The sequence below is a fragment of the Anopheles nili genome, chromosome 2 (genome assembly GCF_943737925.1).
Source record: "Anopheles nili chromosome 2, idAnoNiliSN_F5_01, whole genome shotgun sequence".
NCBI lineage: Eukaryota > Metazoa > Arthropoda > Insecta > Diptera > Culicidae > Anopheles > Anopheles nili.
In genome coordinates, this window is record NC_071291.1 from 41,545,409 (window position 1) to 41,617,497 (window position 72,089).

The following is a 72,089-nucleotide window of genomic DNA, read 5'->3' on the forward strand; positions in this document are numbered from 1 at the left end:
CCACCGAGCAGCACCGAGCGATGGCAAATTGTGTTGGAAAATGCCTCACGCCGTCAAGGAGCGTGTGCGCAAAATAAACAACCCTCACGTGGCTCGTGGCGGCTGTTGCTTGGGCTTCGGGAAAACCACCCCCAGCCAGCATCGCTAGCCGGTAGGGAATTTATTTTCCGCTTCAGCACCATACATACCTGGTGTGGCACGTCAGACTCGTCATCATCGGAACCGGGCCATCACGCCGCCGGTCCGGGAGTGTTAGGGATTGATGTGTGGTGGCATCGAAATGCGAGATCGTTGCAAATGGCCGTCCATTATGGGTACGATTAGACGGCATTAGCATACGCTAGCAACCACCGGACGGGGCATTCCCGCAAGTGTGTGGCCATCCCTTAGCCGGGTGGAATTGTTTGCGATCGCAAATGCTGTCTCGAATCCGATCGCTCTGTTTTCATATCATCGAAACGCAGCGGCTGTTCTGGTGAAAATTTGTTCGACGAGTCCAGACAAGGGCGACGTGCTCGTTTCTGATGTGGCTGGAATCGGTGGAAGGTTCGCATAGTGTAATACAATTAAAGCATGCTGAGCTGGTATATTATGCTCGCTCTTGGGCGGAAGGTATGCGAAATGGAAAACAAAAGCGGCCGACGCTCGGAATGGAGATGAAAATTCCAATCAAGCACGAACAGCAACACAATAACCAGAATAAATAGATATTGCTTCGGAGCACTAATAAGCAGGCAATTTAATTTAACTGACATACTACATGATTAATCCCTTTTTAATCGGATTGATGTTTCAGGAAATTTACTGTTCATTCATTCCATTGTCGTTAATTTTGAGATTAAATTTTTAGTGACTTTTCTGATATGCATTTTCGCAGATTGTGCCGATTTCACCCCCTTTTTATCATTCTCTCTACCTCCCTTCGATTGATAACTTTAACTATTTTCCTGTGCACTTATAAAAACGCCACAAATTTATCTCTAACCAAAACAAATGCTCTGTTTCACACACCCGACATTGGCTTGAACTGTTGATCAAAGCCTCTCAAAACTTTCCATCTTCTTGAGCAATAACATAAACAATCTATTCTCTTTTTATCTAACACTTGTTTGTTCTTTTATCTCAAAGCGACCCCTACACACGTTTCTGCACTTCATTTCCATCCCGATTTTATCATAGTTTTCTTTGGCCATTTTTCTCGCAAAATTGATTTTAGGGTTTGGGAATCGTGTATCAATGTAATAAAAAAAGAAACGATCACTCTCGAGAGCGCTCCAGGCTTCTAATTTACTTGTTATTTTGAACATTCAACCTGCGGTAAACTACAAACATCAGTTTTTTTAGCAAAAGTTTTACCAATAAGCGTTCAATTGAAAAACAGACACTCGACAAGCTCTTCTCACCGGCTCACCTCAATAAAACTACCAATTGTTCCAATTGGATCACTCGTTTGACTTTCCACCACAAATCGTTTACATTCGCTACTTCAATGCTGCTCTCTTCATTTCCGCAGCAAAACGAACGCCAGCCGAAAGCTCCATCCCGTCGATGGCACGGCATTGACAATTATTGCGACAGGCTTTGTGCCGCGCCAAAAAAAAAAACCCCTTCGGGATGTAATTTATGTGGCACACCACACGCCTTCCAGAGCCTGGGCACGGTGAAACAATATATCGCAGCCATAACAGTAAGCTCACGGCTGGTTCCGGCCTAATCTAGTCGAGGCGCTTGCACACGAAAATCACATTTTCAATTTACCTAAACGGCCACGCCACCCCAAGCAGGTCGGATGCGAAGATCAACCGCCCGAAAAAAGGACGAACAGCCCACTCCTAGCCAGAAACGGTGAGTTTAACGGTCCAATACACGTCTAACGGAGGTGAAGTTTAAACTTCACCGGGTAGGAAAAGGGATCCTCTAACGGGGAATCGTTAAATCGTGCACATCAGCCAGGCCCGGGATTACCGGGAGATTTAGATGTTGCGCGAAAAACGATTTTCCTCGTCTCCTCGTGTTTCTTCTTTTTTTTGTTCCTGTGTGCTTTGCTTCTTTTTTCGAACCGTTCGCAATCGGTTGTGCCGCGAGCCCGCTGGTAGCACGTTGGCAAGATTTGCACCGGTTGATTTATGGATTTCGATTCCACTGTCTTTAGCCGGGAAAAAGGCGGCTCCGATGGATGGGAAAATGGGGCACCCACCGGCGTGGGTTAACAACTGTGGCAGCGACATGACACGATACGCTTAAAGAGGCGCTTTGGGCTTCGCTTTCGTCGATCGCACATCGACAGGCACCATCGACCCCCAGGAATATGGTGCCAGTGTTGTACCAGACGATAGGGCGAGTGAAAAATGGTTTTCCATCCACCAAATTTGCCTGCCAGTCGAGCACGGTGGCGTTTACGCTGGCGGGTTGACAAGTTAAGATACAGCGCCGGAAATTAAGCCACCAAATGATCCCTCGGATGACGTGCGTGCGAATTTACAGCGCCTCTTTGCGTCTCTTTCTGCAATCCTCCCATCACGCTCACGCTCAACGCCGGGAGTTTTGGGTAGAGAAATTAATCAAAAATCACGTACCACGCACGCGAGGGCGCACGTGATGTAAACCAGTATGCAACAATGTCACGTGCAACAGCCCGGGCCCGGGTGAGTAATAAATCCGCGTGCACTTTTATGTCCTTTCCATCACACGCCGGAGTTCATATTGTATTTGCTGTCTGCCCTAAAAAAAGACTGGAACCATGTGCCGTGCGGTTCTGTTAATGGTGGAGAAAAAAAAGAACCACCCAAACTACGGGCGCATTTGGAAATGAAAGCTTCCGACCGGTTTGGAGATGAACCATCGGTGCAGCGGTGCATCGGCGTTCGGTTTGCTGCGTCACAATTAAACTAATGAAATGGGCTTGGCTTCCGACGAAAGCCTCCTGCATGCGATGCGTGGCGTTTATTTGCCACTCTGCCCTTTTCGAAAGCAAGCAGCATTGGTGCATTAAAGCGCGCTTCGATGCGTTGACCAAATATTTCCACAAGCCTAGTGGCCGAGAGTGGGCTTTTCCTCTCCCCCAGCCCGGTGGCCGCATTTCCCGACCTAACCATCATCGAAATTTGGTGGCCATTCCACGAACACACGCGATGGCGGTGGCTGTGGATTTAAGTCATTCAATTAATAGGATTGCCACCGATCTAAATGGGAAGCCCGCGCTAATCCTTTTGCTTTCTTTCTTTTTTTTCGACTGTCTTTCTCTCTCTCTCACACTCTCTCTCTCTCTCTCTCTCGCTCACTCGTTGAAAGGGAGAGAGCCGCATTATCCGCGCACAAATAGAATGAAAGACTGAATGACCGTCGGTGGCCGCTGGCGGGAAATCGAGCGGGCGTAAAAATATGAGCCTTCCGGTGCACCGTCGCACCGTCGCGGGAATTTATGTCCGGACAGTCCCGGCTCTGGCATTGTGGCAATAGCGGGCGCAGTAATTATCTCTTCGGAAGGGCCACCGGGCGGGGAGACTGGCCTAGATCGCTTGCGAGCCGAGATTAACACATCTTTTGCATTATGCGACTGTCATAAATCATCTGCCGGCCTGCCTGGGATGAGAGATTACATCCACTCCACTGGATGACGGTGGCAACGAAGGCTCACCGTCTTGGACGCGCGTTTTCCTTGCGGGGTTGTGAGCCGATTCCCCGATCTGGGACGCAAAACGCAAAACGAAATGGCCACCGTCACCGGCAGGAAGACTCTGATCAACGTCAACGTGGTCGCTCTGTGGCGGTGTGCGATGATTTCGAATTACGCGAGTCGTAAGGGACGAATGCTAGGTGGTCGGAAGACCTGCCGAGACATTAATGGGAAGGAACGTCTTGTGTGATTGCTGGAGAAAACGATAGACCCGGTTGAATTACGTCGATTAATGCAACAAACTCGAGCATGCATTAGCATAGCTTTGCGCGACTTACTTCCTGGCGGTTGCAAATGGTCGGAAAACTAGCGACACTTTTGGATGTACTCGTTTGGCTAATCGAGAGTAGTTTCATTGGCACAAAATCAAAACTTGCCCTCGCTAGTGAAGGAAACCAAGATGCTTGAGAGAACATAATAAGGCTCATTTTAAACATCGTAGAAACTCGCGCGTTAAACCTTACGTTTACGTTTCACAACACTAAAACGAATTAATTCAAGGTACTTTGAAAAATCTGGCAGTTTCATTTCCACGAATCTTTTAGCAAATTTCTCTTCTACAATCCAGCTGGTGAACCCTTCAGCTCGTTTGACCCAGCAACAATTGCTTCCAAATTCTCCACTAAAGCTTGTGTGCAGTGGCTGAGAAAATAAAAAAAACACCGCTTCACAATGCCCTCCAAAAGGTGCTGCATTTCGACCCACAGCTCGAGCAACAAAAATCCGCATGTAAGCGCAACCTCTCGAAAACTGCTTAAGCCGTTAATGCTGCTGCTTCCGAAGCTTGTAAAGCGAAGCTCATTCTCGCCTGTAGCCCGGGACCCGGGGGTTTCGAGTCAGATCCTCGAACGCACCACATCGCATTCACAAAACGCGCACCCGACCGTCGGGAAAACGGCAAGCTAATGGATTTAAAATAGAACAACACTCGAAAACACGTGTTCCCGTCCCGGTGCCCATCGGAATATCGGAGTGCCCTTAAGCAATGCGCGTGAGAGAGAGAGAGAGAGAGAGAGAGAGAGAGAGAGAGAGAGAGAGTCCTCGAGGCACTTGGAAGGACCCACTTGAGCCACCCACGAGGGTAGTTCGCTCCGGCAGCCTTCGGTAGCCTAAATAATTAATCTTCATTTACTGCTCGATGGGAAAGCGCTATTTATGGGTTTGTCTGAGCCACTGCCGATGCGATTAACGGAGCGCGTACGAGTTGCAAGACACCAGCCCGAGTGGCATGAGAGCGGTCAGGACAACCAGTAAATAAACGGCCACCCGAGGAAAGGCTGTTAAGTGCTCCTCGCTGGGTGCTGCAGGTGGAAGGAAAAACAGCAACAAAAAACAACCAGCTCGCACCCTCACACGGAACCAGACGACATGCCCTGGTCGAACGAAAGCGTGCACAAAACCCCGTGCGAGGCGAACGAAAAAAACGGAATCGCAACCGGAAGCTAACTAAACCAGCAGATAAATAAAACCAACCGTCCCTGCCACGCATCCGGCGGGTTCTATTTGTTATCTCCGTGGGCACCGTGAGTCCGATGTGCCCAATTACGGTCCACTCTCGAAGCCCGAAACCGGAACCCGGAATCGGAATAGGACGTGGCCCCCGGACCGGTCCATTTTTCTGCGCTCGCGTTCACCGCGATCCGGAAACCACGATACGCGCAACCGTGTCTGTGTCCGTGTCCGGATCCCTGGCCTCGCTGGATGATGCTGGCTGGGGGTGGGCCATTTTTCACTGCCTCGTGCCATGCGGATGCGATGGTGCTACGGTCGATTTAACCGCACGAGAACCACCAGCTTTCTGAAAAGAGCCGGGGCCGGAGGGAGCTAACCACAAAAGTACAAATAATTGTGTTTCTCTTACTTAACAAACTGTCCGGGGCGTTTTTTCGTTGCGGCGACTAAAGACGTGGTGCGACGGGAACACTGGGTGGGAAAATCGATAGGCAAATTGCTTCGTCCCGGTGGAGATAACCTGGCGCACGGTGCAGAACACGAAACACTGCACCGGAAAGTGCAACGAATGCAGCGAATGCAGTTGCCTCCGGCCGTGAGACAAATGATGCGATATTGCACCGTGGCGCATGAGATATGGTGCCGCGATGTTTTCCGGATAAGCGAACGGAGGTTTCTTCGTGGTGCTTCCAGGACACCTTTGCGGCCGGTTTATTCCCACGGGTTCGTTTCTCAGCCAAACGACTTGCGAGCATTTTTTGGCGAGCTTTTTAATCCAATTGTAAGGGGCTTTTTTTCCACCCACACTTGAAGTGAGTTTCGTGCATCGAATCGATTCGGTAGCATACTTCAAATTTACTTCCGTCTTTTGAGCTGTGTGTGTGTTTGTGCGGTGGAAAAAACGCTGGAAAAGCACCCAAGAAGCGCCGGAATCACTCGAACGCACACGCTTCACCGAACACCAAGCTGTCCGTTCGTGGTAGCAGGCTTTGCGTTACCATGGCAGTGAACTTTGTTTACACAATGGCATGCGAAACGAGCCGAACCTGGCCGGCGAGTCCTTGCCAGTTAGCGGGAAGTGGCATTAAAACAATGAAGAGATGAGTAAGGCGCAGGAAAGCAGGACGAAAAAAAAAGAAAGAAAGGCAAAGGGATGCCAACCAACAACTTCCGAACCGGATCTTTACTCACATTTTCCCTGGGATCGGTGGCGGTATCGAAGCACTCGAACTGAGCCTGATTCCTTTTTTTTGGTTTGTTTCTAGCTGTTTTTCCGTTCCTTCGAACGGAACGCTTCTCGGTCGTGGCTTTACATTCCACGATCCGTGCCGATCCCGGATATGGGGAAATGATTTTCGTTTCGCTTGTCGGGAGGGCTTTTTCTCTCTCTCTCTCTCTCTCTCTCTCTCTTTCTCTCTCTCTCTATCTATCTCCTATAACTGCTGGTTGTTTTGTTCGCGTTCTACAGTCCGATATTTTCATATTCCCATGTGCCCCACGGAACGGAAGAGCGTCGGAATCTCGCCGGTATGTCCGCACGATGCCGCACACTCTGGCCTGTTCCTGGGCAAAAGCTTCGATGGGTCCATTTATATTCCACGCCCGGCAGCGTACGATGCGCCGGAACGGGTGTACGAACGCCAAATTTTCGACATTCACTTCGCGCCCGCAATGGGCTTCTGATTCGCCACTGGAAGTGCCTCCGTTTCACCGTATCGTAGGCTGGATTGGCGATGGACTTGAGACTTCGGTGAAAACGAGGGGCATTGATTGAGTTTTCACCCCGCCCTGCTGTGGCTCACCGGGGGCACTTGGGTTTTGTGGCCGTATTTGCATCGACGGTCGGCTCGAGTATGCACAGTGCCAGTGGATTATGAACAAAGCCGCTCTCAAGCCTCTCGGTCAGTGCATCGAAAGTTGCAAGTGGCCGCATTTTGTGCAACGTCGACCAATGGCTCGCGCAAGGAAATCATTCGAAACGGTCGCTGGCAATCGAACGATCCGTCGGGACACACATTTTCCATTCAAGCGTTGAGTTCGAGCGATATTAACCCGACTGCTATAACCGGAAAAGGGATCCTTTTTTTACTCTCTCATTCACTCTTTAATTACTCTCGTCCTGCGAGTGGTGGCTGGAATCGAAATAGAACGCTTTAATTTTCCTTCCAAAAATCACCAAGAGTGGTGGTGGGCTAAAGCTAAGACGATGTTTGCCAAAAATGCCACTGTTTGAGTAAGGTAAATCAAAAATGTCACCACCCTCGCGTGTTTATGCAAGATTAGTCAAGGCTGCGTTCACTGGCAAAAATAATATTTACTCAGCAAACTCATGCACTGCACTACTGGTGGTGGAATTGCATGGAATAACTTTTTTTCTGTGCTGAGGGGAATGAAAAACACAGAGCGAAATGAGAAACAAAGCAACGGAGGAGTTATGGGACAAGATGCTGGTCGATTGAGTTCAGGAGACACAAAGTAGCAGCATAAGTTTGTGTTTTCGTTACCAGCGTTGATCTAATCACGGGATGCCCAGCAAACTTAGCAGCCAGCCTTGTTCTTGCTTCTAGCATGATTTGCTAGTTTGGATTCGGATAATATTAATTCAATACAGATAAATCGATATCGCCTAAAATATTGCGACTTTTACATTGCAAAGCTTAAAATGATCGTTTCAATGAAATGAGCTTTCCTTCCACGAAAAACCGAAATCCAACATGCTGTAACAAAAAAACCGTTCGGATAGAAAAAAAGCCTCCCTAATTAGCGTCCTAGAATCCAATATTAGCGTGCTGAAACGCCTTCCCCGAATCCACCGCGATCTTACGATCTTTCTCGCTGCGTTCGTGTGAAATTCGTGGCATTAGGCCCTGGAACCTTATCCGCCCGGAAGGTTGCTGCCAGTGCTCATTACACCCACCGCGGCAAGATGTCCGTCGTCGGGGTGTGTGTTTCTGTGCTCTTACCAGTTTCTCCACCACCGAATGCCGAATAGAAGCGCATTAACCTAATCCGGCCGGCAATTCATCTTCATCAAACTTCAATTCAACCGTTATCGGTATTCAAATTTTCATCACCACAGCCCACAACAATGCGAGCCATTTAGCTCGCAGGACTGCAAACACAAACAAAAGCCACGTGGCGAGAGATGCGAAAACGAGCGTGAGCTGCGGGAAAAGCTGCCCAAAAAAAAAAACCACCCCCAAAAGCCTCCGGAACGTGGTGAACGAAGAGCCGGTGGAATGGCGAAATGATGTAAGAAACGAATCCACCCAGCCAGCCTGCGTCTGTCGGATGAATGATTTTCGTCGTTCGGAGGCATCTTTTTTGGGCTTTGCATTTTTCCACCCCATCGCGGGAGCCCACCCGCGCGTGACATAATGGTGGAAGAAGCATTCATTCAATTACGATGTTTGTTGGATGCGAGGCGGGCGAAGAGACAGCGCTCATCGTAAAAAGATTAGCTCGTGCTGAAGGGCAAAATACCACGACCACGGGCACGGAGAATGGACTTATCTACAGGAAAAGGAGAAACAAAAAATTGCCGCTTAGTGATCTTTAAATGTTTTTGAAAATAAGTTTCCTTCCGCGGGGTATGACGTCGAACGTATCCCGATACTTAAGAGGGGCAAAGAACTAAGGGTATAGCCTTTGCCATTGCGATTAAACCCCTTCAGTGGGATGCTTTTAGCGGAAAGAGTCGAGTTTAGCAAAAGGTCATGACAGTTTCCGGGAAGGGTGGTTCATCCAGAAAAATCTACCGCCGGTCTCGTAAATCCAGTCTCGAAATAAAATTTTCTCCGTAATGAAAATGCTTAAATGGAAACCAAAACAAGACTGCCAGATATATGTTGTTACTTTGCCATGCATTCTGGATTGTTCCTGGAATTCAGGTGCTATTTAGTAACATATAATTGAATGTCAAACTCAGCTAACCCTACAACATTAACAGCTGTCGTCCGTTCGACAAAAATCCCATCTAAAGCTGGAAAAATTCACGAAAAATTTGTCAAACTCGTCCTTAAAGCGCTAGTAATTGGGAGAATGTTACGTTGCCAATGAAGGAACGAATTGTGAAGTTCAGCTAAATCAAGACTATCGACCACGCCACCTATATCAGAGGAGTCCTGTACCATGTTTTTCGGTGCTTTCGACGTACAGTCGTGTTTTTACGAACCTTTTGTGCCTTCGCTTCATCTTCCCTGAATCCATTTAGCACTTGCTGTCACCAAGTGGCATTGTTTCACCGGTTACGTGCGTGATATGTTGCTATCATCCTCAATGCTCAATGCTAGGAATCGCCCTTCGGATCGTTAAACGATCTCCCGTCCCGGTGACATCCCAACAGGGGCGAATTTCACCCCCTGTCTGTGGGGTGTCTGTTAATTGCGATTGGAAAAACAAAACGGTACCGTAAAGCGGCGAATAAAACAAGCCACTGAATCGCGGTGAACGTAAAATTTGAGACTCCCTGCCACAAATCATGTCGAAAGCGGCGGATTGTTGGATGGTGCCAGCAATCGTAGCAAAACGAAACTACCCAAATTCACCGATGCAATGGCTTTAATCATGAAAATGCAATCAAAAATTCAACCAGACAGTCGTAAAACATAATGGAAATCGGAGCGGAATGCTTGCGAAAAGCGCACCACGGTTTTGATGCATTAGCTCGGCATCCGGGCCGGTATCTAGGAGCGAAAGTTTTAACTGCTTACCGGCTAGAAAAATACACTCTACGGTATGGGTTCCGTGCGCGGTGGGTGAGTAATGGAAATGCCCCCGAAAAATATTCATCGAAAAGCCAAAACCCTCCTTCTATCCGCTGGGTTCGGCATTCGCTGTGAAGGAGCACGAGTGGTTCGAGCACCTGATATCGTTCGGGAGCGTGCGAAAAGTGGAAAAAGCGCTTTTCCAATCCATTCGCAAGCTGCACGATCGCGCGCACGCCTTTCGATCGGCAATAAATGTGCAAATCAATAGAGAACAGCAACCATAAAGTTTATGGACAAAATGGTGCCCGGGGAAGGGTTGTGGTTTTTTTTATTCCTTTCAGCCGAATTTGTCCATCCAACTCGTTACCGAAGCACTCGAAAAACGTTGGGTGAAACGTGCTTCGGGTGGAAAGGCCACTTACCGCGGGTTGGCTGCTCAAGTGGACGCGTTTGAAACATGACCAAAACCCACATCGATTTGGCGTGCGTGTGTGCGTGCATACATGCTACGTTTCGAAAGGATGCGATACTGTGCTGGGGATACTTTAACCCACAAGAGATTAACAACGACGAGGACGACGACGACGACGACGAGGACGTTCTTCGAATCGTAACGGAGTCATTTAAATTATCTCGATCTCCACCAGGGCGCAAGAATGCCCCCCTATTCGAGCGAAAGTCTTAATCAAAGAAAGTGGCCAGCCTGGCGTCTTGCGTTGCTCGGTGGAAATGCCAGCCGGCTACAGGTCAGCGAAGTCGTTAGAAGTACCAGCCACAGCGCGGGACAAAAAAGTACGCGCGAGAAAGTTTCCACAAACGGAAACTCCGAATCTTAATTAGTGCATTAACGCCCGCCGTAGTTTCGCACCGATGGAGCTGCACTTTTCTCCGGCTGCAGCGGTTGGCGCGAGTTCATCATCATCGCGATGGTGCAACTGCATTGCATTGTAAATACATGCTAATTACACCCGCTAATAAGTGCAACGCAGCGAAGCCCAACTTCGGTGGATGCTGCCATTCACCCACCTCAGCAGGCTATGACGGCAGAGTGAGAGCGAAAACGGGAGAGAGCGAGAGAGAGAGAGAGATGATGGAGTAGAAGAAAAAAACCACGCATACAAAACACACAACCGCACACATACCCACAGCCCGGTTAAGGTTGGAAAAGCGCCCGAGACTCGGAATCATCCCATCGTTCCGGTACTGATTGCGCGCCATTGTTGGGAAAACGTATCACGTCTCATAATTTTTATTCGAGCTTGCAATCAGCTCGTTACGATGGCCGGTACCATCCAACTGCTGCGGGCACCATCAGTGCGAAGGGAATCGGTGAATCAGCGACATCTTCTTTGCACCCGTGCGCTAGTCACGTGCACCATGATTTACTTGATCGCTTCGAATAGAACAAAACAAAAAAACAGTCGCATCCTTTGGCTGCTCCTTCGTTTGAGTTCGTTGAGTCCAATCGTTGGCTGACCCCATCCAAATGGCCCCGAAAGGATTAGGAAATCGCAGGACCAAACCACCCTGACTGCGCTGAAGCTTTTCGGCAATGACAATTTCTTAATTGAGCCGTATCTGTTGCAGTTCGGTGCAAATCGAAAATAATTCAATTAAACATTTAGTGCACCCAACTTCAACCCGGCCTCCTTCGGGCTCGACCGGGACGTATACGGGTTTGCAGTGCAAAGGACGCCCGAAAACCGAAAACCCCGTCGGGCTGCAGCTGAAATGTGCATTGAAGATTCAATTAACATATTTGAAGCCATCGTCCGCCGGTCAGCCTGGTTTGCCGGTTTGCAGTCTCAGCGAGCGGTCACATCCTGCGAAGGAGGATCCTGCGAGCGCCAGTCGCATCTTTTGCTTTCGGTGCACCGAACGGCGAACGAGTCAACCGAAATGGTTGTCATTGTCAATGAATTATTTATAGAATTCCGAGTATGATGGTCAACGTCTTCATTGGCCGGGTTGTGGGAAACCCTTCGAAAGGGACTCGATTGCGGTGTGGCCAGAGAACACAGCACACATACACACGTTCACATGCACGTTCCCACGCATATGGATGGTGGCATAAAATTAGAATATGTTTACCAGAAACGCCACGTTCGGCGCCCAGGCTGCAGCTGAGAGTTCACGAGTCTGGTTTCACGCGATGGAAAGGACTCACCGATGATGGCAGCATATGGTGCGATATTGGTGAGAAAGAGCGTGTGTGTGTGTGTTTTAGTGTGGTGTGACAAATCCGAGCGCACTAAACAACCGGCACACTTTAACGGGCCCGTTAGCAGGCTGCCGGTTTCGCGTCTCGAAGGTTCAATTGGTTAAATGGGGGCTGTCTTTTAGGTAGTTGCACCGCACGGTTAAGAGGCTAACGAGTGCGGCTCGAGTCCTACGTGAACGGCGAAGGCGTTAAATTGCAGGAAAATGTTCTAACTTTCGTTTCAAAGTCTGTGCCCGCTTTTGAAGCGCTCAACCACGGGGGGTTGTAAACGGGACGCATCGAAGCAACCGTCGACGCAGCGGAAAATACATTACGGGGCATATTTGGCGCTTCTATTGTGATGCCTATGGCTGGCTTCTGGGAATATAATTTTATTTGCACCGCCAATGACGGCAATTTGAAAAGGTTTATTTTTTTCGCTATTCTTGTAATCTAAAATGTTCGGTCGGTGTTGTTTTTTTTTTCGAAAAATCCGACTTCGTGGAGCTTCTAGGTAATGAGAATTCTAAAAAAAAACATACCACCCGTGTTTGCTTACGTTGTATTTCTTTTTCTCATTGCCTCCAGCGAGTAAAATTGCCCTTTCTGCAACTTTATGTATTGTGGTGAAATGAGCAAGCAGCTTGTTGGCATTCTTTTTCCATCTTCCAATCGGCGGCGGAAGGTGGCACATAATTTTGCATGAACCAAAAACAAATCCCCAAACGGCATTGACACACGCGCCCCGTTGAATGAAATTGAAAATTGACAATAAAACCCCCGAACGTGACGCAGCCTGCAATAACCCCGGCTAGGGCGTACCGAGACACACGCATCGGTCCCGTTGATAGCTCGTGGCATAAAATATGGAATATGTGTGCACGTGTCCTGTGGCGTATAACTTTTACTCTCCGGTGGAGAAAAAGCAGCCCCCTGGCGAAAACGGAACCGCTTTCCCATCGCTTCCCATCGCTTCACCGTAATACAGATTTAACGAGCAATAACAAAATGCTCCCGTCCGTACATCGCTCGCTCCAAAACTCCGCTTTTCCGGGATGATTTCTATTCAGTCATTACGGCGTTGATCATTCCGCAATTTAGAATCGCGAGTCAGACAATGCTGAGCCGTGAATTACGAGCTACCACCGCTTTTACTCCTTTCCATCCTCGCTCGAGTTGGATGGGAGCGCTGGTTTTATTGGCCCTTCAACTCCCACCGAACAATCCGTCATTCGGTGCGCATACGAGGGCAACGACGTGAAAAGCCACACACCCCCCGGGACACCCGGACAAATTTATTAAACTCGCTCCCGCCAAATAAACAACGCACCACCGGCCCCGGGAATGATGGCAATCGGTCCTTCCGGTTTAATTTTCCCGGGAAGCGACATCCGGACGCGATTCGCCGTAGCATACGCGAGCACACGAGCAGTCATCATCAATATGACAACTTACTTTCCGCAACCGAGGCCCACCCACACAAACACACTGCTGGAATGCCTGCTAATCCCCCCCGGGGGCGGGAACGTTAAAGTGCTGAGTAATGTCAAAACGATAACAATCCTTCAATAAACTTTACCGCTGCCAGTTTCCGGTGCAATACGGCGTATTTACCCACCGGGGTCGGAACCGGATCTCGGTTTTCCGGTACTCTGCGCTTAGGGCGAGGGTGTAGGGGAGTCATGGGGTGGAGGGGGCGAGCTTTTCCAGCATTTTTTTTGCCCACTTTTCCCAGCCCAATGCGAGGCATTCATATTGCGAGTAAAATATGAATATGAACCATTTTTGTTACGATTCGTGCCGCCGAGTGTCTCCTGCGTGAGGCCACCTTTTTTCATCCCCGTTTTTCCTCCCAGAAAGGGGTGTCGCAGGCCGGGAAATGGACGCACGTGTGACGCTGTGTGTGTGCGCAAAGTGGAAAACAAATCAAAGCCACCGTCTGATCGGCAGGTTCAGACCCCTTGGTGAAACCCTTGGAGCGAAGGGAGCAAAGCACGGGAAAAAAGAGCATAGGGAAAATGTCATCCTCCCACGGCGTGACTTTTTTTGCTTTGTTTTTGTCGCGCATCCGACCCACCCCCGATACGGAAATGGACCAAAACGACTCGGTGGTGTTGGTCTGCGAAAGGGCGCACCGTTATTTACACCCTACCGACCGTGCCGAGTGCCGTTTTTCACGTTCGACCTGAAGGTGTCCCCGTTACGGTGTGCCGAAGGGCTGTGAAGGTTCCATGGGAGGCTAAAGTTTATGTTTTATTATCTGCCATCAGGATTTCGGCGGGGTGTAGTATAGTTACACTTTTTTACGATATGAATCTCAATCTACCGTGCGCGTCCTGTGGGAAAGAGCCGTGCATCTGGGCTCATATCTGGGATCCGGGATCCGGGTGTGGTGGTGACAAACACAAAGTTAACTTCGACGGTATGAAAAAGTTACCGACCCGAGGCACGTTGTCGAAATTTGCAAATGGGACACCTGCTTATGGAAAAGTTGGCCATGAAAGAAAAAAAGAACAGGAGCCATGCACGCATCGACCCTCGCGTAGCGTAATTGATTCGTAACCGTTACCTAAACGGGTGCGCTGATTGCAAATCGGTTAGAATGCCAGATTTAAAGCTTGATTAGAGCTTTTTTCGAGCGACTGGTGGGGAGTTTTGGGATGGCCTTGTCGCTCTGTAATGACGTTGAGTTGTCCTATTTACAGTGCATTTCATGTGAATTGACAGTTCTGGTCAACTGATAGAAATTGTACTCGAAAAACAGTAACCAACGAAATTTTCACATACCATAATTTCTAGGACATTTTTCATCACCGTAGCTTAGCAACGGCATACTTTCGTACACGCACACTGTGTTTCGTTTACTTTGTAGCAGGATTTCATTCGCATACCAATTTGTCGCTGCTTTTCAACTGAAACTGATAATGAATTGCACATAAAAAAATAACTGCAACTTTGTAGAGCGAATTTCAAGTGAATAATCACTGACATTTGAAATTGCGAGAAACAAAAATGCTTGCATTATAAACCCATGTCACCCATCACGCTATATATCCCGTGCTTTAATTGCGTTTTGTAGCTAGATTTTATAATTAAAACTCTGCTCAAATGTGAATAAATTGTACGCAATTGCTTATCTACCTCCCCATGGGTGCTTAACTTATTTCTTCTGCGTATCCATCGTGTGGTCGTAGAGGAGATAAATTAAAATTTAACCCAACAAACTCCTGGTAAACCCAATAATTATTCCGCTCAGGCTCGGTAAGATTACCAAAGCGCACTGAGGCACCAAAAGCATAAAAGGGCGGTTCTGCGTGAATAACACAACAAAAGAATACGCTTTTCATGGCAACTGAACACTTCACATGCATGGTGCTCGCATGCCAATAGAATAAAAATGATTTGTTTTCCAGCTCTCACCACCACACTTGAATGTGCTGGAGTCGAGTTCATTACCGTTTATCTTATGCGTGCGTTGACACGAGCTTTCGCGTATCGTGCGCCATGAATTCACAGCCGAAGCGTCTTATCCACGGAACCTCGTGTAGGACAACCGTAAGACAACCAGCAGGACTCGCCCACTAAGTGCGAAACCACGGCTACGAGGTTGAAAGGGTCGTGGAATTGAAGGACCGCCTCGGGACACAATGGCATAACTCAGTTCATTTTCTCGAGCGCCCGCATCTGCCGGCTTCATTGTCATTTATCTCCTCAAAGCGTGCACCGTCCTCCATGGCACGAAAAGCGTCTTGACGAAAACCGCCAATTTCGCGTACGCATTTACGACAGCCTGGCCCGGATAAGCTGGCACACCACCGTACCGTGGTAACGGACGAACGAACGAACGAACGCCCCACATAGAGCATCATTAAAAACGCGCCACATTCTTAAACTGTCGGCAAATCATTTGTCATGCGGAAAAACGGAACCTGCCTTATCGTGGTCGCTTCGTTCGCGCCGATCGGTGTCGCGGGAAAATACGGCCAACCTCTCTATTGGCTCATTGAGTGCGCAAGCCTTTTCCGAGAGCACGCGGAAAATGCCGATGCCGAGGAGGTTTTGCCACGTCGGCAGGTTCGCCATTGATCAATTACTGTCAGCGAGCCGGAACGTCCGGGCTTTGTGTCGTAGGTAGCTTTTTTTCTCCTTCTTTTCGGGTGTCTATTCCACCGTTCCTTAGCTTATCCGAGGTTTGCGCGACAAAGGATTCGCATTACACACACACCCACACACAAAAGGACTCAAGCTCTCGAGCACGGAAAAGCCCATCGAAAGGGCCCAGAAGTGGCGCTCATATTTCGCGTTATAATTGGTAATCATAGTCAGAGCGCCCAGCCAGCCGTTCGAAGGTGTGCGAGGTCTTTTGGGATGTGAGGATTAGCCGAACGGCAGGACGAAAGACAGGATGTATATCGTTTACATACGTAGTTTGATAGGGACGAGCCCGTGGGACACGACGGTTACGGCGAGTAATTAGTGCAGTTGCGGGAAAGCACCCCCAGGGTGGGAAAAAGCTGATGTATGACATTTCACAAGACCATGGCCGTAAGACACCACCACCACCACCGTGTGTGTGTGATGTAATATGCCATAAATCCCGTGTCGGCAAAAGGCACCGGTGAAACTTAAGAACGCAACGTTCGTATCGTTACGTACGGTGGTCCTTTCTTTGCTGGAGTTTCTCGGATTTCTCATTCGTTGTATGGCAGAGGGTGTTGAAGCTTTTTCTCATGTACAAGCCGCGTTGAATTTATCGTAAAGCTGACGATGGATGATTTAAATTCTACGAAAAACCACCAGTTTTCAGCATTGGCACGTTTCCGATAAAGTTTTCTGCATGGATTAAAAGGGCGTTACGTCATACGTTAAAGTCGCTCGTGGTGGGTTTTTAGCAGTATCCTTAAGAACAAATGATATTGAATAAGTTTAATTTTTCAACTTTTGAATGCCACTCTTGGGTTTGTTTCCTAAAAGAATTCAACCCATGCAAGTTGGGGCACATTAATGACGAAAGAAACTAAAATCGTCCTTGCATTTCGCTTGAGATTGTTTAAAACAAAACCCCCTTTTGATGCACAACCTCAAACCGGCCGTTTAAAATGTCCGTATTTGAAATCATTTTAAACAAAAGCATGTCGATGTCGAAAGCATCCATTCGAGCACGTACAAAACGGCTCCCGGTACCGGTTCCTAATCGTTCCGCACATCCACGCCATGCCACAGGATCAAGATTAACGTGCACGAATACGTGCGCCCGCCCAGAAACCTACCGGCATTCGGCAACAACCATTCCATTCCGTGCATCACCGAAAAATGCATCACCACTTGCGCCACCGTTCGTTAATGATTCATCTCTCGAAACTAAAACAATGCATCGGCGCACCAGGTACTAGCTGTCGGCCAATCTTATCCCCAACCAGGCGCCTCCATTCGTGGTGCAATTTCAGCTTCTAAAGTCCACCACCAGGATCCGTCGCCCACCCACAAGGGGTGACACGAAAACTCCTATCTCATTTTCGGTTGCGAGGGTGGCGCTTTCGGCAAATCTTGCCCGGAAACAGAAATTTTCCATTAGCAGCGAGTCAGGCGTAAGATTGGCGGCAATCGGTCGGACGGTTGGTTGGTCTTCTCACTGTTCTTCTTCTTCTTCTGCTTCTTTTTCTGCCTGTTCTTCTTCTTCATCCACCCGATCCGAATGGCATTGGCAGAAAGTTTATCCTGACACGTTCCGGCATGCAAATGGGAAGCCTGGCACAAAAGTTTCCCTCCATCACCTATGCAGTCGGTTGCAGTGCATTTCGCTCTTTTCCAAGTGCCTTCGGTGGCTCACCTTCTTTCCACCCACTCAATCAGGCTTCTCCCCTTCGATGGTGAGCTCGGTACGCTCAAAAACAAACCCCTCCAAAAACCGGAATGATTTATGGCGCGTTCTCGTGACGCGTGGTAATAATTTTGTAAATCCAATTTCTTTCCGGGTCGTTGGCGATCCAGTCGCAACGTTTTGTGTGAGATCACCCTTTTCCCACGGATTGTTCCGTGGGGTTTCGAGTTCCACCTGCAAGACTTCGATTGGCGTTGAGCCACGCTCGGGTGGAACATGGTGCCCTGGTGCTGATTTGTAAGAGTTTTTCCTTCACCAGCGCACCGGCTTCCAATTAGTTGCTGTGGCGCGAGAAAAAGTGCACATGTGCCTGCACCACAAAACCACCCGCGTAGGTGTGTGGGAGTGATTACAAGGGAGGGTGCGGCTTATACGCGGCTTGCGTAATTATTATTCCGAAAGGGTTGGCTGAATTGGTCCCGCTTTCGGTGCATTCCGTGGCGCGCAGTTGGAGGTCGCTTTTATCGCGAGCAAATCTGATTAATTACTGGCCGCTCGCCCGCGCGTGTGTTTGTGTTTGTGTTTGTTTTAGAACGCGTGTTATTTTTCTACCTCGACCTACCTCACTCTCGGACCGCTAGCAGGTGGACCAGGAAACAATCCACCACAAATCGATGCAGCATAGTCCACCATGGAATGGCTGGTATCGTTTAGCGGTCCATCCATCTCGCGCCTGGACTAGGAATTCGCTTCTGTCGAGCGATGGACAGCGTGTATGTATGTGTGTGTGTGTGGGAATGTATGTGGGAGTTTGCAGGGGCGCGAGTTGTCGGAAGGAGCTCGTGGCGTAGGAATGAAGCAAAACTAACACGCTGGGTGGTGGATGGAGGATTTGCTTCAGGCGAGGTTAAAAGTGCTCGTGAAACTCGACCCTGCACGAAAACGCGCCCATGTAGGGTTTTACTGCAAACAATTGAGATGGTGGTTCAGGAATGGGTGTACTCGCATTTCAGGTCGAAATTCTACATCGAAATTGCTCTACCACGTAGTCACAGTTCGGAAAATGGCTGTCGAGGCTGTTTGATGGGACTATTTTTGCCTCTAGCGCGTACCGCATGAGATCGGAAAACCTGAGCCTGTCCTCGCACGCGCCATGCGTCCTAAGACGGGAGCATTTTAACTCCTTAAAGTGTCACGTCACCTAAAAAAGTGGGTGTCGGCCCATTTTTGAGTGACGGCAAAAACGCTTGATTTTGAATTGCAATTTTTTAATATTTAGAGCAGCTATTATTCTTAAATATCAAATCAATGACCAAACAAAAATGCGAATGAACGTAAAGAAAGCGATAAGTTTATCACAAACGTAGAACGTGAAGAATTAGAGCAGGTGCAACCGTAGCTATGACGCATGAGCAATAAACGCTTAAATCGTGGCATTCTGTGGAATTTTCTTTAAAAAACGCTTGCCACACAAGGTGTGGAACACATTGTAACAGCTGTAAGCATTTCGCCCCGACTAGCTTGTGTGAAGGCAAAGCAACGATTGCGGGATTTGCATATTTCTAAGCTACAAAAAATTACACTTTATCACAAAAGCAAACCATCGTTATCGAATCGCTCTAGCATTTCCACAAAATGCAGCGCAAAATCCACATCCCACTTCGGAAAATCGAATCAACTATCAACTGAACCACCACCTGCACCGGCAATGTCCTGCAGCTCGCTTTTGCACGTTATCACAACACGACAACCCGTTATCTAACTCTGTGCCCTCGTTCCCAGCCATGCAGAAGAAGCTAATAGCGTGCTCCTTGCGCTAAATGTCCATCCCTTCTTGATTTCATTTCTCCCTAACGCACTGCGGCAACATGGCCCCGATGGAACCGAGCCCCCGATTATCTCAGAACATGCCGTTTTCGTGAGGCTCACGAAATCATCACAACTGCCAACGGGCCCGAGGAGCCCGGGAGTGTTTCGAATCAAAACGCATTAGAAACAATGCGGCATTGTCTCAACGAAACAATTATCGTAATCACACCGTACCAACGGGCGGAAAATCCCCCACATCAGGACGACCCTGACTGAGGGGATGATTGCAATCGGGATCCACGGACACGGACACGGACTCGGCCCACCAGCGGCACCAGACGGTAACTGATAACTAACGTATTAGTTTTACGAGAGATAACTGTAAGTGATAAGCAGTTGAGGGGTGTGCATACGATGCTTGCGAAGACACTTGCGAACTGCTTTACCAAATCCAAGCTCCAAACCAAACCCGGGGTTGGGAGTGGAACTAGGGTTCACTGCCAACACAATGTACCGCAATGTCGTGGCATGCGATTGTGCCATTGTTGCGTCTATCGCTCGCTCGAGGAAGTTACTGTTGCACAGCTAAATGCATTATCTTGCTGATGTGTGCATTTACTATGCATTTTACTCGGGTTCTCGGATTTTCCGACCCGGGCACAACCGCATAATGGGCCCGAAACACAGATGGAACTGATTGCTGCCCTCGACTGAAACAGCGCCATTATACATGGCGCTGATGCTGCGGAAACTGTGTGTGTGTGTGTTTAAATAAAAATAAAACACACCCCCACTCGGTCGACACAATCATCGGTACGTGAGTGTGACAAATCGCCTCACTGTACGGGTCGGTTGGTGGTCATGTTAGGAGATTAATTTCGCATTCAATTACGGTCGCTTTTTCACGCTTGGATGCTTCGACCCATCCGTGTTCGGGGAGGTTTTTCTTTTCTTGCGGCCTTTTCCAACATGGGGGCGCTTTTCAGAACCCGGCCACGAAACTTTCACCTGACAGTGACTAAGCGGAAGAACGGTGTCACCTAATCCGCCTCGATAACGCCGTTTGGGGTGTGTTTTTTTCGGGGCTATCAACAACAAATCGAAGAATGGCGGACTTTTGGGAATGCTGCCCTTAAAAAGCAAACTAACCGGTACGAAGAAAACCATAAGTGAAAGCCAGGTACGGAGGTGTTGTTATTTGTTCCCCTTTTTTTCACGGAAACACGGCTCAACAGTTGGTGCGCAAAAACAGTTTTCGAAAACCCAAAACACTCTGTGGAGGGCAAAACCGATATGTCTTTGGTTGTTATCGAGTTTCTTGAGCTGTCAGAGGTTCAAGGACACGCCACCGGGCAGCAACAAATAACTTCTTTACTGGCCCCGCCTGCTGCTCACAATTGAGAGAGCACGTCGTAAAGGCATGGCCTACCTTGTAAATTGCTTAGAGACAAGGCCTTTCATTACATTTTTTCAATTACTTGTAGCTGGATGGTCGTCAGTAGTCCTCCTGCATATGGGGAAGCTCAGACAAAATTCGATCCCGATACTATCGTGTGTTTGTATCGCACGCTAATGCTTTGGCTTTCGAGCTGCCTGAACATATTAGCAACAAATAAGTAGTAACAATTCAATGCACATGATCAACTCTGCTTACAGTGAATTTCCATAACTACCACACTTACACCGGCAGCCCTCGGACGTCCCGGATGTCGACAATTAAGATCGGCAGGCGCGACCGTTCAAAGAAACCGCCCTGTAACGTGGCCTAATCCGTCTGACCCACGGATGAAAAAAACACCCCAAACAACCGCAAAGGAACACTCTCCCAGCCTCGGTCGTCCGACCGGGCTCTGGGACGCCCAGGGAGGTCAAATTTGCCGTGAAAACAGAAAGTTGTGACCCAATTTCACGCTAATTTAACCCGTCACCCGCTCGCCGAAACGACAAGCAATTAAATGTGACAGCTCGGAAGCAGTCGTGCAATATGTCAGCATAATTTCGAGTGTGCCACCCCGCTTTGGCCGCAGTGCTTCAGAACTTTCAGGCGCCCCGTGGTACCTCGAGTGGATGGTCAAGAGGTGGGCCAAGGGTTTGCAAAAAAAGGAAACTCTACACCGTGGCCTTGCCTCGGTGGCGTGTGCGAAAGTTTTTTCCCAAGCGCCCTATCGGCGTTCGCCCATCGGTAGGATGCTGCGTGGGATTGAATTATGTTAGTGTGTGTTTTTTTTTGTTTCTTCTCTACTCTTTCACCCACTTTAACCGGTCTCTCTCGCTCTCTCTTTCTCGCTTTCGCGCAGATCTTCTCGCAGTTGCGGTTAAGCATCAAAGACGCGCGTCCGATGGGAAGTTTGATGATGCTGCCGTTTTGCGCGTTCCGCTATTAAAAGGCAACCATCCGAAGGGATGAAAGTCATCGATGCTACCCTGCGGAACGAGATAGATCAGGACGGCACCGAACCCCGTGGCTTTCCGAGGGAGAACCGGACGCAACAGCGGCACAAACTTTTCCTATACACCCGTCCTAATGATTACAGCGATTACGCTTGTATGTTTCTTTCTTTACGCGCTCCTGCGTCCTCGGTGGAAAAGCGCGCCACCCTTGTGTTGTCTGTGTTTTTTTGCACTCCCTCATTCACCCGCTGCATTACACCTTTGGGGCAATAAATGCGATCAGTGCTCGATTGCTCGCTTTATCGAGCCCAACCGATGTTCGGTCAAGCTCGTCAACGCTTTTCTGGGACGCGCACGCGGGATTATCCAATGAAACAACAGCCGTAAAACAAAGAGCAATCGCTCACAACGCAACGCATGGGTTGGGATGTTTGCAACTTTCTCTGTCTGGCTTTTCGTCGGTGTGGAAGGAATTGATCCCAAAAATGAAGGCCCCCACCCAAAAGAGGAACCGATTCGATGGCCGTCTTTTTGAGCTTCGCGCTCAATTCCACCGCCCACCACGCAAACGCAAGGTTGGCCACAGGTTTGCGAGATTACCGACCGCGATCCACCCGTTTCCCGTGGTCGGTGGTCGACGGAAAAGCCCGTCATTTTTCTCTGGCTTCACCGGTTCCCGTTTCGGTTCTTCGCTCCATTCAGCTCCAGCGCTGGAAAGCTCGTTCATCAGGCCGGGAGGGATTCCGGACGGTCGGTTGAGGGATTTGGGTCTGAGCTTTTCCAGTGGGTGAGCCAACGAAAGAAAAAAAGCTAACGCCAGCACCCGAGCTCAATCGATTTGCCGGCTCAGGGTTTGGCTTCCACCGCAAATGATTAGACGTACACCTGCCTCCGGGTGACGAGGCCTCGGGAAACCGGAACGAAGATCCGGAAAACGGATCTCGATTGCTTTTCCGTGACATACACCCAGAGCCAGCACCCGAGCGTGTCGAACACTTCCCTTTTTCGAGCGAACGCGGTGGAAAAGCGTCCCATGCGTTCGGGAGCTTGTTCGCTTTTCCCGGGGCGTTTTGCCGTGACGAGCTTCGAAAAGCTAAAGCGCCGCCCCCGGCATGGCAGGGAAAATCGGAAAACAGTGCCACCGGAAATACACGAGACGCATTTCCATCTACCCATTGCCGGGGAAAAAAAGCCGACAAGGATTTGCGTCACGAGCCGGGTGGCTTTTCTTTTCTGTCCAATGTTCTCTTTTCCGGTAGAGCTTTTTTTTTGGTTTTGTTTCTTTCATTATCACACACGCGTGAACGGAGGGTTCATCCACTACCGGAAGGTTGGTCGTAAGTCCGTTGGATGGATTCGCACATGGGCCGGTTTCTTCGCTCGGAATCGCTTCAGGTGGGTGGTTCCGGTTTTGCCGGTCAGCGATCCTCGGGAAAAAGGCCGATTTCGACCGAAAAGAGGTGCTTGGTAAAGCCGTTTGACCATTTGATAAACTCTTTGAGCTCCCGCAATAAATCATACCGTGGAAGCCTGATCTGATTGGATCCGAGGATATTTGCCTACTCATGCACATGCGTTTCCGTTTGCCAAGGAATTCCATTGGAATGAGTATTGTACGGAGAATGCTTTACGTCGGAAGCAAATTCAATTCCCGTTGCCTTTTTTGGCGGAAATCGGCACGACAATCGGGATCGTCCGAGTTTCCCCCGAGTACGCAGGACTGACTATCCCAGCTACGTGAAAATACCAAGTCATGAAAGCCTTCGCTTGGCTTAGCAAAGCAGGCCATGACCGTGTACCGGTTGTCGAGCCAATTATGAAGAAGAAGAAGAAGGGCACAACAATGTCAAATTTTCAAATGTCAAAATTTGCTCAAACTGTTAACAAACGCGCGACAAAAACAGAAAGAGAAATAAATCTCAAGTATGAAATAATCGCTAGTTACATCACATTTGCGACACGAAATAAAAAAAATTTCCCCTAAACGGCAATGCTGTTGCTTCCTTTTTCTTTTTTTCACCCACCCATAAAGTTCCAGCACACAGCAAAATGCGCTTCCCTAATCAGCGCGCAACAACGAAGCAAAAGAAAGGAAAGAAAAGCTACATCACCCTCGCTAAATACTTCCTCGCGTTACGCTCGTGCGAGAGAACGCTCGAAAACAACGGACGCAAGAATTAACTTCGTTCACCGTAATATCCACTTCATCTTGCGGGCAAACGGGACGGGACTGCTTGCCGATAAATTATACATGGTATATTTTTGTGCGGTGCTTTTATTTCGCTCGCTTTTCGGAGTCCCTCGCCGGTCCCCGGTTGCCGGGTTTTTCTTAAGCCACCCGCCCCCCGACGGAAAACGTTACCCAGCTTGGGCGGACCGAACAGGCGACGGCGCGTGCATTTGCCCATTTTCAAGCGAAGGAATCAAATTATCAATTTCTCCTTCCGGCTGTACCGTACCGAGATCGCCAAAGTGCCGGTCGTGCACCAGAGGCGTACCAATTCGCGACCGTACCACTCGTAATCCACTTCCACCGAAAAGGAGCTTTTTCGCCGGAGTCCCTGGGTTGTCACAGCAAAAACCCCGGTGAAGAAGCGACAACAAAATCCTGCCTCCCGGGCATGAAGAGACTACTCCCACACACACACACACACCGACACACACACCGGACACATTCGCGAACTCCGAAAAACACCGCTGCAAGAAGATGTCATAAATATTTATGAAAATTAACAACTCGAGAAACATCGACAGTGAAAATAAATTATTTTACCTTCTCGGCGTGGCCCGAAAAAGGGGCCGGCAAACGGAAATCACCTTGTGCTTCGGCACTGGAGCACATTCCGGCACGGCTCACTTCCCGGGTGGGGTTTTTTTTCGAAGCAGGACGACTCGGAAGCTGCCGGCTGCGTGGAAACTCGCGCTCGAGTAAAAGCTTTTGTCGGGCGCGCCGATGTTGCGCGCGAAAGTCTCACCGGTGAGCGAGACGCTGCCGAAAATAAGAAGAAGAAGAGATAAAGAAGAAGAAGAGGAAGAAGAAAAAAGCATGGCACACTGCAGCACACCTTCTCGCGAGCGAAACGGGCCAAAAAGGCCCGTCGAACGTTAGATTGAACTGTTTATTCCCGTGGAACGCTTTCCCGTTGAAGCTCCGGCGCCTGTGAAGTGTTTTTGTTTGCCGTGACGAGACATGGCCATGAATGTGCCCGGTTTGCGATGGGTGGGAATAAAACCGTCACCCAACTTCGGTGGTCGGTGGTTCGTCCTTTTTTTTGTGGCACGAATGAATAAAAAAACATCCCGACCGACCCAACCCAGGGGGCCGCAACGTGCTCGAGCGGATGAATATATTTGCATATTATGAATTATGCGAAAAACAGCCATTTTCCTGTCACTGATTACTATCCCTCGCGCGAAGAAATGGCACACGGGTAACACGAACGAAGATAAATGGTTAGGTGTGATAACGTCGGAAGCGCCCGCGGTCCAGCCAACCGAGCGGGAGCTTTTCACCTTCTTCCGGAAGTCCGGGGCACAAGTCGGGTCGGGTCCTCACCCGAGGCTCGAGTGTCCTGGCAATTAATCACCACCCACCCACTGATGTGGTGGTTCGCGTTTTTGTCGAATGTCGAACGTGTCGAAGAGTCACCCAGAGTGGTAAAGGTCGATAAAGTTTGAATGATAAAATTTCGTGCGACCTGCGACCGAGCTTTCGCCATAAATTAATCGCTACACCCGCGTCCAAAGCGCCCAAGACGCCCACGACGGTCACTTCAGAGGCGAAGTGATTGAAATTTTAATTCCATGGTAATGAGCGTCGTAATGGAGTTAGCCTTTATCTCTCGGGGGGGCTCTCTGTTAGGCCGTCCGGGTCCGTTTTAAGGGCTGTGAGGCCACCGACCGCGAGTTGGTCACGTTTTTTTTGTTCCTCACCGGTCGTGGCGTGTGAAAGTGAATTACATCGCCGTAGGGCGGCACACGTACACACACACAAAATGGCCACCCACCGTTCCCACAACCCTGCATTGTTTCTTGGGTGATGTCCTTTCGCTTTTTTTGTGTGTGTGCTTGGGGGAAAAGCAAGAAAAGTTGGCCGTCTTTGGTAGAGGACCCAGACCTCCGGAGTTGTTTGGTAGCGATGGCAGGGTGGCGATGAATGTGCGTAATAACACATCGTAAATTTGAATAAATGGCACGGTGGTCGAGAGGTGTTGTCGTGCAAAATTACCACCGTAAGAAAAACCGGCGACACCATTACCTCCAGGACGGGGAAATGGAATTTAAATTTTGACAAGTCCGCCTTCCCGAAACGAGACGCTTCACGGGTGGTTTTTATGGGTGTCTTTTTCCTTCCCTTATGCCTTTTAGAGGTAGGCGGTTGCTTTTTTTTTGAGAGAAAACACCCTGAAGCAGGCTGTAGGTTAAGCGTTATCGTTATTGCACTTATTCACAGCTAAGTAATTTATAAGTTGCGAGACAAAACAACCCATACTGTCGCTTACCGAAAACGTGCTTTTGTTTTTGTTGATATCACACAGGTAATGCCTTTTCGTTAGTACTAATGCAACCGTTTGCGAGCGAACTGCTGGGAAACGATGAAAAACAAATTTACTCCGTACACCCGCACACAGTTGTAAGGAATACACTATCACCATGAAGAGAAACACCATGTTTAGAGCCGTGTATTAATCCATTTCTAATGAACACTTTGCGCAGCTTACTGCTTTCATGCGCTTCCATTTTCCGTGCTGCATTCGGTTACACGTAGCTTCCAACAGCCGTGGCGTTTGTTTGCCGTTCTATCGGATTATGGTTATACAACAAACCTCGTACATCCGCACGATTGCCTCAAGCAGATTCTCGTTTCACCATCCTCTTTCGGTGGGTTACATCGCACACGTGCATTTCAGCACCGCACGCAAGGCAGAGCGCATAAACCCACTCCAATCATGAAGCGAACCCAAATATTAACACGTCGAAACTAAACAACGGTACATGATGGAAGGATGATGATTACCAGTCCTTGTGGCTGGGAGCGCAGGATGCTTAACAAAAGGATTGATGGGTGGATAAAAAAAGAAGTTCTCGCATTTCGAAATCAACTCGTGGTTGCATTAAAGCCCGGTGCATCTGCACTTTAACTCCCTTCAGCGAAGGTTAACTCCTGTAGCTGGTGCGATTGGCCTTCCACCGAGCGAACGCATCGCCCATCACAGGCATCATTCGCGGCATAAACCATGTCCGCAACGTCAAACCAAACGAAGGCGTCCATGCTGAATGTGAGGCCATTGTTCTCCGGACATTAGCCGACCACTTGCATCAAACTCGCACCCTCACAACCAGACGTAACATTTTCTCCGGCCAACGCGCTGGATTTATCGAATGTCAATGAGTTTACAATGTGCGCCATTGCCCAAAGGCAAAAGCCATATGTATCAATTATGCTCACGTCGAAGACTTCGGGACGCCTGGTACAACCCAGTGCAACTCGATGCAACTCAGTGCAGCTCGGTGCATTCGAGACCGGAGTTGGCCCCGCGGAGTACTGCTGCTGGTGGTAAATAATTTACGAGTGCTCGGAATCTATCGCGGAGCCGTAAATTAATAATTCTATGTTTTATGAATTTATTGCGCTCGAGCAAACCCAGGGCCCCGGAAGTGTGGAAGCCGGATCGGTGCTGCATCTCTGCACCCTGCACACTACGCTCATTTGAAACAAATTAGGTGCCCGAAAGTGGAAAGCTTCGACCCGTACGGTACGGTTCACTACATCACTGGCTTTGGAGCTGGGAGAGATAATTCATCCGGTGCATTTTCCCCCGATAGTGCATCACGCGTCATCACCACCCACCGATCCCGCAAGGGGGTGGGATCGATCGACCGATCGTTGTTTGTTAATCGCGTATTCTCACCCCCTAAATGGGGGTGGTGGGATTGAGTGCAACACGCTTAAAACGCCAAACACGATCCACTGGCACTGGTTTTGGCGTGAATAAATATTGCGGCTGACATGGGGTGTGCCTGGGAGGAAAGTCAACTGCGCGGAAGGAACTAATTTCAAACAAGCGCTCGCCAGTGATTTAGCGCGTGGGGGACAAAAATAAACGCGAAAGCAAATAATATTCAATTTCACCCGCACGAGATGGCGGGAGAACTAGCCGGATTTAGAATGCTTTCGTTCACATCCGGACCCAACCCCGTGCGCGTTTAGTTTTGACGCCGGTAAAACATACGCAACGCGTGTGTACGCGAAAAAGGGCACCAAAGGGCGCCTGGACGGGATAATTCATAAATCTATTTCGTTAATTAATTGAGCCGACTCGGCGGGCGTTGGATGCGACGGGTTCGGGTGCATTCAGTGCATCCGTTTGCGTGCTTGCGGGACTATTATGCGTGCTTTGTTTTAGGGAAGGTTGGTTGTTTTCTCTTTTTTTTGCCTTCGTACGGCTTTATCGTACGCCTCCCGCCGATGGGATGAAAGGGTTTCGCGTGGCTCGTGCGTCGAGGGCTTGAAACACGAACGCCGGCTGGAGGAAGAGCAATAGAAAAAACTTTCCCTAAATTAATTGAATTTGGTCACCGGTGGACCGATCCGGTATTGATTCGAGTCCCGATCGAAAGTGGCGTTTAGGCGCTACACCTTTGGGGTGATGATTAGTAAATAGCAGGGTGTGCGCCAGATCGATAGCGACAGCCAACACATTTGGGATGGGTTTTAAACGAAAGTCGGTCATTTTTGCGGGACTATTTATGTTCATTTTATTGGAATCAAATGTAGATTTTGTTGTAGTAGCTTGAATTGTTTTAAATTACACATATTAGGTAGCTTTTTTGGTTCAATTTCTTTGATATTATAAAAGGTAGCGTAGCATAAGCGGTTGTTTAAAGATTCAACAACAGCATTTTAGCAACGCTTTTTTATACATCTGCCTTTATTTTTTATGCATCTTTTTATTGACTTTCTACTGCCACACGTGGCAGATTTGTTTTTGACCATCTCAACCTCCACAGTGCACTCGCGAGGAGACAAACTCGTATCGTGAAGATGCACTGCATGGCCTGCTTCGAAAGAGTGTCCAATATTGCGTCCACCATATCGGAAAGGACGGAGTCGAATCGATCGAGCGTTGATGCGCTGATGATGCCATATAAAATCACATCTAATATCCGCATGCTTCGATCGAGTTGATAACGTTGCGCTTGCGAGGGATGCTCTTTTTGACCTTTTTTTTGTTTTAGTCTACCGTGGGAATGTGATGGGCGCTTGGCGTCAGTCGTTGCCATTGGTGACAGACTTCATTTGGGCATGTATACGACTTGGGCCACATTGACGGTCTATTTTTGCTTATTTCTTTCGGAGGACAAATAAACTCCGTTCGATAGGTTTCGGGTGGAAAAAAATACAACTTGTCGGGCGAAAGTAGCCCAATGAAGTTTCTTCGGAAAAATATTTCTACCGCTTATTCTAAAAATGTGTTCATTTCCTTGAATAAGAAGAAACACATAGAAACTTCATCTGTGTTTGAAGCTAATGTTCTCCAGCAAATGCAATTCAACAACCGTATCGTTATGAACGACGGCCCATGCAATACCACCCACTGCTGCAACGGCCATCTGTGTGCAAGTCTATTTCACAGCGAGACAAACGCCCAAGAATGCATGCAAAGAATGCACCATTATGCGTCGGAATTTTGTGCGCAGCATATCAGCGAATCCGGGCCATCCTTCTTCCCACAATGTAACGTGCAGACCCAGCCGATGCGTACTTTGTAGCGCGAATTGTTCCCGGGATGGTTCGAATTCTTTTCGATTCGTGCCGCTCGACGAAACCGGCCGACATCAGCTATTAAGACATCACGCGCGTTAATCTTCCACGGATCGATTTTCACCAGACAGTCAGTGCCTCACTCGACCGGCCCTTCTTCGTGAACAGCCCACGCAACCACGGTCCGTAAGTGGCGAAGATGGACAAACAGCACGTGCCCCGGACCAGGCGAAAGGCGATATTTTAACACGTTCCTGCATGGGCCATTGTTTGGACAAGGTGTCAATACAAACACTCTCGAAATGAGCGACATGCGGAGAAAACCATCGGACGAGCAACTCACTTGGCCGATCGCGCGGATGCCCGGTATCGGATTGAATTCCAAATGAAGCCACACAGGGGCTGGCTCTGTGCCCGAGGAAAGTGCCCCTTTGAGAAGGGCTCGTTCGGAGCGGTCAAAAAAGGGCGGCCCTAATCGCGGCAGCTTGAACTACGTGGTGTAGAATACGCGCGAGATGTTATCGTGGGTGTACGATGCACTGCTTCAGCCGGCAAACCACGGCCACGGTTGTCTGTTTCTGGTGTGCCCTTTTCTGCGCGCTTCTTCGTAGCTCTGGATGCTGGACGTGCACGCGGCTCGGGTGTTGTGGAGAAACGAAAACGAATCTCGTTCCAGCTGCCCCTTCCACGAATGTGCCAGAGCCTGCCGACGTGAAGGGCCATCATAAACGCTTACGGGCTGAGGCACGCAAGCGAACCAAGGGATGAGATTATTTTGTTGCCAGCCGCCCGGGAAGACGCTCTCGATGGGTCTGTTCGAGGCTGTTGCACGCCAGAAATGCGGATGGAAAAGGGACAGACGATTACATTCTTCCACGCAGCCGAAATACCCAAGCCAAGCAGGAACAAAAATTCGACACAAAAACACGCTTCCAGATTAAACATCGCGATGTCATTAGTGTCAAACTCAAGTGTCAGCCGCATTCTTTCAAAAATCTAAGCACACCATGATAACAAAATAAACACGCGGATGCTAGAGCACTGAAAAGCGTCCTGGCAGTTCCGTTTTTTCCCCGTATCGGTGGGTTAAATCTGTTCAGTGTCCGTGAAACCCGTGTGGTAAAGCATAATTCTCCCGGAGGCGGTTACCGATCATTACACCGGTGCGATCGCGTGCTCCGGCTGCCTAATAAGCCACTGCCGTCTGCGAGGGCACGATGGCAAAATAAAGAAGTGCGAATTCTCGAGAAGTGTGAAGATTCGCGCTGACCAAAACCAAAAAAAAAGTAAACCCTCACACGTGTATCGGAACCGAGGGAAAATGAGAAGAAATCGCACAGTGTTTGGAAAAAGCATCGAAGCAGAGAAGATTGGTGTTTCACAAAGTAAGTCCGCACATGCCCTGGGGCATAATCTCAGGCCCACGGACTGGCAGCTTCTTGCTTCTGCCTTTCCCGATGCAAGTGCATGCTAATGCACCAGCGGTTGGCACCGATCGCTGGCGTCCGATAACGGTGGGCCAAAGCCACGCCAGACCGCCAGACTGGCCACATTCCGGTTTTTGGTGTGCCATTTTCGTCCGTGACCCGAGGTGCCATAATGATGATGTGTTGCTTTTATGAGCGCGCTTTCGTACGTAATTAGCTGTCGTTCGCAATTTGCGTCTCCGGAACCGGGTTCGGGATCGTATTGCGCTCGTTTTGCGCCCGGCAGCTTCGAGGAACCGGCGTTCGGGAAAATTATTGCACCCCATCGTAGCCGTGGTAAGGTGTGAAACTCGCACATTCGCCATCCCGCACGGAATGGGCCACAGAAATCGAACGTTGTATCGTGCACGGTATGCAACTGCACTTTGCGCATCCGACTACCGTTGTCGTGCCCGGAGTCGAAGAGAAGAGATTGAGCTTAATTTTTAATGTCCCCAGCAAAAGGAACAGCAGGTCGGGTTCAGACAGCGTGAGTACGGAAACATGGCGCTTCCGTGGTGATTCGATTTTTAACACACACACAGCCGATCAGAGCCGGTTGGAAATTGATTGCCAAGCGTGACGCACGCACGTCCTGCTAATTGAGCGCATACAGCCGCAAACAGCCGTAAGACCCCCCAACGACACCGGTTTCGCAGTGTGTAGCGATTTTTCCCCGGTTCCGGTGACTTCGGCACATGTCGGATGCTGTGTATCGAAGCTTCCACGGAAACGTACCCGTACGGAAATGGCGCTGGGAGTGTTGAGAGTGATGCGACACCTGCGTGTGAGCGCACTGGAAGAAGTTGTGAATTTCAACACGTGGAACATAGCAAGCGCAAAAAAGTATCGATTGCCGCTGCAATCTGGTCCCCATTGGTGGTTGGGTGGGTTTGATTGCACAATCGATGCGTCGTAATTCGATGCGACGGTCGGTGTCGATCTACAGGAGCCTGTCGCATCTGCGCGTCCCAAAAAGGACATCTACTCCAAACGAACACAATGGGGTTTTTGTCACAGGCGTTTGGCGTGGCCGAATTCGAAGGTTTCGCGTACAAGCAAACGCTCCCATAAGTGAAGGTGGATGATTTATCGTGCCACACCATCACCGATTGTCATCCAGCTTCTCGCCACCAGCTTCGATAATCAGCGCTTTGCTAGGCTGGCGTGGAAAACGATACCACAAGCAGGCTGTAATACTCACCCGCGGCCCCGGCTGGAGGTTGAAAAGGAGTTTAGCATCCTTCCCATAAGCGCGGTAGATAAATAAGCGGCTTCGCATCTCAATTAAACATCGCTACACACACCCGGCGTTCTCGAACGGTTTCCCTCAACCATCTTGCCATTGCCTGTGGAAAGTGGAAACGAACTCCGGAGTAGCGCGAGTCGGTTTTAAGCTACTTATTCAAATGAGATGGATCGAGTGCCTCTGGGTGGGTTGGGTAGTGTCGCCTAATGATAGGACCGATCCCGGGCGCCAGACGAACTCCCGGGAGCACAATTAGCATAAGGCGATAGAAACGAATTGCATAAAATGCGAGCAAAATTGTCACTCGAGCCCGGCAAGTCGGAGTTCGCTTTTAATCCTTTCAGTGGGGGGTGGAATTTCCCGGCTTCTCCGGGGGGACTTCAGAGAGCAATCAGTGGTGAACTTTCGATTTTATCACACCACGAGTGGGCGAGGAGCACGTGAAATGGACGGAAGCCCGTGGGATGTCGCGTTAAATGCGCTACTCAAACCAACTCAACTTTGAACCGTGTGAAGAGCCACCAGCTATTCCAGTTATGAAGCTGGTTTGGGAATGGTTTTATGATAAAGTGCGCTTCCACGCTTTTTCTGCCGTGGCCATGATGCCTGCCACTCTCCTTTCGCGTGAGAAGGAATAAAGGTTCATGTCTCATTAGGCCTTCCATTGCGAATGGCGCGTCACGGCGTTTGCTGAAAGTGTGTGAAAGCTCATAATTGCTTGTGATCCACGGGAAAACTTCAATTAACACCGCAGCATGACTGGCAATTAAAGCCAGATGCGTCAGGGCATGAGCCACGGGAGCGTTTATTTATCGAAATTCGCACCTCAGCAGGAGTTTGGAGGGAGTTTCCGTTTCGTTGACGTATCCGATGGTCGGTTTAGTGTCGCTTCAATCAATCAGTGGCATTTTACAGGCCGTTCAATCAACAATCCCCTTCTGCAGGGCCACTCGGGAACTATGGGTTGCATATTTTAGCACCCTGTACAGGCCTGTGGAGAGAGAGTGAGAGAGAGAATCTTCATCACTAAACGAAGGCATGGCAATGTAACCCGCGAAACACACATTCCAAAGTGAAATAAAACAAGGGAAGGCAAACTGCCGGTGGTCCAGCGAACCGGAATTCAACACACACCAGTGCCACTCATAAAGGGCTGCAATTTAAATAAATAAATTCGTTTCCTGCACCGTCCACCAGGCCAGGCGATGCCAGAACTAGCCGGCGCTTGCACCACACGATGTTCATCGCTCGACAGTGCACGTGTGAAGAACGCGTGTGGATTTTTGGCGTTGTTTTTTCCTACCATAAAGAGAGAGAAAAAGGGAAAACTCTCGCCTCAAGAAATGGCACTGGTGATGTGGCAAAAAAAATCAAAAAAACAAATAAAAAAGAAAGCAGAATCACACGTCTGTTTACAAACGCGCCCGAGATTCCAAATGCCGGCAGCTGTGGCATGTTTCGCTTTCTTCAATCCCTCTGGCCGCCAGCGGTAGATTTTGCTCTCGAAACCGTCCCCACGAAGAAACCAAGCTGCCCTTTTACCAGATAACCGCAACAAACCCGGAATTTCCCAGATCCGCCAGACAACCGAAACACGTCGGAAGTCGAAGAGCCGCACATCTCAAGGTTGTCTGGGCGCGCCACCGTGCGGATTGAAGCCGACTTTCCCCTCGTTACCGAGGGTTTTCAAGTATCCTCCCCCACCCCCACCCATTCCACCCCACCCAACGGGGAGGTGCAAATGACCCAAGCGCCATGGCAACAGGGCCGCGGCACTTTAATAAAATAATGAGAAAAGTTACACAGAGCGGGAAACGGTTTTTTCACGAAGGCAAGGATTTACCCGAAGCCCGTCACCATGGCACTGATCGATGATTCCATCATGGCGCCCAGTGCCGGGTGTGTCTGTGTGTGTGTGTGTGTGTAAAAAGGGAACCAGCCGGCGGGAATGCCTGTGTAACGGGATGCCCCGTTCGTAAGGAGGGCCCCGCTTGCAAAAGGACCAGGCACAAGTTTTAATGGGGACGTGATGATAATGGCACTTGTGGGCGCAGGAATCCCTATCATCCTCTCTCTCTCTCTCTCTCTCTCTCTCTCTCTCTCTCTCTCTCTCTCCCTTGATCATTTGAGGCGAAACCGGGCGTCAAGCAGCCGACCCACGGTACTCGACGGAAACGACGAACATGACGAAGTTAGGGGCGTCAGGTTTATGACAATTATGATGTAAAAGCAAAACATGTTGCCCCCATTCAAGTGGCTGACGCCACTTGCCCTGCCGGGGAAAATTGAATTGCACCACTTCTGATTCCACCACCCACTCGACTCGACGACGACGAGGATAGCCGCGTCACTGGGTATCGATTTCGGGTCACGAATTCCACGTCGACACGCGGTGTGCGTCGATTGGTGGTGGCCCAAAACCGTTCGTCCATCGCACCAAACGAAAGGTCCACCAGTTCCTTAAGCTCACCCCATTGGGGGCACTGGCAAGCTCGAAAGCCGGAACCGAGGAAGGTCTAAGTGTGCCTGGAGGATTAATTTGCTACCGAAAGTGTTCGCGTGCCAACGGGGCTCAATCCTCCAGGCGGCAGTTTCCGGTGAGCCACGGGATGTGTCATGGGCTGGTGCGCTATTTTCGGCACACCGTTTGTTAAGGAACCACCGGGTGCAATACTGCGCCGTGTTGGATGCTGCGGTGGTGTGTGTATGTGAACGAAATCGTCAAAACGGGGCCCTATTTTCGTGCTCCAGTAGGTTAGTTGGTGGAATGTTTCCCCCTCGGTAGGTGTATTTTCGAGAACTGGTTGCATCATTGCGTAGCGTAGGTGTTGCTAGGCAGAGACCTCGAGCTCACCGCCGGGATTAAACCTGGGGACGCATTGGTGCGAGCGTTACTGACGCAAGGTTCTATCGTTGCGGGTTATTTGGTGTTCCGTGCTCCGTAGGCATTTTGCTCGACGAGCGGTTTATTCTGGAAAACGTTTCCGCTACGAACCGGACACACCCTTTTAATGGGGTCCCCAGCACTTATTGCCGGACCGATTTTCATTTATTGTTCACCATATCGATCAAGTGGAATAAATAGATCCAACATTAAAGAGCTTCCGGAGGAAAAATGCAACACTCAAAAGCTTTGTTTTTTTTTGCGTTTAAAACACCGAAAAGGACTCGTAACAAAAGACAACAAATTCTTCACGACAAGCTAACGAGTTTCATCGAATTTTCTCCTCCATCGTGCCGTTTGTGTATAAGTGGGTGTTTCTTTTTTCTTTTCACTTGAATGTTCCCCATTAAGCAAGCCCTTTGCACTCTCAACAATGCTCGCTTGCAACCGATGGATGGTCGTTGCACCCAATCCGTCTCGAATGCTGCCATTCCCAGAAGGGTTCGGTGCAATTATAACTGTCTGCCAAACTGCTGCACTGCGGGAAAAACAGTTCGACGGCCCCTCGGTACCTCGAAATATAATAAATTACTTAATATTTCGTCAAGCGACCACCGAGGCGGCGTGTGAAAAACGGTCCGCCAGCAGGACGAAGGCAAAATCAATTGTCGACAGCCAAATTGCTTTTCCATGTTTGTGTAAAGCAGCCAAGAGGACCATGGACGGGTAAGTTAATGTCAAACTCCGCCTAATATGCAGCTTTCCACTCGCAATCGGGCACGGTGTTGTCCGTCCATCGACTGCCCGGACTTTGTCCGCCTGGTCCGGATCGAAACCGTCCAACTACTGCTCGGGAAAACCACCACACGCCCGCTCGGACGCTGCAAAATAAAATGGCAATCACCCCCGGAATGGGTGGTTTGGGTGTCTGATGTGTGTCGGATTCACCGCAGCATTTGCCGAAGCTTTTTGACATTGGTCCTGCGCAAGGGTACAAGTGAATGGTAACATCCACGACAACCGGTGAAATGGAACCACCCTAGAAGTTGCCCTTTTTTACCCCGTCCCAAGTTGATGGACACGAAGCGAGCTGATTTGTGCGCTTCCGGGTTTTTAGGCAACCTCTGAAGCCTACCGAAGTAGCTGGCAAGTGATGGACGTCGGCATTAAAACCGGATCGACGTTGGTTGAAAGTGGCGCTGGTCGTGGTTTGGATTGATTTCTGGTGAAAGATTTATGCACTCCGGGATGGAAATGTCAAATGGTTATTGAGTGAGAAATCAATAAAAGCTAGCAAGCAACTGCTTAAGAACTGCCCACCGACAGGTGATGGATCGATGGACAAACCTAGGTTGCCATTTACCAGGTGCCTTTCTGCTTTTTTTCCCTGAAATGGGTGTTTAAAAACGCAATTCGATCGATGCATCGAAGGGGTGATTTAGCGAGCTTTTACATTTTCTCCATTCTCCTTTCTTTCAGGTATCGATTTCCTTCCACCTCATGGTCTCGTCAACAGGTACCGTTTCGAGAAGGTACGCCGATAAGGCATTCCTGGACGCGCTCGCGTGCATTAAAGCCCTCCTTCTGCTTCCATAAAACACTAGCCTGCGTCCATCGACCTGGAAAATAAGGATGCAGCATATATTACGCTCAATTATCCCTCCCTGCTTAAGCTCGAGTGTTCAGCAGCAACCTTCAACTTCGCCTTATCTGATCGGTCTTATGAGCGGTGAAAAATCATGACATTATCGAGTAGGTATCGCCAACCCCGTCGGTCGGTACATTCCCGGGTACGGTGGCGCGATGTCTTACACTCATTCGCGCCATCGTACGGTGCCTGTCAACGAGGGTGCGCCAACAATTCGCCCGATGAATTTCGAATGCCTGTCTGCCGCAATATCTCCTTCTCTCTCTCTCGTGTGCGTCCTTTTTGGTGGGTGGAGGGCATTTTCCACCGTGCGGGGATATTTACGATCGACAAGCAATGGTGGGAGGCTGCACGATGGGAGAACGAATCCCGAGGCAAGGTGATAATAAGTAATGATAGCTTATAAGCGTGGTGTTCGCGCATCTTGGCACATGAGGGGAAAGCCACACACACACGCACACACGCACGCGAAAGGAGGATGCAAAAAGTGAAAATCAGCTCGCAACACTCGGCAGCCGACTAAATGAAGTCACGTTATTCACACGTCCGTAACGTTATTTATTCGTCAATTATCTTCGATTACTTTCGTGGTTTGCGGGGCGAACGAGTAACACCCGTGGAACGGTGGGTAATGGCACAAAAGTAGTCAACGATACGATACCGGATCGGTTTCTTAGGTTCCTGTCCCTTTAGGAATTGTGTCTCCAACGATACCTCTTAGCTGCTATCGCGAATTGTGCTGCCTTACGTGAGCCCTTTCCTGCCAGAGCACACACAGAGATAGGGGCCATTAAGCTGGCGCTTCGGAAAAGAGGGTCCTTCTTTGCATTCCTGAAACACACACACACACACAGTGTGAAATAAAACCGAGTTGGAACGGCTCCGTGGAACGAACCGACACGAGCGATGGCTTCGAAAAACCCTCCCACAGGAATGCAGCGCATCTTAATTGTAAAACCCGGTCCCGGTAAGCGGAGTGACGATTGTTTGTTTATTCAAAGCACCACTCAATTGGGTGGTGGGTGGGGAGGGGGTGGTCTAGTGGCCATTTGCATGCCAACACCACCCCGGTCGCCCCCGTCGTTTCGGTCCACTAGGCCACAACCTGCGAAGGATGCGATTAGGAGGCAGTGCTAAAAATGGAAATTGCAGGCCACTGCATCCAAATGAACTCGATGAAAGCAAACTAACCCCCGTTTCCCGGTGCTTGGGAGGATTACGTGAGGTACTGCGAAATCTGAGGCCAGAAATAGGACCGATTGTGTGCAATTGCATTTGCTGTGCGTCTGGTTGCAGGCGTGTCAAACTCCTGGAGTGGCCGTTAAAAGCCAGCAAAGGTTCAAAAGTGACGTTCAAACTTTATGTTTGTCATTTTAAAGAGAAAACAGACCATCTTACACAGCCTCCTGAGATCTGAGTTATGCACGGCACCACCACACCAACGCGATAAAAAACCCCACACAAACGCACCCGAATACCTGATTTTAACGTTCGTTTTAATATTCAAACGCGACTGTGAACGATCAACAAATGAAGATGCTATCGGCCACCGGTTCGGACGATGGATTTCTCAAATGCCCCAAACAAACGGGCCAACGCAGGTTGGAATTACGCACGCTTAATTTGGTGTATTAATTAAACATTCACTTCGAGCTCACGAACACACGGTGGCACATTTTCATACAGCAGGCCATGCCGTTGACCCGAGAAAACCGCCCGCTTAGACACTCGATCCGGTGGCTTCTCGAGACGCGAACGCAAATTAAACCATCCACCAAATGGTCACCAAATCCTGGGCCCAATCCATCATGCCGAGTTTGGGACGCATCAGGCGAAAATCGGTGAGAATCTTACGCTTTTGAGGCAGCAGGTGTCGCACAGCAGGTTTTAGGCTGGCTCAATCCATAACCCGTTCGGTTTCTACATGGCTTTCCAAGCCAGCATCACCACAACAACAAAAAAAACCAGATCAACTCGATAGCACGTATCCGTTTTAGATGAGAAACCGGTCACTGGGATGAAGAAATGCCAAAATTCGGCGGATGCCCGCGCGAAGCCAACCGAACGCTGATAAATGCGATCATCCGCCGTATGGTCCACCCTGTGCCTTTGGAGTTGTTTGGTGGTGGTGGACTCAAAACAGCCTTTTTTCGAAGGCTGATTCTTCTGTTTCATTTGCACCAAGGGCCGAGGAGTCGCGTACATTCCCAAGATGAAGATCGAAAAGATCGCCAGCAGCCACTGAGGCGCGTATGGTTCGATTAACGCTCTTTGGACGAGCGAGTGAGTGTGTGTGCGTCCCTTCGCAGAACATTATCACAGTCGGACTGATTATGCTAATGTAACGATTCCGTATTAATGTATGCTAAACGCATTCCACCTCGCTTCAGCTGCTCGCTAGCAATTAGAGGAAGCGTTCGAGCGGATCGGTGCGAACAAAACAACCGCCAAACATTTGACTTGTCCTTCGCCCCGGGAGTTTCTTGTCCGCGCGGGGTTTGCTGATAAGATTTTATTTGGATGGAGGTCTTTGTTTGTTTGTCTCCGTGACATTGATAATGCGATGGGGGCACTGGAAAGTCGTAAAAAGAAGTCAACGACAAAGCCACGAAAATAAAATGCGGCCGCCTTGAATTAGGTGAGCGTTTGTTCGATCGATGCTCCAATCCCTTCGAAAGGACCTTAACGCAAACGATCGGTGGATTGGAGCCCTCAAAGCCTCTAAAGCGATCGTTGAAATGCCACACCACGTGGTGAATTTCGCATCCCAAAAGGGCACACGCGAACGATAAACGCGGACTGATTATGGTGCGCTTCATTACTCTCGCCACGTGAACGCACCAAGGGCGATTGAATCGCGCAAGCACGATCATTGGTGGTGGGTAATTTCACTGCACTTTAAATCAATCACGCCAACCCGAAGGGCTAAATGTCCTACGGCTGCATTCTGCTGACCCATTGTTTACGCCACCGAGGAATGATGCGTGAAAGCGATCGAATCGCAACGGCTCGTGGACGATGGCACAAACGTCGCGATGGGATTTTTAAATTGAATCCTTACGTACCTAGAAAAACCCTCCCCCAGCAGGGAATGGGAACGAAGCAAAACGATCCCGGTGTTTATGAGGTTACTCCTGCGGAATGGCTGCGTGCTTAAGGTTCATTGCAAAAAAAATCCCCCTATGAATATCCACGCCGTAGGCTCTTCTCGCGTGGCTTTAGGAGAAGGTAATTTATTTCATTTTTTTTTCACCCCACAATTCCACCATCGTATGGGTGGATTGCCTTCGCGTATGGGTGCGCTTTTAAACTCGCTTCGAAGCGTGCGGTTCACCTTTTGCAATTTCGGCAACCGGAAGCCGCAGGCTGTGAAGCATGAGAAAGAAAGAAATAAAACAAAAAGCACGCAGCCACAATGATTTACGAACCTCAGAGAAGCCTACGGCGACTTGGACCTGCATTAGGTTGGAATTTTTCGCAGCACCCCGAGTGGCTCAAATCGGTGGCATAAATTACTTTTTAGCCACAACCAACTCGAAAGGCCAACTCGGGTTTAGTTTGCAGCGATCGAGAACGATCGGGTGTGATAATGATAGCGAGCTGGGGTTTTTTTGTGTTCTTTAGCTCGATCGTTGGAGCAGGAAAGGATACATGTTTGCTCTCTCTCTCTCTCTCTCTCTCTCTCACTCGCTGGTTCCTTTCAGGGCGTTGAAATATCGCTCGCAGCTTAAACATTTCCACCCCGTGTTTAATCAACGAAGCCCTAGCCATCTCGATCCTTATTCACCACGCGATCGTCCGAGAGACAATCGAACAATTCTAAACGGGCTCGCTCTCACGCACTGGATGATGGTGTTCGATTGGCGTGAATGATAAATTGGTCACCCGCTGATAAAATTCCCCTCCCTCGGGGGCAAAGTAAACACACGTTTTCCCATTTCCAATCTGCCCCAAATGCAAGGCATTTAGCTCGAACCTCGAATGTCTCGCCCTTTTTCGCCCAGCTGCAGACGAAGGCGGTGTCCAGTGTCGTAATTGGATTGGGAAAATGTTTGCGCTGACTTACGCGCACCACAAAACGGGCTGCAATTTGTGCCATTAGCAGCTAATTATGATCGGACGATTCCCAGTCTGCACAGCTCGCCAGCCAGCCAGCGCACAATCGTTGGGGGAGCCATTAATTTCGCCTACAAACGAGCCCACGGGAAGGCCACGCATCTACCGCCACTTATTAGCCCGGAACCATGACCTTCCCGAACCCGAACGGCGGGAATGGAACGGATTGCACACAATACGCGACCCTGGAACGTCCGAACAGCCGAAGACAGCCGGGTTGGGTCGTTTCATAAAGATTGAAATATGGCCACAATTACGAAGGCTTTTATAGGCGCGTCTCTCGGCTCCAGGGCCACCGGCTAGCTGCACCGGGGGCGGACCAGATTAAGCATAATTGCATGTTTATGCACTCGTTTGTTTTGTCCGCCCTCTGCAAGCGGTTTTCTCGCGAGTGCACCCTCGTGGGGGCTTTGGGCTTTCGTCGGTTTCGTTGGATTTTTTCTTTATTTTTCTTTCTCAACAACCATCACACCAAATACACGTGGATTCTGTACACCCGTGTACACTCGCTGGTTGAAGTGCAAAGGTGCCTTTCAGAAGGTGCGTGCAGCCCATCCGGCTCGGGGAATGTCCCACAGGATCGCTCCCGTGGCCGGTGGAAAATGTGTAAAAATCGCAATTCCCATTCACGCGCGAACACGCTCGGAAAGAAGCCAACCCAGGCCAGGGCAGGCTTTTATTTATGGATCAATTAATGTTAATGTTTATTAGAAATTTATTTTATGACCTCCGGGAGGCAAGTCCCCGGTTTGCGCTCGCTCACCAACCAACCGAGCCCGCGATGCCGTTCCTCATTTACCCGGATCAATATAATCCACCCGAAGGGCTGGTAGGGCTACTTGGAACCGATTCAAAATCGCACCCCGCACAAGGATGCAGATTTTCATCGACCTTCCGGCGACCGGTTGGCGTCGGTCAAGATAGAGTTGATTATAAAGCGCTGCCCACTAATGGCCAGATAAATTTGCCTGAGTTATGCAATTTGCCACCCAGCGGCGAACCAGGAATGGGAAACAACAAAAAAACTGGAGCCACGGGGCCAGTAAAAAGCCAGTACTCGAACGCGCTTTGCAAAACCCCCTTCGGGTGGGCTAAAAGCCGGACGAGCTGCTTTTTTATCGCCAATCTACGGGAAAGTACACGCGCACCCGCGAACATTAGAGCGACCGTTTGTGCGTGTTGTCGAGGTGCGTAATGTCCGGAAAAGGGCTTCCAACAAAACCGTGCGTCTCTAAAATGCCGCTAGGTTAGGATAAGCAATTACGGTGGTGTAGCTTTAGTGGGCAAAGCAAAAAAAAGCTCACCAACCATCGTTGGCGAATCCCGGCTGGGCTTTTCGGTTCCTTCACTCGACCGTTCATCTTCGAAATCCGGTTTCTGGATGCGAGTTCCATCACGCGAGACTTGGACACCGCGATAAGACAACCCCGTTTCTGCATTTCGTTCCAGCCCGAAGACAGCTTTGCCGTCTCTTTATTTCGGATGCTCTTTTTCTTTTCTTTTTGTAGTGTGTTTGTGCTGCTTCTCCGGAACCCAACTGTGATCCACCCGTGGGTGGGGTTGGAAAATTCACTTCGCATACGATTTGCTCGTATAAATTGAAGTGAAATCGAGCATGCCCGAATGATAAAGCGCGCAAATTTCAGCCACCGAGCAGAAACCGACTCGGTACTTTCTCCGGAAATCGGCAAGCGAAGGATTTTCCCCGTGGCACTGTTCGCTAGCCGTGCTCCCGTGGAAACTTGAGAACAGCAGCAGGAGCGCAAGCAAACAAGGCGGTATTGTTTTAAAAGGTGCATCTTCAAAGTCCGCATCCTAGGACCCCTGGTTCGGAGGAGTACAGAAAAAGAAAAGCGGTTGTCAAAGTCCAAGCTCGTTGTCTTCGTTCCGGAAAAAGAGGAAGCTTGGGAACGATGTTGAGCGTTCATCCTATTGGCATTGTGGTTCCTTTCTTGGTGCGGTTTCTCAGGATGCGGTCGACTCGGGGCTATTGACTGAGCCGCGAGTTGCACTTCGGTGCGAGTTAGTACGATTCAATAATGTTCAAACCGGCATCGAATCCACTCCGGTGCACTTTGTGGTTGTTTGCCAGAACCTACGCCAGCAGGCAAGGATACGCGGTGTCAATTAGACGCTACAAATCGTAGCACAAAAGATTCCTGGAAAAGAAGGGGAAAAAAAATTGCTCACTACCGGAGAATATTTCCGGTCGAGAGCAATTGTCTATCTGAGCGCCTATCAAATGCTTTGTTTTGGTGGCATTAGCATTAAGCCTTGCAAGATAATCGCTCAATTGGATATTAAAAATACGATGCGAGCATTCATCAGATTGCTTCTTTGTTATCAAAAATGCATTCAGCAGATTATGTCCAATTTTGCTTTCACGATAGCGTCACAGTTCACAGAGCAAGTGAAGCAAATTTTTCAACAATTGGCAATGGTTGTTCCTTTAAATTGTGATTTTTTTTGAATAGCTTAACATGTTGGCTCATTGCTTCTTTGAAATCTAATCGCTAGCGTTTAGAAGGACAGCAGAGTTATGAGTTTTTTTTCGACGAATGTATATTGGGACCATTAAGCATGAATCGATATGGCATGTTTAAAAACAATGGAAACATCGGATTAAATAATTTTTTTTAACCTAACTATACACATTGAAAGCTTTCTCTCTGTCTCTCAATGCTGAAATACAATTTTACACCACCCTGCATGTTGTAATATTGCTAACAGCATTGCAAAATTGTGCATAAATATGCAGTTTTCCTAAAAACCTCCCTAAAACGCAACCCCATGCACCATACACCATACGCAAAACCAACCGACCACCAAACGGCAAGTTGGAAGCGCTCCATTGGTCTTGTGCAACCACTCAGAAAAGACCACCACCCGAGGAACCCGAGCGATCGAGCACACACAGAATCAAAGCCCGAGGACTTTCACCACGCGCCTCCACGAACGTGCAGCTTCCGGCGGTGCCAATTCGGCGAGACGCGACTTGTTGGGCCAGCAAACTGGCAGCAAAGGGCAAGCTGTCTGGCCACCCCCAAAAGCAGAAGCATACAAGAATAAACCCTACAAATCACTCCACTCCAAACCCGTCATATCCCGTCTTGGGGCGCGGCAAAAGTTCACCCTTCGAGACAGGACGAACTCGCATCCGTGACCCAGCCGCCCAGGCGATCACAAACAAAACCTGCGCTCCGGCAGCGCACACGGATGCCCGTGTAAAACAATTCAATTCGTAAACTTTCCTTCCGCCTGTGGGTTCGACCGGGGAGTGGGGCGAAAAACTTTCCTGTAAACTAAACCAATTTCCGGCTCCGACAGGAAATCAGTCGATGGACATTACCCGTACGATGGCCAGACTTCGACGGTTCGATGGTTGAAGTTTTTCCCGCTCGGCACACGGCCATTTGGTGAGGCCACTGCAAGTTCCTGACCGGACACTAGCAACCCCCAACACAACCGGCAAATCGGGGGGTTTTTTGTTTTCCCAGGAATTCGATAGTTGTGCCGATTGTTTTCTTTCGTCTGCTGCTGCTCTCAACTTTCGACTGGTTGGGCGGCGTGGCGCGATCCAGTGCCGAGGATCGGATCAATTAAAGGAGCGAAAGTATTTCGTTAACTTCATTACTTTACGGCCCGTTGGCCGGCTGGCAGGAAGTGTTGCCGGAAATGACCGAGCGAGCCGAAGTGTTCATCCCGAGAGTTCATCAGCCCAGGTTCATCAGGAGCGAGCGAAACGATCGCACGGAAGCCATCCCAAGCCACAACCGGTTGGAGTGAAAGTTTCGTGGTGTGGAATTTAAATCAGGCTTCCCTATTTTCGGACTTGCGGGCGTACGCTGGTGGCCTGATGAGTTAACACCTCCGGGCGCCGGGACAGGACACAAGTTTTCGCCAAGCCATCTTCTTTGCAAGGTTCCGTCATAAGAGGTTGGCGAAAAACCCACCCTCACCCGAAGCCGGAAGTGGTTTACAAGTGCGGCAACCGCAGGCGCAACGATACGCAAAGTTCCTCCGGGGAAATGCGGGCTACTTAAGGAAGCAGCCGGGAGCATCCGAAAGAGAGCTAGAGCTCCCCGGTCCAGTTCGGTGCCCCTCGAGCGGTGACAAGTTTGAAAATTTAATTGGATGGTTTTCCTGTGTGGTTTTTCTTCCCATTTGGCACTGGCACTGGATGGTGAGATTGATCGGGTTGAGAAGTTTGAATTGGCTGCCGGCACCGGGCCGTCCTAATCCTCGCCCAAACAATTAACAACCGTCCAATTAGTAGCAAGCGTGGGCGAGCAACAAGCGGGTGGTGTTTGGTGCTTTTAATTATTTTTCTTTTCTAATGGCAACAAATTCCGTAGCATGCGATGTGGATGCTCGAGAACGAACGCCAGCTTGGCGTCGAATGCTGCAGAAGTAGGGTTAAAAAATGACACCTTTCATGGGGGTGGTTACTTCTGGTGGGTGAAAAGATGTTACCCGTTATGGGCTGAAAGGAAATGAGTGTCCTTTGATATTGCGAGAAAAATGGGTGCTATCATTGAGTGTTGTGTTGTGGATCGTGTGAAACAGGATGAAACATTTTCTGGTGTAGAAAGCTTAACGCCAGCACCATCTGCGTTAAATAAGTGCGAATTTAATGGAGATACCAAATTAAATCACCTCCGTGTACGTACGATGTGCTAAAAACTTTCATTCTGTACTTAAGTACTCATGTCTGCTAAACGACCCATGTCTGCTTTACTCATGTCTGCTAAACGACCGACTAAAATGAAAACAGGAACGCTCCTGAACACGCCGTGTCGGACATTCCATCGAAAAATGCAAGCAAAAAACCTTCCAAGCTCAAAATAGATGATCAATGCACAAATCTGAAGTGACCAATGCACAAATTAAAGTGAAGTGAAATGTGTAATAATGGGTGGTCGTGTGAAAACGGGTGTTCGGATCAACGGAGTTATCTTTACGCGACAAGAGTTCAGTTACTACTGTTTATTCTTGATCATATTTAATTCATTACCATACATCTGTTAGTTCATTCGATATTTCATTTCTGATTTCTAATGTCATGTTTATTAGTCCTAGTTAAATTCTATTCCTTAATTTCAACACTAATCGACCCAAAAAAAGCAACTAACCGCAAAAAAAAACAGACCAATATATCCCCAATATAAGGTTGCAACCCAAACAGACAACCTGATAAGCATTTCTGGACACAAATCAAAAGGGAAACATCAGCCCCGCAACGGAATCACGAGCCCAAAAACATTTATATTAATTATGGGTTCAAAATTTACCATGTTACCAAATAAGCTGGATACGTCAAACAAGCTTCTTCTTCTTAATTGGCGGCTCGACAACCGGTGTACGGTCAAGGCCTACCTTGCTATGCTGCTTAGAGCCAAGGTTTTCATGACTTGGAATTACTCGTAGCTCGATAGTCAGTAGTCCTGCGTACGGGGGAGGCTCATACGAGATTCGATCCCGATACTATCGTGTGTTTGTACCGCACGCTAACACTTTGGCTATCGATCCCCCCTCAAACAGAAAATTGAGTATAAATAAACTGAATCTGAAACAGAAGCTGAGATAAAGTCGGGGAAAAGCGGTCTAAAAGGTTAAGCTAACTCTTGGTGTTTCAATTCACGCGCTTTTTAGTATCCCCCTACTCAAGGTAAGGCATTAACGTCTTTAATATTCCAGTAAGGGAAATATCTTTCTCTAGATTTCCAATGCTCGCCTGGACGATCAAACCTTTGGCACAAGAAATGCGTCCGTCCGAGTGACTGAGCGACACGAAAGTATGCTCGAACAAAGCAATATTACATAGCGACCATTGAGCGACCAACCAGTTTCTAATATTACATGCCGGGTGCTCTTGTACTGTGGATATTGGATGCCTGTAGATGGAAATTGAAAACTATTCGCAAACAATTCAAATGTGGAAACAATTCAAGCTCATTCGCCATATGAAACGCATCCTGCTCGAATGGCTTCCTTCCGTTCCGTTTAAATTATTCACCTATCAAACCTCGCTGCCTCGGACCACAGTAAAAACTTACCTTACAAAACAACGAGACACACTCCCACAGATGGCCATAAATCGTTCGAACAAAATTAGCTTTAATCAACTGACCGAAGGCGGGCCAGGTTTGTGTCGAGTCAGCGCACTTCGGTGCAGCAAACTAATGGCCAAAAGATAACTCGCAGCATCTCGCTAACCGTTCGGTTCGGTTGGCTTCATCCTTTCGGCCATTGTCGAAAGGTTTCGTTTTTTTCTCCTCCCACTTTTTCCTCCCAATTTCTCCACTCAATCACGCCTGCTCCACTGCAGGGAGAAAAGGTGCGCGTCGCATCCCGAAACGAAGGCGCACCCGAGCCGGCCTTTTGCTGGCGTTTGCCCGCACGAGTTTGGCAAATAAATTTCCACCCATAAATACATTACGGGTGTAATATATGCGCTCCGTTTTTGTGTCCACCCCCCAGTGCTTCGGTGGTCACCGAAAAAAAACCGATCCCCGAAATAATCGCCTTTTGAAAGCTTGCCAAAAGCGCCCACCAAACGTGGAGGTCGGAAGGCACAATTCTAATTTATGCGCGTTCTCTCCACCACATGCCAACGAAGAAAGAATCGGGAAGGGGGAAAACAATCGTCACACACACACAAACACACAAAAACAAGGTCCTTTGAATGTTGGGCGGTGAATTGATCCTTCCCATCGCTTGCCAGGCAGGTTCATTTCGGACGGCAGGTCCAAAAAAGGTCCGCAAAGTGTCATTCCTGCAGTCGCATCGTTTGTGACCCCGGCCCAAGGCACCCGGGAAAGGGCAAAATTTTCCACACTTCTCTGGAAAACGAACGCTCTCCCCTCCACCGGCCAGGAGGAGGCGTAAATACTCAATAGAACGGTCACACCGGAACGGCGGGTGGCACCACGATGAAGCAACAGCCTGCAGTGGAATGTTCGCTCGTGAAAATCGGCTCGTGGAAAACGGATTCGTGGCCTCGTAAAGGTCCTACAAGGGGCCAGCCACACCCACACGGGCAGCCACACTACTAAGCATTAAACTTCCGGTTCAACTCTCACGGGACGGAAAGCGCGAGCTTGGCAGAATAAAACAGGCGCTCATCGAAAGGCCACCCTCGAAGATGAGGAACCCCCGGGGCAGGAGGGTCGTGGCTCATAAAACGAAACCGAAACACCGAACGGAGAATCCATCCAACGCAACACGCGCACGTCGGTAGTCGAGAAAGGAATCCAACGCGCGCGGCGGTGCTTACAATTTGTCACCGTGGATTAAATGAATAATGACAAGCTTAATCCGGCTTTGCGGCAGCACCGCCACGGCGCACTGCGGAGACATTCCGGGTCTGTCCGGATGGTCCGGATCGTCCTTGCTACTGCTGCAAAGTTCAAAAGCACCACACGCAAAAGGTCCTTTCCTGGTCGGAGGGGCGTTGGGCGTTAAAATCACCCCCAACTCTCGTGACGGGCATGCTTTTAATGGCGGCCCTGATGCTGGCTGCGCATTAAATAAGTAAACGAAACAAACACACGAACGGGGGGGAGGAGGAGAGTTGGAAAAAGAAAGAAAGGGAAAAACGCCACCCACTTGGTTCGTAATTATTCAAACCCACTGCAAGGATTCGTGTGAGCCTTGATGACTTCTTTCGACCGGTGGATTACTCGCTCTTCTCTGTGGCGTGTGTTTTTCTTCTTTTCAGATGGGTCCTCATTTTCAGTGACGTCCTTATCCACCCACCCACCCACCCACAGGAAAGGTGCATCCATTACGCGCAAGGGTTTTTTTTGTTTGCCTGATGAATATCCGCATCCGTGTCTCAATCGAGCACGCGCGTGTGTTTCCGCGTGAAATCGTCGCGCCTAAAAACCCTGGCCCTGGTGGGTTTATCACACGCGTGGCCTGGTACACGCGTGACGCACGTACGCCAGCGTGTGTGTGTGTGTGTGTGTGTGGGCGGGTGCACTGGAATCACATTTTCCTCCCATTTACGACACTTCCCGTTTTGGTGTGGCTCGGGAAGTCGGTGAGGAGCACGCCCAAACAACCAACCATCAATCGTGCCGTGCTGACGCGCTGTATGATGGCCCAAGGCTCCATCATTCTATGCCAACTCCCTCCCCCCCCACCCACCAAACGGGACCCCACTTTTCCCACCCACAAACGCGCCGTCTAATGTGACACCATTCATCTTTGTCGTCGCGCGATGCACACGTCCCGGTCCAGCCCGATGCAAGTGTCTGGCATCGGTGGATGGTGGAGGAAGACGAGCAGGAGGAGGAGGTCCCGCGTTGGGGAGGTTAAATACTTGCAAAGGAATTCTAAAACATCCCCCTCCACCATCCCCATCCCACAACCCATTCCGGTGCAGATGATGGGATGCATTATTACACCGAGAGTGCTCAGTGATAATGCTAGTGAAACAGATTTTGACTTGAAATCCCTCCCCCCCCGACGAGGGGTGGTAGGTATGGGGGTGGGTGGGTGGGGGGTATGCTGGTGGGTGGAGCGCAAGTGCCTGTATGCATCTTTAATGAGTAACAGTGCGAACTGAAGCATCCTCAGCTGGTGGATGAGCGAAACGCGCCTTCTGCGTGTCTGCCGTGGCGTGGAAATGTCCGTGGCGCGTTCGTCCTCGCAGCATATCCTCGTAGCTTGGCCCCGCTCTCCCCTTTTGCAAGACACTGGGTGTCGGGTCGGTTCTTGGCGTTCGAGACGGGCAATCGGGAATTTAATGTGGTACGATATTAGCATTTTCCCGACAGCGCGCGCGACGTAAAAGCGTGCAATCGAGTTTGCGTCGTTTCGTCCCGTATTTTTGCCGTAACCTAATCCGCGGGACGTAACTTCGTTTGGGTGTTGTTTGCGCGTTTGTCGCACATTTTGTCGCACATCCCTGCTTACAGGAGTCTCATTTGGGGTGCAGTCGTTCCGCTGGGGTTCCTCAGGCAGCTGCGTACAACGCACCAACCTACGGCGAAATCGCGATATCGAACGAAACCGTTTATGAGCGATGGCAGGGCTGGTTTAATGACACGAGGGTTCTTTTGGTATGCTGCACGGCTCGTCTATGTCCTGGAATGGAGCTCGTGCAGCTTTGGGAGAGTTTATAATGCGAGTAAGAAGCGTATAACATCGGGAACGCAGGCTTTCAATTGTCTTTGGTTGAGCAAAATTTGCATGTGTCATAGAGTTGAGTTCGTCTCGTTCGCGGTTGGGATTTAAATTATTCTCATCTTATACCATCCACCTTAGCTTCTCATTTCAAGAAGCCTTATTTGTGGACAATCGAACTCCAAAGCATGGGAGAAAGGGCACCAAAATCGTAACTAAACCCGAGCACAATCGAAAGAAACACACTTAAACTGCTGGAAGAGGTGATATTTTCCCGAAACATGCGAAAACAGCTTACCATTTTCATCCGTCTGTTGATGAAAATTTATAAACCTGTTGATTTCCATGCCTTTTTTTTGCACTACAATTGGAATATTTGACACCGGTTTGTTGTTGTTGTTGTTGGAAAACCTCACAAAATAAGGACTCAATTTGTGTCCATTTTTTTGCAAAAGCCCAGCACTGCTGTTTTTCGTTTCGTTATTTTTTCGCAGCACCCAAATCAGCAACGGCAGCGGGAATTATTCGCCATCGTTTGCGTCCACCCCAACCAGATGTCTCGGCAAAATCTGCACCACAATGCAAACGAGCGAGCGAGCGAGTGGCGATATTTTCCCATCGATTAAAGGACCTCAAACCCACGCCCCTGGAAAAATAGCCCATCTCCGTTTGCTGATGCGTACCGCGACGACGCTTCATCTCGACAACGGTTTGAAACGGTTTTGCAAACAACCGGGACTGGCAACGGTGTGCCAGGAGCACACACAGAGAGAAAAAAAACTTTCCACCGGGAGAAACGAGTTATAAAGCTTTTCCCCCGTTTTTGGCGTGAAATTTTTCGCCACCGTGGAAAACACGATCTCGACGATGTGGCCTTTCGAAGAAGCCTCGAGCGTCTCGAGCACGGAAGCACGCGGAAAACTTAAAGAAAAGTGAGGCGCACAAACTGAAGCCACCCACGCCGAAGGGAGGTGAAAAAAGAAAACTCCACACTCCACAGCAAAGTGAAAACAGGCGGGAACAAAACGCGGAAACAAGCACATAACATAATATTAAACTTTATCTCTTATGAGCGTCATTGTGCGCATCGTTTAAGCACCCCACCGTGGGGGGTTTGGTGTCTTCCCGAAACGAGAAAAGCCACCACGCTTCTCGTTACACGCCCGCGGAATCGAGCGGCTCACGAGCTTTTGCTGGTGTTTTGGGGTGCTTTTGAGCGGCGCTCGCTCGCGGCACACCCAATGTTGGCTTCGTTTCATGCATACACTATTTATGGGCTGTTTAGTGGCGTTCGTCGTAAATGGTGGCCAACGATGGCACGTTACGCGGGTGCGCGATAGCCCGCTGGAATTTCCCACCGACTTTCCGCGAGTTAATGCACCGTGCCTGTGCCGTACAATCCTGAGCATGGATGAATGATAACATAATCCCCGGTTGCATTTACGTTCGCGAGTTACCATGGATGGAGCTGGTGGTGGAGCGTAAGACAAAAAAAAATAATCACTCGATGTCATATCATGCATAATGCTCCTTCATGCGATTCACGATCGGGAAAAAAGGGAGGAGGATCTCGTTTATACGCTCAATGGGCCGCATAAATGGGTGAGCGATGGTTTTTTTCTGTTGTTTTTCCTGTTTTACTCACAACACTCCCCGTCGGGATGATTTATGATACCACGCCAGTAAATGAGCCAGAAGCCCCTGACCGGATGGCTTCAAAGCAAATGCACGCCAATCGCCAATCGCGGGCTGTTGAACTGGAAAAAATAAATTACGGGATTACGGGAAAATAAAAGCCACCCCCAACCATTGAATTTGTGTGGTTCATCTCCAATCTCTCGCTCTCTCTCTCACACACATTCTCGGTTGAATTCGCTTCCCGGGGCAGCCTGTCATGGAGGCGCCTGGTGCCTTGTGGAATTGGGACGCTCCCGATGTGAACGTTTCGCAGATCCGCTAGCATGTGTGGCTGCATCATTTGCATAATTACACCGAGTCGGGCGCGTGCAAAGAACCCACTCGGAGCGGGTTGGTGTGAAACTAAGCGAAACTGTTACCAGCCCCGAAAAAGGACGAAGAGAAGCCCCAAGGACGGAACCTGCAAGGTGTTGACAGGACCGGAGGGACTTTAAAGCGCCCGGGTGGCACAATCCTCCCGAGTACCATTTTGTTGCATCAGCCGGCTGGTGGCGCTGATTCGAGGGTATAATTATCTCTTCTTAATAATTTACATACCGGCGCATGGCGCGGTTGTTGGAAAGGATGTTTGTTGTCAACACCGTGCCAGAAAAAGTGTGGGCGAGAAAGTGCCTTAATTTTCGCTTTCCACATCCGTACGTGTTAGCGCGTCGTGAAGGAAGCCGTGCACTGAGAAAAAAGATGCACAAACAATGTAAACCTCCCCCAAAAAACGAGCTACAAGCGCCAAGAACAAAACAAACAATTTGCAAACGAAAATGACATTCAGCTAATTACAGCCAATTGAAGTACACATGCTAAAGGGGTGGTAAGTTTTTTTTTGTTTTCTTTTTCCTATCCCCATCTGAAACCTGACTGGCCTGTTTTTTTTTCAGCCACTTTCCACTTCTAAAGGTGAGAAACGTACGGCAGATGCTTAATCAGCTTGCTCCGTTTTATCGAAGCAGGCGGTTTCAAAATTAACTCCCCCATCGGGAACGAAAATGGAACAGCAGCAGTCTGGTAACAGAAGAAAAAAATAAAGACGAAAAAATTGCGAGCTGAAAACCCACCGTAACGATACGGAAACGGATCGCTTTCCGTTCCGAAGTGAACGATCGAGCCCGAGAAAAGTGGGGAGGGAAAGTTTTGCTTCCGTTGGCTGCATTTTCCAGCCTGCTTTATGAAGGAGCAGTTTGTGGGCACAAACACACACACACACAGGCACATACACAAAAAAGACCAAAGCCGGAAATGACACAATACACATGCAGAAGCGCAGGAACCCGTTGCATCGGGTTGAGTGAGAGAGGACGATAAAAAGGCGATTTCTGCTCGTTCGCCTGAGCCGGAAAAGAGTTTCTTTCAGCTCCCAATCAGTGTGCTCCCATCGCAGTTGTACCAAACGCGATGCAAACGGCAACGACGGTTGTACGTCAATATCGATAAAAGGACCACTTTCTTAGCGCTTCCATCGTTCGCCGGTACGTTTCCACGCGCTCGCACCCGTAACACGGCGGGACGTGTGAATGTGTGAATGCGAATATGCGCCTTTCTTTTGGCCTCTCGGGACTCGGGTGAAAATGCGCCGGGAAAAGCACGCCAGAGACCATGGCCCGATGGAGGCGCTCGGTTGCGGACGAGCGACGACGAGAAACAACAGAGCCCCCCAAAGAAGCCGATAATTTACCGCTTGTCTTTGTGGATGCTGCCTTTGTGTTTCATTTCTTGTGCGATTCCGTGCTCCAAACCATTCCGGGAATCCTCGAGAATCCCGGGGACTCTGTGCCAAGTGGGGGCGCGCGCACACACATTTTCCCTTCACAGGCTTGGGTGGAGATAAAAGAAGTTTCTTTTTTCTTTATCACCCACCCGGTTTGGGGGTGGTGGAACAAGAAAACTCAGCATCGGCAGCAAATCGATTGGAAAATAGGAATGTCGTTAAAGGAATCGCCTCAACCGACGCCGGCATCGTCACGGCGCTCATGTGTCGCTGGAGAGAGCGAGCGAGATAGAGCGATATAGAGAGAGCAGGGGGATGAGAAAAAAGCGCACACACACGCACGCACACACAGCAACCATTGGATACGGGACGATGGGATCGAAGTTGCCCGGTCCGGTTGCCAGGCAATGCTGCTACATTCAGACCGGCACCGTGTCAGAGCGTGTCGAATGGCGTCGGGAAAATGGCACAAGCGGACCGGCCTGGAGGCTTGGAAAGCCGGAAAAATACTCCCGGTGTGTGTGTGTTTGTGTGCGTTGGGTCGCGTGTGCGTACGAACGTGAAGTTGAATGGAGAAATTAAGCGCCGAGCTGTTTGATTTGGCTGATGGCTGACGTGCAATGATTCGATTAGTGACGTCGTGTCACTGGCGGGTTTTGATGACGTTTTTCTTTGCCATCGGTCGCCATTCTTCCACAGACACCACACCGGAAGCACACACACACAGGGTACTCGTTTTCCGCCCCATTAGCTCGCCGACGTACTCGGCCAACGCCGGATGCGATCCACTGGACTGCTTCGAACTGGAGCCCTTAATTGACGGTTCCGTCCTTCTGATTAGTGTAGAAAATTATGTGGGCAGCAAAGCGATTTCGCATTCCGCACGCAGGGGACTCTCTCTCTCTCTCTCACACACTCTCTCTCTCGAGTGACCCATTAGGGAGGATATTTATATCATTTTGCTTGGTTTGTTATTTTTTTATTTGTCTCAGATTTTTTTTTCTATATAGATATATTTATTACCCAGCTTGCTTTGCGATTCGAAAATTGAATTTTCCTCTCATTAACTTGGGTTTTGATGCCTCGAGTTGTCGTTTCAATCCAAACCACCACCCACCCCCCAGGGATCGGTTTTTAGTCAATGAATTATTCACATCCCAAACCCGAGCTTCCAAAATGTACTTTCCGCTCTCGCATCTGAGTGGCAATGCTCATTGGAATCGTTTTTACTTCTAAGACCGAGCGTCACCGGCACTTAAATATTTGATAAGCCTCGGTCTCCCCCCACCCCCTGACAGACACACCCCTTGTCAACGTGTCTTCTCCTCGAGCGCTCTCCAGGGCTTTTTCCTTCGAAACCCCGGCGTTAGACATTCGGTAATATTATTCAATCTTTTCGGCGCATAACGAGAGAATAACGGAGTGCGCCCGGGCTCAGTCATAAAAGTGATTTAAGCTTTGATGTTCCTCCCTGCAGGCCCTCCCCCAACCCCACTGTGTCCCGTTCCCAAAAGCACACCTAGCCCATTTCCGTAAGCTCCCTTCACTCGCAAAGGTGTGGAAAACGTGTCGTTGCGGTGAAGCCGCCAGTAATTTCGCTTTAATCCCGCTTGCGGTGACAATTTCGAAACCTGCTCCGTCGGTCGTTCGATTGCGGTTCGAGTAACGTATCGGAATCGAGTCAGTGTTTTGGCGTGTTTCCTTCCTTTGGCTGGCTTCCATTGGGCAAAAGCCTCATAACCACACATGGCGGTCCCTTTTATTCGGGCGCAGAGTCTATTTACACTTACCCGAGAACTGTCCCACCCCAAGTGGTCGAAATGTCGAAGGGTTGGCTGGCCAAAAACTGGAAACTTACGGGCTCACAATTACAGGCCTATCGACACACACACACACACACTGCCTACGGGCCATCTACGAACGGCCAGTGCGCCATCGGTGCGGTAAATCGGTGTGTGCCAAAGTCTTTGCACAAAAAAAAACCACAAAAAAGCGACTCCTCATTTTCCAGTCCGAACGCTCGGTTCGCTCGGTGCCAAGGTGCTGATTCCTGTCCACCAGAACACCACATGCGTTTTTCGAATGCAATCGCACCATCCAACTACCCTCTCCCCAAACCCTTCTCGTTCCACCCACGATCGAGAGTGGGAAAGTTTTGGAAGCTTTTCTTCAGCTCGCCGAGAATGGCCGAAAGAGACGGAAGTGTCCCCGTTTGCAGCTCTTCAGTCGGTGAGGGGTTATTTTTCTTTCCTTTTCTGTTTTGTTTTAGTGATGTAGGAATCAGGAAGTTGGAAACCACTCCCCCCTCCCGCCATCCCTCCTTCGCACTCCCCCCTCTGTTATCTTTCTTCATCCACCACGGTCCACATCACAGATGGACCGAAGAAGTAAAGTAAATAAATTGAATCTAAAGATTACGGATCGGTGATTGTGCTGGGGGGTGGGGGGATGTCCTGCTCAGCGGGGGAGGGGGGTACGTTTAACAAGAGTGGGGGAGAAGGGGAGTATGGACACACGAAAGCCAGTCGGAAAGAAGTGTGTTTATCTGTTTGGCTTATGTTTGCCGAATAACATGCTCGCTCGAATACCTCCGACCAACAATCGTCGATAATGCCGCTATGCTACCGTATGCTACCGTCTTGGGAGTGCGTGGGTGTTGTGTGGGTGACGATGGAGTGGATCAAACTGGAAGGAGGGGGCAAATTTACAATCGAACGCCAGCAGTCAATGCCGAAGGACGAAACAATAGCTCTCTCCCCCCCTGGGAGTGTGGGTCATTTTGGGAACGATTCGTCACCCTTTTTCCACCGCAATTTGAAAGGACTCTCGCCGCCATTGCATCACAAAGCTTGCGAACACCAAAATTGGAAGGCTCTTTGCCCCCCGCATCTTCGAGTGGGCGGAAAGAGAAACTGGCGGGACCTTCTGGGCGCAAGTTTTCGGCATCACCGTTTTGCCACGGGCGGGATCGAAACGCGCTTTTCAATTTGTCAGATTATCGAACCATGAATGTACCAAGAACCAGAGCATCAACACTTTTCTATTTCTCCCGCCCAGGGTTTTCCATTGCTTTCCGTCTCCCGCACGACGAGAACAAAGCAAAAGACACCAGAATTTCCCAATCACGCTCCCCGTAGTTCCCGTTTTTCCCGCAACCACGACTTTCACCCTCCCAAAAAGGAGGACACAAACACACACACGCCCGTCACCTGGCAGAGAGGCTTTCAAAAAGGAAGCTGACAAAACGCCGGGAGATAAACTGCAAATTGTATGCAAATAGACATCGGCACGCGAGAGTACGCCATTTGCCGCAGTTTCGTCCGCCCAACTTGGGACCAAACCACCCTCCGCAGGCTGCCGATGACATATGATGTCGGGAGTGCCACCCACGCACCCACCCCCACGTCACCCGTCACGATGACGGTTCTGGGGGGAAGTGGAAAAAATTATCATTTCCATCAACCGCAAAAACGTGGCGCGCGCGTACACACACTACACTAGTCTCGTGGGTGGTGTGGGGGGAGGAGGGGGTTTGTGCAAAGAACGAGAAAAAAATTGAACACCCACCCGATGGCTGCGTGTGAAAATCACAATCACAATCACAGCGCCAGCATAGCGCCAGAGCACAGATGCTGCGGCAGATTACACGGCCTTTGCCTCAAACACACGCACGCACGCACGCCCCTGTCGATACTGTCGCTGGGTGGATTTGTCAAGAGGGCCACCACCCACCACCCCCACTCAAGCCTGCATTGACTGCAGCACACCGGAGACTATACGCCCTTCCACAGGACACACGATCGTGGGTGCGACACAAATCAGAACCACGAGGAACGACGGGAGCGTCGGGAGTTCATTTGGGACGAAATGAAGCGAGGAAAACCGGAGCAACACATTCCTCAACGGACGGTGGATGCGGGTGGCTAAAAGAAACAGAAGAAGAAGAAAAAGAAGAACTGAGGGCAAAATTTACGGAAATTTATTCCAACAACCGCCACCGGTGGCAAAAGCAACGGAAGGTGACAAAAGAAGAAGCAAAGCAAAAAAATAGAATCCGCGAGTCCATGTGTGTGTGTGTTTTCCTCCCAATCCACCCACCCACTCACCCCCACGTTCAGTTTAAAGATGACACGAAATTCCGAGCACCGCGGAGGCCGAGCGAAATCTTGCCGCGAGGATAAACTTCAAGCAAAACGTTCGTCCTTTCGTTCGTCGGTTCGTCCTCGTGTCATGCGTGGGTTCATTTTTCACCCCGTTCCGGCACATTCTCTTCCAGCCTAGCATTCCAACCGTGGGGGTGGTTGTACATTCCTGAAATTTCAAGCAAACCGTCATCGAGTCAGACGGTGGGGGGCATGAATGTTGATGTTACAGCATAATAAACTGCATCGGATCTCCCGGGCAGGGCTGATGCTCGTGTCCGTGTTTTCTTTGATGCCCAAAATCGACCCTCGACACGGGACCCTGTTTTAAGTGCATCGTTTCACGTGCGAATTGGGTGGGTTTTGGGTGTTTAACTCCCAGCAAAGGGCAACGGTGCAACGATGCCGGTAAAACACAAAAGCATGGGCTGGAATGCAGAGCAAATAGTGGCCGGTTTTTTTCGCAGAAATTCCCCATTAAAGCAATCGCCAATGAGGACATTTATTTACTGCCGCAAGTAACATTCGGGGCGTGTTGGGGTTGGTCAAGGATGGTCAGTCAGATACGCAACCATTTGCTACGGACGATAGCTTACGTGTAGCCCTTCTGTTTTCACAATCACGCGCAATCGATGGCCCCGATGGTAACGCTATTTTCCCGGAGCCGTCCGTGACATTCTGGTGAAAATTGGCCCGGCTCGGTGAGTGAAAGAAAAATGCATCCTGCGCGCGTTAACATCACGCGACCCAGGAAACGAACTTCCATCGGCTTGGCTTTGGGTGGCAGTTTTTCCTCGGAACAAGCGCCATTTTCCGAACCAAACCGGGAGTTCGGACAATCGGACCCCATCAAAGCCGATTGCAGTCACCGGAATGTGCTGCGCCACTGTATCGATCTGCCCACGCTGGTGACGAGAAGCCCTCGGAGGCCCCTTCCGGAACCGGCTTAAAAGCAAACCCAACCACTGGGCCTAGTAGCTTGACTGCTGCCTGCCGTGCCGAGTAGTGAAAGAAAATTAGTCTCAACCGTGGTTGCGTTGCAAAATTAGGCCTGCACCCGGAGAGGAACACTATGCCAGATATGCCAGAGGACTCGCTCCATTTCGGGGGTGGCATTGGATGCCCTCGGTGTGTGATGTGCCACATTGTAAAGTGCAGCAAAGGTCCATTACCGGTTAGGTAAGTGTGGCTCAGCACTGTTTTCTCACTTGTTACGCTTCCTCGTTCGAGTGCTGGAACTGGGGAGATGCCTGATGTTGTGCTCGCGATGAAACGCCCCAAAACGCTGGCTGGAGTGAAAATTGAGACAACGGGTTTTCGTTGAATGTAAAGCTAAAGCTTTAAAAGCATCAAATCGTCTCCCAAACCGGCCTCAACGACACGACAAATAACAAAAACCACCCCAGAATGCTAAGCAAGCAGCTGCTGCTTTAACACCCATATGAGAGTGTAACGAGGCTTATTTCCATGCTCCTTATTGCAGATCACCATCAGCTAGAGCTGATGTTTTCATAGCTGTAAACCGGAATACCGTAGATTACTTTTTGGGTTTGTAAAATGAAAAAAGCCAGCTCTCCGCGACATTGTTGGCCGCGTGCCCGCGAACCGATACCCGATAAAAGGCTGTGCTGGCAAGTCTTCCGACACACACCCTTAGGTGGCCCCGGTGGTGAATGGAAGCCATCGTCACACTCTCAAGCCCTCGAAGGGAGACAATATTTATCTTTGTCATTAGTAACACGCTTACGACGGCGCGACGACGCACGGCATCCGGCAAAAGGACGGTTACGCACGCACGCACGCATGCACGCACGTGGGGCATTATGTTTGCGCGACATGTGTTCCTTTTGCCGGTGAATAATTAGGCTCTTTACGTTGGGCGCGAGTCCACCACGGGAAAGGAAGCTCACCCAAGAAGCTTGACGGCGCTCGGTGAAACACGGCGCGCTGTTTGTGTTTTGAGTTATTGGCGTTTGTTCTTAATGTGCATTAATATTGTGGCCCATAAAAAAACCGGAGGAATGTGCTGGCAGCAAGCAGCTCGTGGATCGTGGAGTTTTGAGTTGGGTGGGAGACGAAAAAAAAAGAAATACCTGAAACCAAATCATCCACCAGCACCCCCAGGCAACCGCCCTTTTATTTATCGTTGCACATTTTTCACACTCGCGAATCGTTGCAATCGCGCGCGTTTGTGCTGCTTTACGGACGATGAAGGCTTGCCGCGTGACGGTAGAGATAAAACTGAGCCTTCCTTCGACACCGAGTCAGGCGGATCGTGAAGAAGTGTGAAGATTACGAATTTGCGGCGGCATTAAACGGTAGCGAACGTTGTACCCCTTTTCGTTTTTTTTGCTGTGTCTGTTACATTCCCTTTTTATTTCGTTCTTGTTACGCGCTGGAAACCCCAACTCCACTCCGGTTGTGATTTTTATTTTGTAATTGCACGAAATCTCCGCTCGTGCGGCCAATAAAATGTGCGCGTTTGGAAAAACAGACTGTAAAGCCCGTGGGGAGGGAGAATAAAAAGAAAAACGAAAGAAAAGAAGCGAAGTTTCCCCGCCACGCGTTAGAAGGCACTTTTGGGATGAGCCTCACGCGGCCCAGGACGAAACAGGGCTCCCTTTTATGTTCGGCTTACTCGTGTTTGGTGTTTATGTGCCGCTTCTGCAGCCGGTGTTTGATGGTTACAGGCAGTGGTGGTCCTTGTGAAAAGCGGGACCCATTTCTCATGTCGTCGTTGGCGGCGGACGGCGCGAGATGCGAATTAATTTCGGCAGATTTATTCCCGACCATCCATTCACGGCATGCATTCGGCAGTTCCATCGAGGAAGTACATGCCAGGTACGTGCCACAGGATTGCCTTTGAATTTTCAAACGCACGACCAGGGCTTAGACGTGAAAATGTTTTGTTTTTTCTCTTTCGATCGGCACAAAAGTCCACAAAAAAAACATCTCCATCATCCTCACCGAAAGCGCCCATGGGACGGTACGCAAACTGTTAATCATGTTTTCATCGACATCTTTTTTTTCTCCATTGCTTCTGCTCTGTCATCCATCGAACCACGTGTCATCGATGCGCTTCATTCGATCGCACCCCATTTTGATCAAAGTAAGCCATCGAAACCTGGCTTGACCATTGAACGAACACTCACTTGGATGCCAAAATACTGTGCATGGTGAAAGATAAAAAAAAACGAAAGAATTACGCAACTTTAAACACCGCAGAAGAGGGCCAAATGTTTTACCAGTCATCGTAGTTTATTTCAATTTTTATTTCACTCTTTTTTTTCTCTCCCGGTTTTTTTTTTCTTCTTTCGTTGTCAACGCGTTCCCTTTCGCTTTTCGTGCATTCTGAAACCCGCACACTTTCATTTGTGTTTAATTTGTTTACACAAAAGCTGCACCGAGCTGCGCGCGCGACTGGAAGCCTTTCCAGCACCGACCGGGACGGAGGTTGCTGACGGACAAACGGACGGAAATCATTTCGAATCTCCCACCCCCTTACACACACACACACTTCCACCCCGTCGGAGGGTCACCCTTCTGGTCGGTTGTCGGTTTGATTGCATGCGTGACTACGATGCGACACGCGACGCCATCACGGCCACCCCAGGGCTCTCGAGGGCTTCTTCACAGGGTAAGACCAGGGTGAGTTTGAAAGAGAAGGAACATCATGTCCGCTCTCTCACCTGCTTTGAGTGTGTCTCTTCGGTGTGTCTTGCTTTTTTTTGCTTTGATTCGTTTTGTTTTCCCGCGCCCTTCGGTGCTTAGATGTGCGAGAGGGAAAGAAAAAAAAAACTCTCCACCCAAACGCAAGAAGCTCAGCCACCCCTAGCTGGAGAGATTTATGCCGGTGGCGTTGATGGGGTTTGCAGTTGCAGACGCTTCGACTCCCGCGGGCTGGTGTCATTTGCAGCAAATTTAATGGCACCCATCGATGCTTTCGAGGTGTGCATTCGAATCGAGCTCCAGAAAGCTCTCGGTTTTTCTTTTTTTTGCCCTGCAGCTACTTTGCTCCTGTTATTTACACCACCACGCGAGAGTGACCACCCCTTTCTCGAGGCTCGATGTTGGATTGGAACTCGAGTCAACGGACCAGACGAGTCAACGATGACGACATTCCCGGCCTAAATAATGCTCTCCCCATTCGGTCGCTTTCCGCTGGTCAGAAGCCTGCCGACAACAACATTTCGTTCGCGCGTCGCTTTTCAATCGCTTCCAGGATCCATTTTGACCCCACATTTCCACACTAGCGTTCCCTCCCACACACACACGGTGGGGGAAACGATCCGCGCCCGGACAGCCGACATTATTAGTTCCGTTCCGTACCGTGCTGCATCACGTTTCCCCGTTTACTGCAGCGACCGGAAATTCAAACGATATTACCCTTGTCACGTCATGTTCCCGAAAGGGTGTTCCCGGGCTTCTACCGGTCGCGAGCAACGAATCAACTTCCCATGTCCCTGGTGAAGGCACCCGTACATGATCCAGGGCCCGTGATTTGAAATGTAGCCCTTGGTTGTTTTTTTTTATTTTGCCTCCTTTTTTTTGCTCCTCCGTTTTTCTTTCCTTCCATTATCAACGAAATGAAACCGCCCTCCGTGGCTCGTTTCGCCCGGACAGAGATTTCGGTTCGGATTCAGCACACCTACGGCTTAAGCTCGACCCCAAAATTCTCGGTAAATGCTTTTACGCTATTGCAATCAAAAAATTGCGGAAACCACGTTGCCCTTGCGTCCGAGCAACGTTTTTACAGGAAGCGGCTAGCGGTAATCTTTTGAATGTACGTTCAGAAAAAAATACCGAATGCCGGGATGTGTTGTAGCATTAAAGGCTCGGTAGGAGTGTTGCGATGACGCCGGTTCGACACGGAAACGGATCGTCGTGGTTAGGTTGAGGGAGGATTTAAAATTGCTCCTTGCACCGGTGCACAGGCTCGAGTGCTCTCGACGGTGGTGAAGTCTACATCTTAAAGCTTTCACATCCTGATGACAGCGACAAGCAATGCTTATCGCAGCATTATCAACCATTTCGGCTGCCCTCGAGCACGGTGTGCTTTTGGGGAAGCCATCGGTTGCGATCGACAACCCATCAAACAAAGCTACAATTCGTAACTGCGCACGTAAAGTTTAAATTGAGATAGTGAATTTAATTGGGCATAAAATTTGACCTTTCGCCGGTGCCGCTTTTCCATTGTTCTCGCAGCTGCGGTGGAGCCTTAACAACAACGACAACAACAACTCCAACAACAATGGGGCTGCTTTTGCTCTCCACAAGCGATGGAGCTCGGATGTGCGTTCTCTGTTCAATCTCTGTTTTCTCTCTCGCTTTAGAATACCGAAGTCGTTTGCTCCGCTCCGAACACACCCGAGCGAGAGCATTCGTGCGTACTCATTTGGCTGCGTGCGGAGGGATGCAAAGATGAAATCGATTAAACTCGCGTCCATTGGGCTGCGTGCGTGCGAATGGATGCATAAATCGACGAAACAAACTCGTCTTTGGTGAACGACTGCAAAAGTTGCGCTTTTTTTTCACTGGAAAACTTATTAAAAAATCAAATTAATCCCACTCAAACATTATAAACGCTGGTGTACGGTGTGAAACTGGTGGCTTCTTTCGTTATTTTTTTCCCATTTATTCAAAACGCAATCCCACGCGCTCCTTTACGCTCGGCTGCATCATACAAAGCGCAATCGCACATGCTACAGGACATTTTGCTCCACCCCGTGCTATTTATGGTCACTTGTGTCGCCTTGACAATGTGTCGCTAACTGCTACAAGCGCAACCACTTACCGGCCCACGAGTGGTTGCCCTTTTCCGTACCGCGGTGGCGTACGAATACAATCGGTACCACCATATTCATGAGCAGCGAAACTTACCGTGCGCCCGCAAACTAACTAACACGGGGGACAATGTAACTCGATTAGAAAAATGATATATGGCCGAGCAATATTTCCCGAACTATTTATGGCACTCCGCTACGGCACTTCCCAGGAAGCATTTTGGCGAAGATCTCTGGTAGCCAGAAAGAGACAAAAGCTCTCTCCTATCTGCTTCTTGCTTTCACAACGCTAGCCGAACTGGAAATTGAGCATGTGTTGAGCATAAATTCATTGCTCGACCCGTTTTGGTTTGCATGTGTGCAACAGCGCAGGCTGTTTTGTCAGAGTGTGCGCGTGCTTCCACATTCGGTGGTTGAATGACGCGCCAGCGAAGGGGACTTAGAGAATTTTCAGTCTAAACCAACCACCGCAGTGTGAAAGTGTTGTCCTTGAGGACTTGTCGTTTCTAGGTTAAACTACTCAGGTAAGCTTATAAGCATTGTTCTTAAACATATGATTACATCTTCTAATCCATGTTTTCTGATTATATGTTGGCTTCTACGCGATGAGAGGAAAAAATCAACATCATATATTCGCCGCATATGCTGTTTAAGAAGACTGCCTAAGATGGAATTTGATGCATACTGCCAATTCGAATGCCGCTGAACGATATCTACAAACGCTGGGCTACAGTTGTGCTACCGTGCTACCTAGCAAATTAGAAGCCGTCTCAATGACGCCGCCGTTGCATTCAAGCCTGTGGAATAACCTCACGTGTGTAAACCACGCAGGAAGAAAATGAATAAACGTAAACACTACGCATAACCCAAAACTGCATGTGTTTGGCTTAAGGAGAGAGAGAGCGGGTCGATCTCTCTAGAATGCGGGGAAGGGCGAATGAAAGAAAAACCACCGAACTAGAAAAAACGTACCGAAAGCAACCCGAAAAGGCACGAAGGCGCTCGTTTTTCCCGATCGCGCGGTCGAGCAAAGTCGCCTGCTCAACCGTTGCTCAACCGCTGCTCGACCGCGATTTTGCCCGTTGAGTTTATATTGCGTACTATGTTTCATCGGAAGCGGCATCGGGCATTCTTCTTGATGAGAAGGCGGCAATGCTGCGCCCGGGCGTTTGCAAGTCGAGACAGAGAACGAAAGTGTGTGTGTGTGAGAGAGAGAGAGAAAGAGAGAGAGAGAGAGAGAGAGAGAGAGAGAGAGAGCGATAAAAATCCCCAACCCGATTGTGCCGTGAAACGACGACCGTTGCTTGTTAAAAATGGAGAAAATGCAGCACAAATTAAATACGCCGCAGGAGCCAACAACGTGCCAAGCTCGCCGGAAGCGCTGGAAAGGATTATAAAGCATATAAAAATCAAATTACTTCACCCGTGAGTGCTGCCCGATGGCGTGGTCGTTAACTTTGCTTAGATGTTTTTTCGTTTTTTTTTATCCACCCCACTTTCACGGCAGCGGCGTAAAGCGCGTTAAGCTAAGATCATACATTTTTCATTAAACTCCCTTTGGATTTATGCTCTCAGCGTGAGTTGGGAATTTCACTGTTTGCCGTTTGGCACCGAAGCGACATGGCGCGATTGCAAAAGATCAAACATGCATTCCCCGTTTGAATATGCTTAGTTTGCACGTGCATACTTATGAATGAAAAAAAAAAATCCCCCGGTTTAGCAGTCAATCGTGTTTCACAATAAATTGCGATTTATTTTACAAAATAAGTTAATTTGAATATAAAAACCCATTGGCTGCAGTTGTTGATAATGAAATGAAAGGGTCGTTTATTTCTCAGCCTCATGCAGTTTTTAAAGCATTTCGAATCACTATTTTCAGCTTATTATATTTCACCGTCCTCGTACGAGACAAACGCGCGAAATGTGCAGTTACCACGCGTATAAATGGACCCGTTTTGTACAGAATGTAACAAATGGGCACGAAAGAACGAGTGAGGGAAAACTGAAAAAAAGAAACCCTCCTCATAAAAAACTGCACCCATGCACTCTCGATTGCCGCGAAGATCATCAATTTCCATTCCAACCATGGCGCGCAATGATCCTGACACCACGGCGTACGGACACTCTCGCTGGCCCCATTTGCTGGCACTTTTCATCACGAGTCTTTCGCCACGCACCCGTCCGATATCGGGCTGTGCATCGATTGTTCATTACGGCCCATCGAAAGCACCCTTTCGTGGTATCGCGCATGTGTTTTTTTGGTTTTGTTCTTTGGCAAGACGCGCGAAGTGTTAATAAAACGGTACGCGGCCAAAGCGGCGTGGATTTTTGCGTATCGCAAATCATCGCCCAAGCCCCGAACCGTGGAGGCGCTGATTATGTGTGAATTTATTAACAAATTGCAATAACCACGCCACCATCCGCGGCTGCCGCCAGCGATCCAGCGGGGTGCATCGCATAATTTGATAATTACAGCCACGGTGGCTTGCAAAAAAAGGGAACGCTCATCCCCTCGTGGCTCTATCTTACGCGCGATCGTGAGGCGCGAAAATAAAACTGCGTCAAAAAAAAAACACGCCCCAACCACCGGCGCGGAGTGAGTTCGCGTTCTTGTTGTGTGCGTGTGTGTTTTGTGCGTGTTTCGTGTTCTGGAGGGGGTTTATTTTTTGTTAATGAAACCGACCCATTTCGCCGAATTTCGCGGCATCGCTGTTTCGAGCGAATCGAGCCCTTTTAAATAAAGCGAACGATAAATTATGAACCGCTCGAGCCGCTCGCCGGCATGCTGGTGCTGCGAACTGAAGCACGCTGCGAATAAACAGAGTGCCGGCTTCGAGACCGCTCAAACGATTAAAGGCGCTCGTGTTTTTCAACAAATATGTAACCCGCGAAGGGCAACGTCGGCGGCGGCTTCGCGAATCGCTTTTGGGGTTCGCTTGCGAAATTATTTATATGCTGCTCTCGGTCTCATCGCTTGGCTTAGTGATGTTGTGCGTATTTATTTTGATGAACGCCGTTTGTGGTCTCTAACGGTGGTTAAATAGCACCTTCACGAAAACGTGGCCCTGTTTAGGATGCCTGCAAAACGAATCCACCGGTGTAAACACGCCGCAAGTTGACTTAGTAGGCTACGCTTTTGCGGTTTGTTGTTGGTTGCAAAAACACCTTTACGAAGTGTAATTAGAGCAATAATTTAAGTTACTATCAATACCCTACACACTCCTGCTTATATATTGTCTTCAACTTCATGCAAGGTTACGTCCTTTATTCCTACCTGGCTGATTGAAACGCATTCCCTGCACTCATTTCCACCCAGCGAAAGGGGCGTTATATTTGTGATTTCATCCATTCATCACATCTCATTCGCCTAACCACTCGATAAAGCACGATAAATGGACATTTCGCAAGCATTTTTCTCCGCTTCATCGCCCACGCTATAAGCAAAAAGGGCATTCTCCGACTTCGAGCGGGCTGTTGAGACTGTTCTCGTGGCTCGTGGGCTCTCGAGGTCGGAATTTTTCAAAGCTTCCACCGAGGCTTCCCCCGGGAAAAGCGTGCACTCGCCGGCGCAAGTGCTGGCGTTTTGTTGCCGCTTGCGAAAATAATGTAACCCCACCCAAACCCAATTAACAATGAGACGCGCCGCATCTCGATAGCGGATGCTTCGAGCATTTTCCACCGACAGGAAGCGGCTCATTTAAGTCGGTGCCGCCCCAGGGACGCCAGCATTGTGCGTTGATTAGCGTTCGGGTGGAGGACGAGCACCAATCGCTTCCCATTGTGCTCGAAAATGTGCAAAAGGATAAGGAAACGTGTCGCACTTCTCCATCACCACGCGCGAGCGCGCTTCAGGTGGCCATCCGGAGCAAAGGTCGGTTTGTCTTTGGGTTTTTTTAGGCCAGGACGCGCGGCTTCAGGACGAACAGCAAACCCATCAAGCAAACTGCCGCCGGAAACGCGCTGTTGTGCACTTCGCGTTCGGCACCGTTCGGTTTGGCGTTATCATTGCGATCAGGCGAAACATTAAAAAGCTTTGTCAGTTTGTGCTCTCAAGTGTCGCTCCAAACGCGGTGGCAAAGAAGCCACCGGAAGTGAGAAGGGCACGTGGCAAATGAACGAAAGAAGAAAAAAGAAAAGGAAAAGGAAATAATACGCGAAAGCGATCCGAGCCCGTGGCACCCGCGCGCGCTCGCGCGTCAAACGTCGCCGTGTGCTGAAGTGTGAATATTAAATTCTATTGTGCTCTCACTTGAATTTAATTTATTTATTTTCCACCCACCACCACCACCACCAATCGCCATCCCATCACTGAGGAAAGATCCCGGCAGATGGATGGCAGCCTCATTTCATTTGTTGCGCGAGCGCGTGCTCGCGGAAGGAAACGATACGCTCGATTCCATTGTCATCCGCGAGGCTAAAATCAAACACTTGCGCTCGGATAATGGAGCTTCGTGGGAGGAAAGGGAGTGGCAAACCACCCGCAGGGGAGTGTGAGCGAGCGGTTGTATTTATTTGGAAATGAATATCGTTGTAATTAAATTTGATTAACTTCCGACACTCCCACCATGCTATTATGTTCGAGGAGAAAAGTCATCCGCTCGATTCCAACGCCACCCACGCGAATGAAAAAGGGCCACGCAATATCGTAGATGCCGCGAATGCCACCCCCACCCCTGAGTGGGCTAATTATTGACGGCGTGGAGTGAACGAATTTTCGCTCATCCTGTCACCGCAGCTATCTCGCGGTTTTATATGCGAGGCCCAGGATTGTCAGGACTCGTGCCCTGTTGAAATATTGATAAGCAAGCGCAAACGGCTGAGAAACGGCCGTTTTGTGACCGAAGTCATCACCCCCGAAAAAGGGACACCCCCCGTGAGCTGGAAGGTCGAAACAATAATACCATCTCTGGGGGCGAAAAAAGGGGGCGCCTTTATAAAAGCGCGCGAAAACGAATGGCCAACGATAATTGCCGCGCTGTGCTCTCGATTATGCTTCCCGTTGGCCATCACTTTCGAAATGTTGCCGTGAAGCGAGTCGTGAAATAAGTTGCGGGATGGTGGGTGGGCTTGAATTTGAATTTCACCCACTCCCTCCCACGCTGGAAATCGACAAGGAGACAACCGACCGGCTCGGGGGGAAGCGTTAAGCCGTGGAAGTAATTTAAATTACCGCAGGAAAAGAAACAGAGGGCAAGGATAAGACGCGTCGTTATTTATCGACGCGCGTGGCAAAGTGGCTTTGATCTTTCACCACCGACCAAGGGAGCGTTCTCGCGCAGAAAGGTTATCGAGAGTACACCTTTCGTGAGGCCAAATCGACGGAGTTAATTATCCGCTAGAAATGGTTTGCCCGCTTTTCCCGGTGGGCCTATGAGTGTGGCCTTATTTTTGGCTCGGGACCTTTGAGGAGGTGGACGCCATTATGGATCCGTCAAGCGGAACGAAGTTTTATCTCAAGCCTTTTTCGAGAAGCCAGTACCATTACATTCGCGAAGGATGAGGCTGTTCTATTGATTGCATTATCCGGTCAATGGCTATGAATTCTAACCACTTTAATTATGGTTCTTAACTGCTGTTAAGACCGAGTTGCTGCTGGAATCGAAACAAACCTCGTCATTGGAGGCTCGAGAAAAACTGAAAAAAAGAAGTAATAATTCCAACGAATTGCTAACTTTTTGTACCGGAAAAAAACTCATTATAAAATGTTATTCACCCACACACGCAGTAATATAACTTTAAAATGTTTTAAACAAAATGAATATAATACCAGACACATATGATCATTCTTGTTGTAGTATTGATTAGTTCTATCGCACCGTGAATGTTGAATAATTCATATGCTAAGGTTCCACTCGCCCTGTAGCCTATTAAATAGCAATTTAGAAAAAAGGTTTCATATTAAATTTTGATCATTCAAGGCCAGCGATAAAACGCAATAAAAAATCGAATGAATATGGTCAATCTGCTTAACATTTGGATGATAGTTCTTTCAGCAGCCTGTCGGATCGTTTGCGATGAATAATTCGTATGTTAATATTCCACTCGCTTTTCTGGCTATAAAATAGCAGGCCTCCCTGGTGCACTGGCAACCTTTAGAATGCATTAAATATTAAATCACTCATGCACACATTCAGCTGCACCAATTCACCGCACCATTCAGATTCTCAACAATATTCTCGAAAGCGGTTTAGAGCTGGATGCAATGCTACAAAACTGTAGAAGCTTCTCTTTCGTTCTTTTGCTGCTGTTGCTGCTGCTGTGAATGCCACTTCATTAGCTTGGAGCAATTTTTGCGTTGCCGCTAAAACAGATGAGCATAACGGTGGCTCTTTCGTGTTGCCTTTTTTTGTGCTTTTCATACGCGCTTTCGGCTCGAGGCTGAGCCGCCTACCAAAATCAACCTCACTCACGCTCGGCTCATGAGAACCATCCCAGAACCTTGTACGTGACACGTGGAAAGCAAGCAAGTAAAAAAATCTCCCCCCAAAAAGCCATGCATTTCCTCCTGAACCTGAACCTGCCGAATTGGCTGACGATGTCCTTTCTGCACGGAATTGCTGGCCCGCTTGGCATGAAAAGATGGACCTGATTTATTTATCAGGCTTTAATTTCCTTCCCTTTTTGCTCAATCGCAGGTCACGATTCAGCAGAACGACACTTACTCGAGCACACGGGTGTTGCAACGGCGGCAGAAAGAAGTCGACTTTACGTCCTGTCGAACCCGGCACTGATAGACCCTAGCATCGGGAATGGGGAACTCTTTCTCTCTCGTATCACACTGACCGAGAAAAACCTCACTGCCCAGGAAGCCTCAGTTGCAGTCGGGCATTCGCTTCCGCTTTCCACGGATCTTGTTATAGTTCTGCAAGGGCCTTTTTCATTTTCTTTTCATTTTTCGACCAGCCTTTTCATTTTCCCGTGGTGGGCGAATCTTTGCGAAAGGATAAACCTCTTTACGGAAGGATTGGCTCGCCCGAAATTGGCAACTCGAGACCGCTGGGCTGCTGCTAAAAAGTCACGTCCCGGTATGCCAAAGACCCGGACCCGGGCTCGGAATGATTCCATTACCGTGCCGAACAAAGAAATAATCGACTTTTCATTGCATTCACTGGCTATGGGACTGGGCTGGGCTGGGTCCTGTTCGATCGACTTCGGTACATCCGGTGGGACATTTTCCCGGGCACCCGGCTGTTGCACTCAACCCAGGACTCGCTGCTAGGTGTTTTCGCCGTGAGATGCAAATTTTTCCACAACCGGCCACTTCGGGTGCACGACCTGGAGAGAAGGTGCGATGTTGGGATGCATTCCAATCACATCCCGGAAGTACAAGCGATGCTGTTTTGCATATTCTCACTATTTCACCATCTTCCCTCGCTGTCGGTGCTTTTGGGCAAGTGACGCTCGGCACGGTGAACCGAATTCTTACCTTGTGCGGGGGCCGGTTGCCGAAATTTTCCCATTATAGCTCTCTAATAAACACACGGCCCTCGGGATACAAGCTGCGTGTGAGGGTGGCGAAAAAAAAGACGCAACACCTTCGCACAAAGGTTGGCCAGGCACGGCGGTACGTGCATCCTTCGTGGAGCGTTTTTATCGTCGCGTTCGCTTCTTCGGATGTTTATTTTTGGGGTTGTTTTTTTGGCTGGGAAACAACCAACCGCCACGCCGTTCGCGCCTTATCGTGCCAAGACGGACTCCCGCAGGTCACAGAAGCGCCACAAGCATATGTTCGTTACAGTTTGCGCTGGTGGTGCGCTTCGCAATTTTAAACATTCGCAGCTTCTGCAGCTTGAAAACATGTGTTATGACTTAAGCACTGTAAGCGTTGGCAGATTATTGTGTTCATAAAAGGTAACATAAAACGCGCGAAGGAACCCGTTTGGTCGATAACATGGGCAGCTCGGCTTAGCACGATGAATACTGCAACGATATAGGCTGTAGTGCCCACGATCAGGACGAAATATCAAATTTACTAAATATTTTTAAAAACCCCAACCATCCACGTGTCCGCCCCGAGGGCTTTCGATCGTCAATTCTACATAAGCGATGCTCTTATCGACGTAACGAAAACTCTTTCATAAGCGCGGTTCTTTTATAAAATTTGATACTTAACCTAGGGATATGCATACGACTAAAATGTATCCGTCTCATAAGCTCAAACGTCGTTACCTCTGGGCGTTCAGTGGCTCTGAAATGAATTGTACGCTCATATGGAAAGACCAAAATGTCGTTCTTGGGAGCTGAGGTTTTCTGTTAATTCTGTGTATAACTAATTACATCAAAATTTTGTTAAATTCTGTGTATGTTTTATTTTACTTTAAATTTTTTTCCATTTTCAAAAGTATTTATGAACGTTCTTTTGCACCTACCTACAGATGGAAAGCTATTTTTTCCAAAACAATTATACAAACCTTATAGCATCATGTTCCAACCTCTTGTTACATAC